The 72,089-nt window shown below is 38.8% G+C and overlaps 1 protein-coding gene, 2 long non-coding RNA genes and 1 pseudogene across 3 annotated transcripts; 2 read left to right on the forward strand and 2 right to left on the reverse strand.

Annotated features, from left to right (window-relative positions):
* Nucleotides 1-12,049: 12,049 nt before the first annotated feature.
* Nucleotides 12,050-29,538, reverse strand: LOC149187401 (uncharacterized). Its single transcript, XM_089411343.1, is given in 6 exon segments — nt 12,050-12,801; nt 22,459-26,990; nt 27,148-27,483; nt 27,567-27,958; nt 27,961-28,658; nt 28,786-29,538. Coding segments are annotated over 5 exon segments (5,403 nt in total). The 5' UTR covers nt 29,283-29,538; the 3' UTR covers nt 12,050-12,801; nt 22,459-23,510.
* Nucleotides 12,801-22,448, reverse strand: LOC149187402 (2-methylene-furan-3-one reductase-like; annotated as a pseudogene).
* A 2,194-nt stretch (nt 29,539-31,732) lies between the features above and the next one.
* Nucleotides 31,733-34,237, forward strand: LOC149187403 (uncharacterized). Its single transcript, XR_016256196.1, has 3 exons — nt 31,733-31,784; nt 33,788-34,058; nt 34,151-34,237. It is a non-coding gene; the product is annotated as an uncharacterized LOC149187403 (long non-coding RNA).
* A 2,148-nt stretch (nt 34,238-36,385) lies between these two features.
* LOC149187404 (uncharacterized) lies at nt 36,386-37,385 on the forward strand. Its single transcript, XR_016256197.1, has 3 exons — nt 36,386-36,598; nt 36,695-37,101; nt 37,200-37,385. It is a non-coding gene; the product is annotated as an uncharacterized LOC149187404 (long non-coding RNA).
* Nucleotides 37,386-72,089: the final 34,704 nt, after the last annotated feature.

Here is a 72,089-nt window from a genome sequence, read left to right on the forward strand (position 1 = left end):
TGAAGCAGTAAACAAAAACACATAACACAACAAATTTAATGAGGAGTTCACCCAATACTCCTGAGCTACATCTCCTGGTCCAGCCTTCAGTGGTGGCCTCTATATTATGTCTTCAAGCAGAGTTTTTACAACAGTATGAGCTCAATTTAAGACTCAATACACAACAGATATAACAGTAAGAGTTTGCTTGAACCTCTCAAGCCTTCTCTGAGTACACAGACTCTCTTAATCACTCTCTGTCTCTGTCTTAGCTCTGTCTCAGCACTGCCTTCAATACTGCTTGCCTCTGTTTGCTCTCTGTCTGTGGCTTTAAAGCCAATCTGGGCTGCCTGTTCGTTTCTCCTTCTCGGCTTTCTGTCTCCCCGGCCTCTATCTGCTTGAATCCCTCTTCTAGCATTACACAATCATTGCATAACGCATAAAGGGGAGGTGGCCACCTATGCTGCAACGTAAGAGTGCCTTGGGCCTCTAGAACCCCTGAAACAGTCGCTCTTTGTTAACACAGAGAAATGTATTCGAAATTGAGAAAATCCGCCAAAGCACAGTCTTTCGGACTTCAAATCCTCAAAATTGTGCCCTATTCTCCTATTGGGTCCGCCCCCAATCGCTATCACAAGTAGCTTCAGCTTTGTTCCTTTGTATTTTTTAAAAATACGTTAAAACTGTGAAAACAATGTAAAAATGGCTTATGGCGGCGCTGAAATAATATACAATAGCTTTAAGGAACCCTTTCAGGTTCGGCTTATCGCATCGACGCTTCAGCCTTTGTATTTCGTTTAATAAATGAAATACGCAAACTACATTAAAAATGCCTTTTCTGTGGATCTCAAATCTTATGAAATAATATTTATATAACCGTTGGGTCCAGTTCATCAGATCGCATATATGTATGTTTCTATAGCCCGCTCCTCTGTGTAGCCCCGATTGCGATATCGTGATGCGATTGATCGCAATCGCACATCGCGATAACCCCGGGCCATTATAAGCGCTCTTGTAATCTCCGATAGCGATCCTGTGATTCAATGTGGGCCGTTGATCTGCGCGCTTGATTGATGGTCCTAGTTGACTTCGCCGGTCGTGTTGCAAGTTTATATGGTCTGCGCCGATATCTGTTGTCTGCATGTGCCGATTACGATTTGCCGATCATATCTGGACCATTGATCGGCCAGATCTGACGGCTACTGTGCATTCACTGTTCACGCCCCCGATACTTTGTTTTTCACTGTTTTCACGTGTTTTTGGCCTCCCGATAGTGTTTTTCTGCCATTCTGAAAGGTTTTCTCATGCGATTTTTTTGATCTTTTAAACAATTTTAAGAGATTTCAAGACTTAGAGAGTGTTCTTGGATCCATTTGGATCATGCCTTCCCACTGAAAAGACTTTTGGATCACCAAAAGTTGGTTTTCAAGCATCGCTCAAGTGAGGATACAGCTGCCTCACTTGCCCAATCTCTATCCATTTTGCACTGCTAGGTTTTAAACCTTTGAGCCCGATCCTAAGGTACTCAACATCCCCTCTGTGCGTGGTTCTCACCTTCCTATCCAAAACTGTATCTTCCTGCAGCTCATTGAGATATTTAGGCAATAGATCATCAATGGAAGGCAATTGACTTTGCTCTTCGGGATCTTCAATTAATGAAGGTTCAAATAGTCTTAAGTTTTCTGCATTTACCACTGAATAGATGTGCATGTATGTTGACAGATCAAGGTGGAAAGCGTTCTCACCAATTTTCTCAAGTACCTTAAAAGGTCCATACCTTATTGGATTTAGCTTATTTCCTTCACCTTGCATTCTGCCCTTGCTGACATACAACCAGACTTGATCACCAACTTGGAAGTTGTGCTCCACCTGATGCTTATCATGCATTGCCTTGTACTTGGCTTGGCTCTTTTCTAGCTGTTCCTGCACTCCCTGGTGAATTTCTTGGATCTGTTCAATGAACCTGCTTTCTTTGTCCACATCACTGTGTCCAGCAACTTCTATGTCTTTTTCAAAGACAAAATCCAAGGGAGACCTTCGTATGAAACCAAAACAGGTCTCAAAAGGAGATCTCTGTGTAGAAGAATGTTTAGCACGATTGTAAGCATGTTGCACATAACATAAATGTTCATCCCAAAGCTTGGGATGCTTGCTGCAATAACCCCTGAGCAATTGGATCATTGTCCTGTTGACTACCTCTCTTTGGCCATCCGTTTGTGGATGAAACGTTGTGCTCTTCTTCAATATGGTGTCCATCAATTCCCATAGACTTGACCAAAACTTTCCAACAAATCAGGAGTCTCGATCAGATACTATGGAAGTGGGTAACCCAAAATGCACCTAGACATGCTGAAAGAAAAATTTCACTGTTTGTTCAGTTGTAATCTGTTTGTTACAAGGTATTAAAATACACATTTTGCTGACCCTGTCCACAATAACATATAAATAGTCATGACCTTTTCTAGATTTTGGCAATCCCTCAACAAAGTCCATGGAAACACTTTCCTAAGGACGAGAAGGGACTGGAAGTGGAGTGTACAAGCCTAATTTTCTATTGTTGGGCTTGCTTTTAGTACACAAGGTACACCCTTTAATATATCTAGAAACTGTTTCATGCATTCTTGACCAATAGCAAAATCTTTGTAGATGTGCAACTGTTTTACTTACACCAAAAGGACTTGATATTAGAGAAGTAGGTGCTTCCCTAATTATGTTAACTCTTTTAGTTTGTGGAATGCATAACTTTCCTAAATGATACAAGAGTTGGTCCTTAACATAGTAATCCAATTCTTCTACCTTTTTGCCATTACTTAAAGCTGCATATACATCTTTAAAGTCTATATCTTGAGCATATTGTTCAATGTAGCTTTCATGCATTACTGAGTTATGCTTAAGTATAGTAGATGCATTTATGATTGGTCTGAACAACATATCTGCAACTTTATTGTGTATGCCCTTTTTATATCTGATGTTAAATGAAACTGTTGTAGGAAACCCATCCACCTATAGTGTCTTGATTGCTGCAATTTAAAGTGGCAGATGATCAGTATGTATAATTGTTTCTTTGCCCATTAAGTAATGTTTCCACTTTTTCACACTCTAGACTAATGCATACAATTCTTTATCGTATGTAGGATAATTAACTACTACAGAATTAAAAGTCTCATAATGGTAGCATATGGGTTTACCATGTTGCATCAACACTGCTCCCATGGCATAATCACTGGCATTAGTTTCGATCTCAAATGGTTGTTGAAGATTTGGAAATGCTAGTACTGGTGTTGTACTAATTTTTTCTTTCAAGGTGTCGAAGGTTTTCTGTTGTTTGCCTCCCCACTAAAACACCTTGTTCAATCATGTCAAAGCATGTAAGGGAGCTGCAATTAAGGAAAAGTTAGCAATAAACTTTCTCCAATAGCGTGCTGCTCCTAGGAAGCTTCTAACTTCTGTAGCAGACTTGGGTTTAGACCAGTTTACAATCACTGCAACCTTAGAGGAATCTATCTTCAATTCACCACCCCCTACAATATGACCCAAATAATTCAAAGATGTTTTACCAAATTCACATTTTGAAAATTTAACATATAGATTTTCTTTTTTCAAAACATCTAGAGTCTGCTTTACATGCTTCAAATGTTCTTCCCATGTTTTACTGAAAACAAGAATGTCATCTAGATATACAATTACAAAATCATCAATTAAAGGCATGAGTACATCATTCATAACTCTCATGAAAGTGGCAAGAGCATTAGTCAAGCCAAAAGGCATAACTAGCCATTCATACAACCCTTGCTTTGTTTTGAACGCAGTCTTCCATGCATCTTGCTCTGCTACTCTGACCTGATGGTAACCACTACGCAAATCCAACTTGGAAAAGTAAACAACTTCTTTCCACTGATCTAATAGATCATCAATACGAGGAGGGGATAACGATTCTTGATCGTTATTTTATTCAGTGCTCGGTAATCAATACACATCCTCCACGAACCATATTTCTTCCTCACCAACACGATTGGAGATCCACATGGTGATGTGCTTGGTCTTATGAACCCTTTCTCGAGTGTCTCCTGTATCTGCTTCTTGATTTTTGCATTCTCTAAAGTGGATAACTTGTACATTCCGATGTTAGGCAATGGAGCATCTTGCTGCAAATGAATATCATGTACAATTTCCCTTTTGGGTGGCAGACCTTTAGGTTCTTGAAATAGGATATCATATTCTGAAACAACTTTTTCTAAATCAACTTTCTGTTTAGCATCACAGCCCTCAAATACATTAGTTTTATCAAGTTTCTTTTCCTTTACAACCATTAGTAAAAATTGCTTGCATGAATTTACAATCCTTTTCATCTACCCTGAGTTTATGAGAGTATAATTATTTTTGAGTTTGTGAGCTCTTACAATATATTCTATTCCATCTTTGGTTAGTTGATACTTATTTTATGCTCTATAGAAAATGGCTTTTCTATCATACAAGTAAGGACTTCCTAAAACAATTCCACATATATCTAAGGGAATTACATCTAACTCAACCTCATCTACAAATGTTGAACCAATGGCAAACATAAGTTTACATTGTCTAGTCACTTGTAGCTTTGCTTTATCACATACCCAACCTAATGGATATGGCTTCTTGTGAGGTGTGGTTAGTAATCCTAGCTTCTTTACAATTGCTTCAGAAATTAAGTTTACTTGTAAGCCACTATCAAACAAAGTATCAATCTTTTGATGCTTGGAAATAACTCTAATATGAAAAAGCTCATGTCTTTTCCTCTCATTTTCTTCACTATCAATAGTTTGGGCAGAATTACTAGTAGATGCTTCAGAATTTTTACCTTGTATACCTGTAGCTGTGATTGTTGTTTCATCACCCGAGTCTGACCCCAAATCCTTCTGTACAACAGCAACAACCTTCTTCTTCTTGCCATTGAACTTCTTGGGTTTCAGCTTTGGATGCAAAGACGAGCAATGTTCAACATCATGTCCATCCTTCTTGCAGTGAGTGCATGAAGGTTTGGCCTTCTGTACATCATTTGCCTTCCTCTCTTTCCATTTCTGTTTCCTCTTTTCCTTGTTCTTGCTTGCAGTGGGTTTTGATGATCCCCCAATCTCTAGGTTCAAATTCTTGCCTCTAGCCTCTAGATGGGTAGCCTGAACAGATACCTCATCTATGCTAGTAGGGTTAAACATGAGAATGGTGTGCCTCAAATAACTATGCAGACCACCTATATACTTCAGCAAAGTTTCAAGTGAGTCTAAAGAAATGCCTAGAATTAAAGCTCTCTTTCTAAATTCTTGGGTATAGCTTTGTACACTTTGCCCTTTTAATTGGCGAAGAGTTTGCCAACTCATCATAGCTTGCTGCATATAAGCTAGTGGATAGAATTGTTTTTTAATGGCAGAGACAAATTCACTCCAGACAGAAATTTTTTTACCATGCTCCTTCAAGTCAGCTTGTGTCCTGCCTTCCCACCATACCAAGGCAGTTCCTCCAAGGCATAGGCTGGCCAGCTAAATTTTACTCTTGTCTGAATCAATATTCTGCACCCTGCAATACACATCAATCTATCTAATCCAGTTATCTAGCTTCTCTGCATTTAATTCTCCATCATATATTGGCATTGGCAAATCAAATTTAACATCTAATTTAATCAAAGATGTTTTCTTCTTTTTATTTTCAGGGCTATCAGGAGGTGTGGATAGAGGAGCCTCCTTTCCTTTCCCTTTGCCTTCAGAATGGCCATCTAGAAGAGATTCTTTTGTTCCTTTGTCTTTTTTGGAGGTTGAAGAATCTTCACCTCTACCTTTCTTAAATTCTCGATACATCTCTTCTACCATCGCTTTCATGGTCATAAAACCGTCCATGCTGAGAGTCTGATTCCAAGGGATTTTATTCGGCCATTTTCCTCCTAGGATAGACTCTTCCTATTTCTGGGTTAGCCTCAACCAGTCCTCCTTCTCCTCATTTGAGCTTTGACTTAGTTATCATTCACCAATCCAGCGCAAGCTTGTCTAACCTTAGCAAACCTAAAGCTCTGATACCACTTAATCTGATAATGAGATCTAAGAAATTAATAAGGTATTACAGACTCATGTGCTTGTATTTGTCTACGTTATTTTATGCAATGGATCGATAAAATTGCGAAATACACAGACAATGAAGCAGTAAACAAAAACATAATAGACAACACATAACACAACAAACTTAATGAGGAGTTCACCCAATACTCATTGGCTACATCTCCTGGTCCAGCGTTCAGTGGTGGCCTCTCTATTATGTTTTCAAGCAGAGTTTTTACAACAATATGAGCTCAATTTGAGACTCAATACACAATAGATATAACAGTAAGAGTTTTCTTAAACCTCTCAAGCCTTCTCGGAGTACACAAACTCTCTTAATCACTCTGTCTCTGTCTTAGCTCTGTCTCGGCACTGCCTTCAGTACTGCTTGCCTCTGTTTTCTCTTTGTCTGTGGCTTTAAAGCCAATCTGGGCTGCCCGTTCGTTTCTCCTTCTCGGCTTTCTGTCTCCCCGGCCTCTCTCCACTCGAATCCCTCTTCTAGCGTTACACAATCATTGCATGACGCATAAAGGGGAGGTGGCCACCTATTCTGCAATGTAAGAGTTCCTTGGGCCTTTGGAACCCCTGAAACAGCGGCTCTTTGTTAACACAAAGAAATGTATTCGAAACTGAGAAAATCCACCAAAACACAGTTTTCCGAACTTCAAATCCTCAAAATTGTGCCCTATTCTCCTATCGGGTCTGCCCCCAATCACTATCGCAAGTCGCTTTGGCTTCATTCCTTTGTATTTTTTAAAAATACGTTAAAATTGTGAAAAAAAACGTAAAAATGGCTTATGGAGGAGTTGAAATAATTTACAATAGCTTTAAGGAACCCTTTCAGGTCCGGCTTATCGCATTGACGCTTCATCCTTTGTATTTCGTTTAATAAATGAAGTACGCAAAATACATTAAAAATGCCTTTTCTACGGATCTCAAATCTTATGAAATAATATTTATATAACCGTCGGGTCTGGTTCATCGGATTGCATATATGTATGTGTCTATAGCCCGCTCCTCTATGTAGCCCCGATTGCGATATCGCGATGCGATTGATCACAATCGCACATCGCGATAACCCCGGGCCGTTGTAAGCGCTCTTGTAATCTCCAATAGCAATCCCGCGATGCAACGTGGGCCGTCGATCTGCGCACTTGATTGACAGTCCTAGTTGACTCCGCGGGTCGCCGTTGCAAGTTTTATATGGTCTGCGCCGATATCCGATGTCTTCCTGTGCTGATTGCGATTTGCCAATCAGATCTGGACCGTTGATCGGCCAGATTTGACGGCTACTGTGCATTCACTGTTCACGCCCCCGATACTCTGTTTTTCATTGTTTTCACGTGTTTTTGGCCTCCCGACGATAGTGTTTTTCCGCCATTTTGAAAAGTTTTCTCATGCAATTTTTTTGATCTTTTAAACGATTTTAAGAGATTTCAAGACTTAGAGAGTGTTCTTGGATCCATTTGGATCAACAACACTTCACTCAATCAGTGTTCACATTACAGTTAACACCTACAATAGTGCATGGGAGCGACTCTTCTTAACATTGATTGCAAATATCTCCTCCTTTCGTACCAGATCTTACTAACTTCACGTCGACATCTTTGTCTATTTATATTGTCACTTCGATTTTCAACCTTTGTGGTCCTTTAGTTTTCAAATGAAATTTGGTGCTCAAATGCCAAATTTTCTTAGCTCTTTAATAATCAACACCACTAATCACACATGTGACCAAATGATGGAAACATAGGCTTAGGTATTTGGGTGCTTAATGTAGATAAACTTACACAAAAATTAAACAACAAAATCCTTCAATGACACTTCAATAATTTTATTTAACCCCAGCTAGCTCTACGACTGAAAATCCATCTCAATGCATTTTTTTTTTCTTTCTGACTTTTAATGAGGGGTGGGGGTCTCGAGATTTGTCATATTTGCCTCAATCCAATGTGGCACCACATCAACTGCTATTCCACGTCCTCATGGTTCTGGGTGAATCCATTTAGTTGACCTCGTAAAAATAGTCAGGGTCGTGCAACTAGGATTCTAGTGAGTTGTTGTCAACTTTCTTGTTGTTTGCTGATAACATTATTGTCTCGGTACCTTGATCCCCAATTTATTCTTTCAAACATCCTTGAAAACTAGATGGGATTACACATTCATGGATTAAGACAAATCCTTGATTAGGTTTAAATTAAACCTAAGCTCATTTAAAGCGGTGACACCTTGCAAAAATGACCCCCTTGCACAAATCCTGAGGTTCTACCAACTCATTTTCCATTTTAACTTCCTACCATGTGCCATATCATAATGCCACCACATGTTACTCAAAAATAGGCCACTTGGCCACCTAAAAGAGCTAATTACCCCTATTACGTGTCATGTTGACACATCATCATGGTTACTAGGTCATCTACGTGTGTTGGCATCCATCTCATCCTTGTCTTGTTCTCTTTGCCACCTATCACCACATCTTCCACTTTATTTGTCACCGACTTATCACAGTTGCGGGTCCCTTAGGGGTTTTCACTTAAATAATTTCGCAAACCAGCCGTGGCCGCAAATTAACACTAATACCCGATAAGGTCAGTGTAACCCTTGAGTAGACTAATCTTCATGCGAATTAACGGTGTGCTGGAACCTAAAGGAGTTGGAACTTTGTTGAGCATTCAAAGTGTGATAACTTCTTATCTCTTAGGAGTTATACCAAGTGGCAAATATCATTGGAAAGGTCTATGAGAGGACTATCCAACTAATGAATTTGCAAGATGTTTTGAAGCTCTTCCTAATCTTGACATCAATGATAACCATTAGACAACCACTACCTATTTTCTTAATAACCAACTTGTCTAATAAGATTCAGAAATTTGTATGAGAAAGGTTAATTGGAAAACCTATGGATCTGAGTTGAACATGTATGAGAAGGAAATCTAATAGGTAGTTTAGGTTTATTCTTACAAATCTCATGGGATCGGTGTCTCCTTCTGGTTGGTTCCAGTTAATCATTTCAGGAGATTGGTGTCCCATTCTAGTTGGTGTTAGTGAATCATTTTAGGAGATTGGTGTCCCCTTTTGGTTGGTTCCGGTAAATTATTTCAGGAGATTGATGTCTCCTTCTAGTTGGTGCCAATAAATATTGTAATAGTATGTTGGTGCCTACAATGACATTCATATGAATAAGTTTTGTGGTTTTCTCTTGCAAGCGTTTCCACGCATATTTGGTGTATGCTTTAGTTGCTTATGCAATTGACATTTTATATGCATTGAAATGTTTTAAGTATTAAAATTGGCCATTATACTGATTCACCTCCCTTTTTTAGTCTAATCTTAAATTCCAACACATAGTAAGTATCAATGAATTAACATGATTTTGATTCCACAAAAATGCTCACACTGAGCATTATCTTCATGCCCACACTGAGCATTATCTTCATGCCCTTTCCCATCATCACTCAATTCAAAAGTCCATTTTCCTTGAAACACTCATTATCTAGGCAGTGCGCATATCTGCTTCTCAATTCTTTGAGAAAGAAAAAGCTCATTCGACCAAAGCCATGATGGCCAATGGATACTCCATATCCCTCATTAATTAAATTTTTTGGAGGTCTTGAATCCTAAACCGAAAAAACACCATTCTTTCAATCCTCAAGCCCTTATTACACTCCAGTATATAAAAAAGTAACATTGACATCATCTCAAAAAATTTATCCAAAAAGAATATTAGAACCCTCTTCAAACTTTGTAAAACCCTTAAGCAATTACTCAATTTGGCTAAGAACAAGTCCGACCCTATGTTACGTAGACAACTCTATCAAATACCTTGCTCTTGCAGTAAATCCTACATTATCCAATCGTAACATTCATTTAAAGCTTACCCTCTACTCCTATCCCTTTTCTTAGTGTCCTCATTTTTTTTTTCCCTTTATTAGTTCCTATTATAAGTTTTTTTTTTAAGAGATTTTTAAAATCTTATAATCAACCAAATAATCTCTTATGAAAATCCTTTTTAATTTTTCACAATTTAATATTATAATTACTAAAAAAAAATTAATGCTTTCTTTATGACCTATGCTTTCATATTTCACATTCTTACAGTGAAGTTTCATTAACTTTATATTTTAATATTTATTTCTTAATATCTAATTTTTAGTATTCAACTTTATGTAGCTATTCATCTCCTACATTATCCAATCGTAACATTCATTTAAAGCTTACCCTCTACTCCTATCCCTTTTCTTAGTGTCCTCATTTTTTTTTCCCTTTATTAATTCCTATTGTAAGTTTTTTTTTTTTTTCTAAGAGATTTTTAAAATCTTATAATCAACCAAATAATCTCTTATGAAAATCCTTTTTAATTTTTCACCCTAAATCTATACTCCACCTCGATTTCATTTAGATTTTTCTTTGTTTATCATGTTGATGATGATCCAAGAACTGTTAGGGAAGCAATGAATTCATAGGATGGTAAACTTTGGAAAAAGACCATTGTCAAGGAAGCTACAACCTTAGAATGGGGCTTGGGATCTAGTTGAGTTGCCAGAAGGAAGGAATTCCATTGGTAGCAAATGAGTGTTCAAGAAGAAGTTGAGTGTTAAAGATAAAGTGGAGAAATAAAAGGCTCAATTAGTAAAAAAATATTCTCAGGTAGAGGGAATTGACTTTGTACAAATTGTATCATGTTATTAAGTTAACTTATGTTAGAATTATTGTATCTATTGCTATTGCTTTTGATCTTGATGTGAAATAGATGAATTGTCGATCATGTACTCCTATGATAAAAAAAGAAAGTGATAGAATATTGGGTATGTGTTATATTCTTTGCATGACTAGTTCCATGCATGATTCACAAGCATTGGGTGTAGTAGGAGGGAAGTGGTGTTGTGGTGGAGTCATGGGGTGGGAGGGGCAGAGCCCAATTTTTGTTTGCATGTTTTTGCATCCATTTTTAATAATTTTTTGCATATCGTTTTCACTTATTTGTACTTTTTTGACACATGGTGGTTCAACACATGGTTTTTTAATTTCATTGAAGATATTAAGATTATAATCTAATCTGACTTAATGTATTAGGGGTTTTGGATGCTGTGAGATCATATATATTGTATTGTAAAGAATGAATTTGTTTGATAATAAAATCTAGAGGTGCAACTCTAAATATTTGTTGGTTGTTTTAATTGGGTTTACAAGATAAACCTCTATGTAATATGCAATTTCCATTGTTTTAGTTTCCTATTTGAGTGGAGAGGTGCTCTCTAGCCGAGTATGGAAGAGATGTTGTAATGTCCCTGTCTTGCCTTGTTCTATTATGTAAACATTTTGACTGGCTCAAATTACATAAAAACAAAAACAAAATAAAATAAAATAATTAAAGAATTAAAATAAAATTCAGATAAAATAGTCAATTTACTGCCAATTTTTGGGTTGCAAGTTTGCACCTCAAGAGAATCTAGATTTAACATAGATCTATGTATATGCATTATATAAACAAAAAAAATAAAATAATTAAAGAATTAAAATAAAATTGAGATAAAATAGTCAATTTACGTTACCTGTTTTTGGGCTCCAGGTTTGCACTTCAAGAGAATCTAGAGTTAAGATGGATCTATGTATATGCATTACATCATTGCGTAATGTTTAAAATTTAAAAGTTTGTGGGAAAGCAAAACAAAAGAGTGTTAGGGTGATGCAAATCTATGTGGCGTTTGTAGTAAGAGGAAGAATGTGGTTCTGAGATAAAGATGCAAATCCTAGAAGAAAATGTTGGTTATGAGGACACATAAGAATTCCATATATGTTAGATTGATTGAGTATACATATAGTGATGATACAATCTTAAGAGAAGTGCATTCCAAAATTGTTGATTAATGCAAAGATGCTCCTAAAGGTCAAATGAAAGATGTAGAGCAAACATTTTGAACAGAGAGTTGGACAAATTGTTAATTTTTTTTCAAAAAATCTCTCAATAGTTCACTTTAAATTTGAGTATTTGAATACTCCACAGAGTCTTGAATAGACGGTGTTGTTAAGACATTTTTTAATGTATTGGGCATACAATATTTTCCAGATTAAAGTGTTCAAACTGTGAAGCTAGTTTTCAAACTTTGTTGCAGTATCCTTTCAGCGAGGTTCTACCCACCCCCGACTTACCCATCACCTACACAACATAGAATCAGCCATGAGAAAAAACACTACCCCATCACCTGCACAACATAGAAACCAGACATAGAATCAGCCATGAGAAAAAACACTACCCCATCACCTGCACAACATAGAATCAAGACATAGAATCAATGCCATGAGAAAAAAAATTTACCCTAGTGAATGCATTGATAACAAATTATTTCTGAATCCAAAAATATTAAACGACTTGTTACACGCTTGCTAAGTATTTCACAGTCTCCAAGTGTGGTGATGTGGGTGATGCCACGCCAAAGAGCACGTTGAAGGCCAACAAGGAGCGCTTTGTAATGGCCACAATCGCTGGCAAGTGTGAAGCAATCATTGACATATGTGCTGAACTTCTTCGAAATGTCATCGTGGTCATTATAAATAGAAAAATCCAATGCTCAGAGGATCGGGATTTGGTTTGCATGATACGCCAAAGTGGAGGGTGTCGTGGAGTTCATATATCCAGAGCATGCATCGGAGGGCTGCTCCTTCCCGGCCATAAACACCGCCCCAAAAGCTGGTTGATTTGGTTATTTGCTTCGATGTCCAGGGGCTGTCTTCCTCCACCCAAAGCTACACCCCATCCCCATACCTGCATCATGTTCCACCACCTATCTGTTAGTCTTATTCTTAGACACGAGAAATTTTCAAACAAAATAAAACCTATTTCGTCCTCTGTTAGTCTTATTCTTAGACACGAGAAATTTTCAAATAAAATGAAACGTATTTCGTCCTCTGCAACTTCATAGACAGAGCGAAACCAAACAGAGCACTAAAATGCAACAAAGTAGGCCTGAAGTTTTGAAAACAATTGAAATGAGTGCGGGAGTATAATTTGCAACAACATTAAAGGGTACAGGTAGATGACGGGCATCTCGTACGCCAGCCTTCTCAATAACTGAAATAGGAGGTCCAGCATTAAAGTGTACAGGTAGATGACATACATTTCGTACACCAGCCTTCTCAAAAACTGAAATAGGAGGTCACGCTAAGCCAGGATAGCTTGGTGGGAACAGGGATGGAATTTGAGGGCAATTTGCCTATGGATGGTTGATTTTCAAGTCAAATACAGTTAAAAAAAAATATTTTAGAATTGCAAAACCGTCGAGATTTTTAGTTGAGACTCTGAAGATGGCTGAGAGAGGTATGAAAACCGTCAAATTTGATGTGTGACAACCCTGGGGGACTAACTGCACACGGCATCAAAGCTTCCGTTAATGGAGTGAGTTGTCGTCACTTTCTGCAATTATATTCGAAGGAAGATGTGGGAGCAAATTCGAATGTAGATGTGGGAAAAGGGCCAATGGAACTTTAGCCTACACCTTTGAGACTCTTGAGGGCAACCTAAATCCGTGTTTGCTGAATCCGGGGGGAATTTTGGGAGGGTCCCAGATTCCTCTCACAGGCAACAGTCACCACATTTAACCAGATTTTTGTTTGTAGTTCAGTTATATTCCTTTGAAATAAACATATTTTTGTACGTTTTGGATCTTTCGTGTCAAGGGAAGTCCTGCCCTACATTTCCAGGTGGAAGAAATATTTATTACTTCATGTGTCTAGAACTCCAAACCTGCTAAAAACAAAACATCTAACCTCTTCTGCCCCTTAATTACATTTCCAACAGTCAAATGGTGCGGAGGTGCAAACACCATATTATTTCATGTGTCTAGAACTCTAAACATGCTAAATAAAAACAAAACATCTAACCTCTTCTGCCCCTTAATTACATTACCAACAGTCAAATGGTGCGGAGGTTCAAACACCAACAGTCAATAGATCTCTTGCTAGCCTTTTTTTAATTTAATTATTAAATATAATGATCCAAGCATTGCTTGAAACAAGCCAATAAAGACAAAGACGTAGTATTTGAATAATTCTGAATCATATCAAATTTAAAAAACAAAAACAAACATACACCTTAGTAAATGCAAAGGACTGAGCAACATTCTCTTTATAGTAGCAGAAACTTTCTACATGCAAGTGCAATTTCTAATAGTCAGATGAAAATTGTAGTAAAAAGTTAATTTTCTCCGAAGCTACATGCTTGTTTGTTTCGATACACCCTTACCTTACCGTATCTTCATTACACCATTCTTAGATCTTTAAACATTTGATCTTATGATCCGATCCAACTAATGACAATGAAAGCCTGAATCACTCATGGATCTAAGTAAAGCTCTTAAATACAGCGTGAGGAAGGAAAAATGATTAGTCAGAATATGAGATCAATCTATGGTTGAAATGACAATTCTCCCTTTGGCTCTTCCACCTTCGAGATGCTTGAAAGCCTCACTAACACTCGAAAATGCGTGCGGGCTAATGGAATTAATCTCTGGCTTCAACTCCTCGCACTCTTTGTAGCCTCTAAGCCTTTCCAAGTTGCAACCACTTCCGGTCAAAACGTAAGATTCTGCCCTCAGATGAGGTGAGGGGTTGGCAATATCTGTAATTTTTGCTTTCTTCTTCGCAACCACGTAAGATCTGTGCGAGTCTCTTGCAAAATCCAATTCATACTTCTGCTCAATATGTTGCCCAGAACAAAGACATGAATCATGGAAGGTGCTCGAAGGGCAAGTCTGGAATCACCTTTTAGCCGAAAGTCGCTTTTTTGGCTTTTACAAAAAAAATTGTCTATTAAAATTGAAAATAAACCTTATTTTCTACAAAGTAAAATGTCAAATGGCATGAAGAATACACATTTACAGGAATTTCTAAACTTAGAATAGAGATCCTTAATTTTGATTTTGGTTGATAAGCTTAGAGTTCAAACATAACTTTTAATGAGGATCCTCATTCTCACCAGGCATAGGAGGTCTGCACCAGACATAAAAAGCAGACCAGCCTGTATATGAGGATCGCAGTTCGCAGCCAGTTAGCTTTGTCACTGTACTAGAATCCAACTTTGTTTAATCTACATCAAAATGATTAGTATTACTAGGAAATGATTAGTATTAATAGGATTGTTATTCTTGAATTTGATGCAGAAGCATCCAACTAGGGAGGCGACAGCTGGACACGCTGTTTTGATTAAGTTTACTTTTAGTTAGTTTTATTTTTATTTTTAAATGAAGGCTGTTACAACCAATGTTTTTATTTATAAACTGAACAGTAGTTAGAATAGGATTTGTTCAAAATAAGTTAGAAATGAAACTGGAATATAACTATAATGTAACTGAGGGTAGTTCCTCAACGGTATAAGGCTGCCAGCAAGCATAAATAGGCAACCCAGAATCAAAAGTGGGGTTGCTGCCATCTAGATGAAAAAAAGGAAAGAAAGCATAACTCTGAACAAATATATATATTTTTTTATGAATTTAAAGAAAGCTTACAGGAATTCACTGTTTCAGAAGCAACAAGTATAAATCACTGTGCATAGTGATTAAACAACAAATTGTGTGATTAACATTCAAACTAACAAATTGTGTGATTAACATTCAAACTGCGCACCGACACTGAAAGGATCAAATACGACAGAGCCAAACCATCCAGGGATATTACCAAATACATATTATTTGATTTAAATTAAAAATTTACAGTATATATCTATGTTGCACGGGAACCGTTCCTGAGAGCTGGGAAACCCGTTCCGGTGGTTCCCACGCTCCTTGGAACTTTGGAGCTGCACAGGAACGTTCCGTTTTCTGTGGGAACGGTAAAAGAAACTTTGGACGGTTTCCGGAACTGGTCAGACTTAAATTTGCAACGCTCCAGCGTTCCCATGTGGACCCATGTGGAAATTGGAATTGGCAGCGGTCTTTTAGCTATGACAGCTAGTTTCGAACCAAACATTCCAGTATGGTTTCGGTGGAAACTGCCAGCGTGATATGAAAATTGGCTACTTGAATTCACTAATTTAGTAATTTTCACTTTGAATTCACCCACGAAATTGCAGAATTTAGTAATTGAATTCACCCATGAAATTGTATAGTGGATTACGAACAATATGGTAAGTCAAAAATACTGTAAACCCCAAAGAAAAGGACCTGGGCAGAGAAAGACGCACTTGCTGTTACACACTGTATGATCAGAGAGGGAAATACGCACTTGTTATTAATAGACGATGCACTATTCGTCTTTCCACCAGTTTCTGTGGATATGAATGGGTGGGAATGTTTTTGGCGCCAAAAAAACCCTTCAGTTTTTCCATAAATGCTGGTTGCTACACCTCTTTTCACTGAGAGCTTTAGTTGTTGTTTGGCGTTGAGAGCGGAGAGCTAAGTGTGTTGAGAGCGGAGAGCTGAGTGTGTTGAGAGAGCTAAGTGTGTTGAGAGTTGGAGCGCTGCCCTTCAGCAATAAACTACTTGTTTCGTTTTCATAAGTTCAGGTAAAAAAACAAATCAAGCATATTTTATTTTTATTTTTGTTTTTGTATATATTCGAGTTGTTTGGGAATGCAGCATTTAAAAATTTAGGCGGAGAGCTCATGGCTTAAACATTTACATGTACGATCCAACATTTTACTCAAATATGTTCATGGATACAACGCAATGATTAATTCAAAAGAAAATAATAAGACATGGCTTCAAACTTAAAATTGGTATCTACACTACACTAGTAAAAAAGTGCCTTTAAATTTGTTATGGATCACTAAATTTTTTAAAGAAATATCTGCAAATTCTTTTTCTTACCTCTGTAACTTATATTAATGTAATTTTAGTAAAGGTTCACCCTATTGGTAAATATTATATCTTTTTGGTAAAATAGGAGACATATGTCAACACTTATTTTTGGTAACATATATCTTTTTGCTATGGCAGCGGTGTTTTTTTGATTATATATATTATTTTTTTATTATATAATATTGCCGCTCCCAATTAGCCGTTTCCTGGAAAATTTGGGGAAACCTCTAGCCGTTCCAGACACCCGTACCCAAGTTCCCAACGTTCCCAAGTTCCAGAAACTCGTGCAACATAGGTATATATATATATATATATATATATATATATATATATATATATTCATCAGGTCCACGGAAGTACAGGACAGACTTCTAGATTCCACACAGGCCACAAGACATAGAGCCCTCAAAAAAATAACCAACAGTCCTTCATACAAATGAGATAGGCCGAGGCCGGACTCAACAACCGAGCCACGAGTTGAAACCCCAACCTAAGCGCAACCAACGGCCGAAGTGCCATGATACCACAGCGTGCTCACCAAGAGCAAGGTCGTTAATAAAAACTACAAGAAGGCGAAACAATGGAATCGGAACAAGGTTTTTACCTGTCAAATAAGCAACCAAGCCATCAACTAGAGTAATAGGCGGAGGGCCTGTAAAATGCAACCGAAACCCAGTTAGAAAACATCACCTGCAAATTGTAAAAGAATCGTTCACAGACAGTCAAAATAAGGCATATCCAGAATGACAAACCAAACCTGAGACCTCCACGGAAAACCAGGTGTACAGCAGCCACCAGGTCCAACAAAAAACATTCATATAACTAGCAAACGATAAAGGACCGGAACCAAAGAAGAACCAAGAGGATAGCGGGCAACAGAGACCCATCTTCTTCCAGAGCCGAACCAGACGAGCCACAGAGGAACGGAAGCATAACTCAAATGAACAACAACGCAAATGAGCCCAGGTCGAGCCATACCATAGACGTCGTGCTCACACAAAATGAGACCAACCTCGGGCCGGATGCGCATTGAAGGCGCCATAAACCCTCACCAAACCTTGGTGTGTGCCAGCGCGGGAAGGACCAAGGACAGGCCAGCTGCCACGTAAGTCTTGCCACCATCAAAATTGTTGATAATGATTAAAACTTGTCTAGCTTAAAAGCAATAGCAATAGATCATAACAACTTGGAAGGAGTGGTTGTTGAGATGTAAGGAAAACTTAACAAAATGATCCACAAAACTTGATTATCACAGCGTTTAAAATAACAGGAATTTGAGTTAAACTTCTCCACATCATCACCATTTGTGTAAAGAGCGAGACTGGAACTGTAATAATTTCCAAAGATTCTGATTTGGAATTTGAGTTGGAAAAGCAAGTTTCAAACTTAAACTCTATGCTTCTTAGGCATCCGCAATACCACCAAAAAGCTGTCTGTGGGATTGCCAAAGACAAGTTTATAGAAAATGCAGATGCATTTAAAAAAAACAGAACAGAAAAAGCCAATGGAACCTACCAATGGTGTCAAAAACAAAGCCAAACATTTATGGTAATTGATCATAGCTTTGCATTGCATAGTATAATCAATCACCGTATCAACTCCTAATTGTCTCACAAGATACATCTTCCCAGTGCTTGTTGCTATTTTTGAAGATCCATACACATTCCTGGCAAGCTGAACAACACACCTATTATTACAACTTCTGACCTTATGCAAAGGAAGAATATTAACAAAGGTTTTTGAAGAAAATGATAGTATTCACTTTTACCTCAATAGCCAGGCTACCAACACCTCCTGCTCCACCCACATTGTACAGACTTATCTCTTTGAAAATTCACTGATCAAAACCTTCCTAAACAGTTTGAAGAGCTAGAGGAAAGCTAGCTGCTTCTTCAAAGGGCATGTTTTCGGGCTTCAAAAGCAATCAGACTCTCTTCCACTGCTGTGTAAAGTGTTAAAGTTCTGTATTTTTTTCTCTTAGTTGATTAGGTTTTCTATTGCCTCAAAATAGCATCCATACAAAATCAGAAATAATTGTTTAACCTTAGCACTGTGGCAGTCTGCCACTGCTGACAGTGGTCTACTTAAATTAGTCAAAACCATCCTAAAATAAACTAGCTTACAGTTCAAGTTTTTAACATGCCCTGGGCTAGATATACAAAAATTCAAGTGTCAGTTACTGCTATCTACACAACTACATAAAGAAACTATTCTACTAAAAGTAAAAAACATTTGCCCAGAGGCTGAAAGAAGCATCAATTATCCAAGAAAGTGACTGGGGTCGAATCTTGAGTGCTTGTGCCTGCTGGAGCTGGGGGCTTGTGGTCGTACTGAAGATTACCCTCTATGTTGGCCAATCAAGCATCCAAGCTGATGAGACAAAAGCGTTGGTGGCGTTGTACTCGTTACTCATTGAATCTCGTTAAGACAAGCTATAATATCATTGCGGTCCTTGTGTCTTTCCTTAAGGACCCTGCCCAAGAGTGTTTTCATTTTCCAATGGAGGGTGATGGAATTGAGATATTGGCTCCATCATCCTCTGGTATGACTAGGGTCAAGAACTCAACTAACAACTTCATTTTGCATTTCGAAATGAGGATAAGCTTAGCAATCATTAGCAGTTAAGGCTTCTAGATGGCATATTTCCTCTTAGATTTCTGGAGGGGTGGAAGGGTGGAATATGGCCACAACATTCTAAGCTTGGCACTGGGCCCGAGGTCAGCCTTGAGGGCCTCAACCTCCAGACCCCCGATGTGATCTCATTTGCTAGCGGGGCATAGTACTCAGTGAGGAGAGAGGCCCAAGTAAAGGCACCCCCGAGTAGAAGGGAAAACCAGTTAAACAAGTTGATAGAGTCTAGGAAAATATCAAAAGAAATTTAGCACTTGCCTGCCATAGGGGCCTAGGAATTATATTAACAGGTAGTGACAAAGAATGAGCACATAGAGAGTAGCTCTGATCAGGGTCCAACGGCCATATAATCCCCGACGCACCAATGAGAATTCACACCATTGAGACACCTTAGAGACCATAAACCAGATTCCACCATGCAAATACTAACAAACTGGTAAAGCAAAGATTGGACATAGAAACAATTACCCCACAATTGTCTGCCCATCGAGTATAGAGTTGCTGCAAATGAAGCTCAAATCCTCGCCATATGCTTCTCATTCTTACTTTGTGCCCCACTGCAACCACTCCCAATGTCCTAGAAGCCCTTTCCTCAATCGCTATCACCCTACTCCGCGCGTGAAAGATCAACTCAAGGTGTGTGTAGCAATGTTATCAGGACTGGACTGCTCTGATCAGAGCCAGCTGGTTCGACTGGTTGGAGGGGAAAACTAGTTCAGACCAGTGAACCAGACTGTTTTTGGCCAGTTCAATACCAAACTGGCCAATTCTTGTATGAAACCAGTCAGTTCAGTGAAAATCAGTCCAGTCCAATCAATTCGAGGAAAAACCCCGTTCGAGAGTGAACCAGACTGTTTTTGGCCAGTTCAATACCAAACCAACCAGTTTTGTACAACGCTACCTAGGACTCTTTAAACGCAAATTACAAAAAAAACAATGTTTTATGATTGGGAAGCCTAGTATTTGACCATCTTGCCCCACTAATGTTACGCAATTAATGATAATGTTAAATTCTTAAAATAAAAATGACATTCTCCTTTATCTTTCATTTTCATCCTTTAATTAAATTTTTAACAATAATATTAATTCACTCAAGATGTCTGACAGTGGTTCCAAACTCATTGGATCCCACCCAAAATCTAGCAGACTTAACAGTTTTTTAGGATTTCGAGATTGAGAGGGGTTGCAGTGTTTCCATTGGATTTTGTCATGTGTGACTATATGGAACTAGCATTTAATCAAGAACACCAATTTGTCTATGTACCTTGATGTTAGTGGGATTGATTGTTGAACTTCTCTATCATGACCCTACTAAAAATGCACCCATCACTCAAACAAAATCTTGACTTGACATGCTAAGCTTTTTCTATCTTATTTTAATACTTGGAGGGTGATATTGATGATGAAGATCCCAATATAGGCGAAGGTTTTGATATGATATAGGTATTTGGGGTAACATGACTTTTTCTGATGTTAGAGACCATCTAGGGCCTGTTTTTTAATGTATTTTTGGTGTAGAGATTGATTGCACTAGATGCTATTTTGGTTATATGCATGCTTACATGTTGTATAAAGGAGAACTTTTGATTATTTGTGTATAAATGGTTTGGATTCATATGGAAGCACATGAATATATATGTTTTTCTTTAATATTTGAATATTTATGTGTTTTTGGTTGACCCGCTTTTTGGTTCGGGTTTTTTGCCAGTGTCGGTCCAGTTCTAATCAGTTTCCAGTCCAGGGGGTCTACCAACTTGATGACCAGTCTGGTTCTGATAACATTGGTGTATACTGAAGGCCCAGCCTCTGGGGAATCAAAGCCTTCATGTGACAAAGTCTCCACAAAACCAACACCGTGGAGGAGATATACCACCTGTGACGAGAGATCATCACAAAGGCTGTAGAAGAATATGGAGCAACAACAAACGGACAAAGTTTACATAGATCCAGTATTGTGGTGGAAATATCCCAGTTGCGGGGAGAGACTACCATAGAGACTGCAAAAGAACACAGAGTTGCAAGAAACAAGTTGAGAGCTTGCAGAAGGAATGACAGCTATCATCTTAATGCAAAGGGATGTATTACGGTTAACATGTGTGACTTCATCGGGTAGGATAGCCATGCCATCGCCCTCTTAAATGCAATGGCAGGTGGAGGGGTGTCAGCTCCCCCGCTCCTCCACTAGAATTAGTATTTTTAGATATAGAATATTCATAGGAGTATTTGTATAGTTATAAGAAATGAAGCAATGCAACTGGAAAATACTGATTCTTATCGAAATCATAAGCAGATGCGATATAGAACAAGGGCTTTTGGAAATTCATTAGAAACTATGCACTGGACCTGAAAACAACATAATGGATTCTTATCGAAATCATAAAGCGGATGCGATATAGAACATGGGCTTTTGGAAATTCATTGGAAACTATGCACTGGACCTGAAAAACAACATAACGGAGATAGATATACAAGCGAGAAAATATAATTCTAGTCACAACGACAAGGTAAAATACTCTGCCTCTATGAAGTTAAGATTATGCTCGTCTTGCAAAGTCATTACAAAATATAAAATGGACCTGAAAAGTACTGAGAAAATTAACTCAAACAAGCCGTTAGTCTGATAAAAAATCATAGATGAAATCCTTCCAACAGGTATCAGCAAATTTGATAGATATGTTGCAATGAACATGAGAACTAATGCAGCCCACGGGGCTTTGGATTGACGGTGAATGGGTGTGCTGTTAAGGCACTCCTTGCGATAGGTCACCGGTTCAAATCCCCCGTGGGTACTTAGGTTAGTCTTAACTAGAAAAAAGAACATGAGAACTAATGCAATGCAGGGTCATGTGAATTCTTCATTTTGTAGGGTAATAGAACCCTTCAATAACACAGAACAACTTTGATCATCTAATTCATTCAATTTGATCTTTATATAAAATATAACGATGTATTGTCAGATAATTCATGAGAAGAGTTGGGCTCTCGCAGAAAATTCCAACCTAGTGTCCTTAATTCTCCGTTGCTTAATTTGAAGTGTACAATTTCGGTTGTTCTCACACCAGAGCTCGCCCTTTTGCCCTCCGTGCACTTGAAGCGCGCCAATAGAAGGAGGATTGAACCATTCCGCCTTAGTAATCGCCACCTTGTGTGCAAGTTGACCCATGAGTCACTGTATAATCTCCTACCTGAACCGTAGAAACTTGGAGTCCATGGAACTATGTTCTAATTTCGAACTGCTTGATTTCTCGCCTGCAGACTTGTATAAACCTATACTTTGCCAAGCTGAAATCCTGCATGCTTGATTTGTCCTTGTGTGGATTTGCGTAGTGCGTAGTCTGCGTATTTTCTATCATTGCAAGTGTGAACAAAGCATTTTAGAAATATGGTCAAAGCCAAATGAGGCAAATCTTTTTGAATCTGAATAATGAAACATGGCCATTGGTTGCTATTGGGAAGAGTAAAGTACAAAGCTGTACCCAGCACATTTATTGATGTATCCTCGCTTGTCAGTTCCTCGAATCACGCAGACGGCCCTTCAGCAGCTGAGGGGAGAACGTTGACAACCCAGATTAATGGTGTTGCGCTGAGCGAACTGCCGGAGAATGCATGGCCGGAATAAGAGGAAAGAGAACAGATCAGGAAAGTTGCAAATCGTTCGGCTTTAGCCTAGGCCAACGCCAGAATATCTTGTTGGCGTACAGCGTGCAGATCACTTCAGCCCTACTGGTTGAATTTTGTTATCGTGCCATACACTCCAAAAAAACTAAAAGAAAAACAAACACTGAAATAACCAGCTTGGAAGTCCAATAGAATAGCCATATATGTAGCTACGGGATCTCATTCTCCATCTGCTTTGCTTTACATATAAAAATTGCTGCATTGACCGTTTCCCTCTGCTATGTTTTACATATAAAAATCACTGCATTATTGCTCCAACTGCTCCACCACTCCCCTACTCCACTATAGTTTCTGACATTCTTGAGCGTAAAGCTTGCAGGTTAACGACATCAAATATTCGACCCCTGGAAGCGCTTCCAACTCCAAGCACTAACTAACTCAAAGCAGCACCACCTGTACGCTCCAAGCCTGGTATGGTCTTCAGCTTCACACACCCAGATACATGAAGTCTCAACAAACACCTCAATTTTTCAACCCCTGGAAGTTCTTCTAACTCAGAGCAACCAGAAACGTCTAGTTTTCTAAGCTTTGTCAGCTGCTCCAAACCGCGTATGCTCTTCAGCTTCACGCATCCAGATGCATCCAGCTCCTCCAAGGACCTCAAATGTTCAACTTTCGGAATCTCTTCTAACTCAGAACAATGATAAACATATAGTGTTCGAAGGTCTTTTAACTGCTCCAATCCCCATATGTTCTTAAGTTTCACACACCCAGATACATCAAGTATCAACAACCGCCTCAAATTTTCGACACCTGGAAGCTCTTGTAACTCGTAGCAATCACAAATATACAGTGTTCTAAGCTCTGTCAGCTGCTCCAAGCCCCTCAGGCTCTTCAGCTTCACACATCCCGATACATCAAGCTTCTCCAACGACTCTAAGCATTCAACGCCTGGAAGCTCTTCTAATTCATAGCAATTCCTAGCATTTAGTGTATGAAGCGTTGCCATTTCGGCCAACCCCCTTATGCTCTTCAGCTTTACACACCCAGATACATTAAGCCGATCCAATCCATTCAAATGTTCAACACCTGGAAGATCTTCTAACTCAGAGCAATGACTAACATCCAGACTATGAAGCTGTGTCATCTGCGCCAACCCCCGTATGCACTGCAGCTTTAAACATCCAGATGCATTAAACTCCTCCAAGTACCTCAAATTTTCAACACGCAACAGCTCTTGTAACTGAAAACAGTAATCAACATATAGTATTCGAAGCTGTGTCAACTGCTCCAAACCTGTTATGCTTTTCAGCTTTCCACATCCGGATACGAGAAGTTCCTCCAACAACCACATATTTTTAACACTCGGCAGGTCTTCTAATTTATAACAGCCAGAAACGTCTAGTTTTCTAAGCTTTGTCAGCTGCTCCAAGCCCCGTATTCTCTTGAGCTTCACACATCCAGATGCATCAAGCTTCTGCAGTGACCTCAAATTTTGAACACCTGGTAGCTCTTCTAACTCACGGCAATTACTTACATCTAATTTATCAAGCTGTGTGACTTGCTCCAGACCCCAAATGCTCTTCAGCTTCACACATCCAGATACACAAAGCTCCTCCAACAACCATAAATTTTTAACACTCGGCAGTTCTTCGAGCTCTGAGCAGCCCAAAAGTTTTAGTTTTCTAAGGTTTCTCAGCTGATCCAAACCCCGGATGATCTTCAGCTTCACACATTTAGATGCATTTAGCTCCTCTAAGTACCTCAAATGTTCAATACTCGTTAGCTCTTCCAACTGAAAACAGTGATGAACATATAGTGTTCGAAGTTGCGTCAGCTGCTCTAAGCCCTGTATCCTCACAGATCCAGATGCATTAAGCTCCACAAAGGACCTCAAATGTTCAATAGTCGGCAGTTCTTCCAAATGAGAACAGTTATGAAAATATAGTGTTCGAAGTTGCCTCAGCTGCTCTAAGCCCTGTATCCTCTTCACACATTCAGATGCATTAAGCTCCACCAAGGACCTCAAATGTTCAATGGTCGGCAGTTCTTCCAACTGAGAACAGCCATGAAAATATGGTGTTCGAAGTTGCGTCAGCTGCTCTAAGCCCTGTATCCTCTTCAGCTTCACACATCCAGATGCATTAAGCTCCACCAAGGACCTCAAATGTTCAATAGTCGGCAGTTCTTCCAACTGAGAACAGCCATGAAAATTTAGTGTTTGAAGTTGCGTCAGCTGCTCTAAGCCCTGTATCCTCTTCAGCTTCACACATCCAGATGCATTAAGCTCCACCAAGGACCTCAAATGTTCAATAGTCGGCAGTTCTTCCAACTGAGAACAGTTATGAAAATATAGTGTTCGAAGTTGCGTCAGCTGCTCTAAGCCCTGTATCCTCTCCAGCTTCACACATCCAGATGCATTAAGCTCCACCAAGGACCTCAAATGTTCAATAGTCGGCAGTTCTTCCAACTGAGAACAGTTATGAAAATATAGTGTTCGAAGTTGCGTCAGCTGCTCTAAGCCCTGTATCCTCTTCAGCTTCACACATCCAGATGCATTAAGCTCCACCAAGGACCTCAAATGTTCAATAGTGGGCAGTTCTTCCAACTGATAACAGTTATGAAAGTATAGTGTTCGAAGTTGCGTCAGCTGCCCCAAGCCCTTTACGCCCTTCAGGCGCACACATCCAGATACATCGAACTCTTTTAACTCAGAGCAACCGTAAACCATTAGTGTTTCAAGATATGTCTTCTTATTCAAGCTCTGTATCCTCTTCAGCTTCCCACATTCAGATGCATCAAACTCCTCTAAGAACTTCAACTGTTCAACACCCAGCAGCTCTTCTAAGTCATAACAGTGACGAACTTTAAGTGTTCGAACTTGTGTCAGCTGCTCCAAGCCCCGTATGTTCTTCAGCTTCACACATCCAGATACATCAAGCCTCTCCAACGACCTCAAATGTTCAACCCCTGGCAGCTCTTCTAACTGAGAGCAGTCACTAGCATTTAGTGTTAGAAGCTTTGTCATCTTCAACCCCTGTATGTTCTTCAGCCTGGCACATCGAGATACATCAAGTTCCCTCAACCACCTCAAATGTTGGAACCCTTGCAGTTGTTCTAACTTAGAGCAATCACTAGCATTTATTGTTAGAAGCGTTGTCATGCGCGTCAACCCCTGGATGCTCTTCAGCTTCACACATCCAGATACATCAAGCTTCTCCAATGAACAATTCCTGACTGTCAACGTGGTGAATTGATCCAGCTTTCTAATGGAATCCGGTAAACATTTCATTTTATGGCAACCAAGCAGCTCCAAATGCTTCAGATTTCGTAAGTCACCAATTGAAGGCGGCAGCTCTTCCAGTAAAGGGCTTTGTAATACAAGCTCTTCCAAAGAGCTCAATTTTCCAATATCACTAGGCAATTCTTGCAAGTTTCTCACAACCAGTTTTAACTTTTCAAGGGACCGTTGTTGTGCAACTTGGGGAGGCAATACTTCAAGTTTGTCACAACCGGTGATTCCAAGGTATTCAAGCGTGGTGATGTTTCCAAAATTTTCGCCACGGATGGTTAAAGCATTGCAGTTGGTTATATCAAGATGTTTAAGCTTCATTAAATAACTGAAGGATTTTGGAAGCCTCTGCAAATGGCTGCAGTAAGACAAGTCGATGTGTTCCAGATTTGTTAGATTCCCGAAGGATTCTGGCAGAGACCTCATTTTATTGCACCCTTTTAACACCAACGCCTTCAACAAGCGCAGGTGACCAAATTCTTCTGGCAGTTCTTCAAAATTGGCGCTGTAAAATGGTGGACAATGAATCACAATCCGTTCCAGGAGCTTCAACTGCCCTATGGACTTTGGAATATTTGATAGAGGAGCAAATATCCGTAACTCCCGCAACTGTAAAGGTGCCTGCAATATATATCTTGAAATGTTACACTTATTGTAAAGATATCGATGGTCCTCATATTTACAACACTCTTTCCTTCGAATTGGTTGGAGACCCTGTGGTGCCATATTAATTATAATAACAAAAGAGCATGCAAAATGTCAAAAGATTTCTATTTACCTGCCTGTCGGTTTGCCACAATGTTTTCAATTCCCTCCCCTGCACTTCTAAAACCAACAAATCCTTCATCGGAATCCAGGAATGCAAGGAAGAGAGATGGCACCCGTGCCAGCGGAGCCATATGAGATTTGGGAATAGCACCCCTCTCACAATGCGTTCCACCATAATTTCAGGATCCGGTTGGTTTTCCCTTCTTATGTAGTGGGAAGGAAGGGATGCAATATCAAGAAGTTGCAACTTCTTTATTTTATAGCATGAAAATGCTGCATAGTCATCGTTATCATCTTCTTGATATTTCTTGCAAAAATATCTAATTCCGCGCACGTAGCTTATTTCCTGTTGAGTTTTTAAAAACGATGAAATGTTAAAATCTGTACATATAGTTTCATCAGTTAATCCATTGAAGATTGACTACTTACAAATGATTGCTCCATGAAATCGTCAATCTTCTCTATCCCACGCCAAAGACGACGCGGCAATCCTGGCTTGTTAGCAAGATCTCTTCCCAGATCTCTGATGTGATCGTGCATGACTATCTTATTTTTGGTGTCCAGCTCCACTAGACACTTATTATGTAGACTTTGAAACACGGCTCGCGAACCTCTCCAGCGTGATCCCTCCCATATTGTTATGGCAGTATCCAGTCTTTCTCCTGTGAAGAAACACGCAATGTCCAAAAATATCTGTTTTTCATCTCCACTAAGTGCATCATAGCTAATTTGAAGGCGCTTTTGTATCTCATCAGGAAGTGTTTCTTGAAATCTGTCCAACTGCTCTTCCCAGTAAGACCTGCTGTTGTTTCCATAAACAAGTCCCCAAAAACTTTTAAGGATAAAGGCAATCCATTGCAAGCCTTTAAAAATTGATCCACTAAAGATTCAAACCCTGAAAGTGGATAGGGCTGGGAGAAAGCATAGGAGCAGAAGAGCTCTCTCGAGTGGCTTGCATCAAGGCCAGTTAAATCATAAATTGATGACTCTTTTACGCCTGACCTTATCAGGACATTCTTGTCACGGGATGTAATCAAAATGAAGCTATCAGGATGTAGGACATCCACAGGCAAAAGTGCATCCGCCTGATCAGCGTGATCTACATCATCTAATACTATTAAAACTTTAGAATTTGAGAGAGACTCCTTAAGCATCCTTTTACCTTCTTGGACGCTGTCTATACCTCGATCCAGAATAGTCAAGCCCTTAAAAAGTTTTTCCTGCAAGGAATGTAAAGAGTTTTTCGCATTTTCTCTGACATCGAATAAAAAGTAGCATTTACTATAATTTGGACTCCTCCTATTGAAGACTTCTGTAGCCAAGGTAGTCTTTCCGACTCCACCTAGGCCGGCGATGCCGACGACATGAACTGTTACGCTGTGTTGGTGCGATGATACCTTCCTTTCAAAATCTAGTACTTTCTCATCCAATCCAGTGGGGTATTTGGCCACATCCAACTGTGGCTTTTTAAGCTTTTTCAACACACATTCAACAACTTTATCCAGCAGCTCCCCCTCGTCGCTAGATATTCACAAAAGATAATATACAAAACCATAAGATATGAAATAAATAGAACTGTAAATTAAGTAGCATGTACATATCATATTTTGCATCCAACATAAACGATAAGGGAAGTTCGAGTTCTCACTCGTTATACGCCTCCAGCTCGAACCCACTGATATCTGCAGCTCTGGAAAGAGCTTTTCTCCACCCTTCGACAGTAGTGGAGGCGTAGCGCGGTTGACCGTCATGTGCTTTCTTCTGTAAGGCTTGAGTATAGACTCCTTTGTCCTGCTCACGCGTCCTCCGAAGATCGGCAGGCTTGACCCGGTAAAACACGGGAATGATGGGAGACTTGGACTCAAACATGAGTTGTAGTTCATCCAAACACCATTTTGAATCTGCATATCCAGGAGAAAATATTGCGATATGGACAGAAGCAGATTCAATCGCTCTTTTTATTTGAAAATCAAAGTTTTTCCCCTCCTCAAGTTCCTGGTAATCGAGAAAGACTCGCACTCCCTGTAAAAGAAGCCGACGGTAGAGATGGCTGGCGAAGTTCTTTTTAACATCGGGTCCACGATGGTTGATAAACACATCGTGGTATTTATTGTTATTGGCATCAGTGGAGGCGGAGGCAGCCATAGCGAACAGAAAAATAGAAACAGAAATCGAAAGGTTTTGAATGGGCTATGAGATCAATACAAATTGAGAAGGGAGAGATTAGTTAGTCGGTTGAGTTCTGCAGAGGCCGCTTAAATTCTTGAGAAGAATGTAAATGGGAATGGTGCGCACAGAGCTAGATCCTCATTAAATCCTTCACGCTTAGTTAATGCGCAGTTACACACCCACTACCGAATCTTTCATCCCTAGTTGAGCAGTTCAACAACCACTACGAATTTTTTTTGTCCCCTGAGTTGGTTTCAACGTGTTTTCACTTTATTATTTAACGCTCTTTCTTTTTGTCCGCTGAGTTGGTTTCAACGCGTTTTCACTTTATTATTTAATGCTCTTTCTTTTTGTCCGCTGAGTTGCGTTTTCACTTTGTTATTTAATGCTCCCTGGCCGATTAGTCTAAGAGGTTTAAATTGACACGTATTAAAGTAAAGAGAAGATGGACGCTGCTTAGGAGATATGTTGGGTATACGAACAATGTCCCACATTGATTAGAAGTGATTGAAGTGGGAAGGATCATGGGTATATAAGGATGAACAAATATCTCCATTGGAATGAGGCCTTTTGGGGTAAAGCCCAAAAACAAACCCATAAGGGCTTAGGCCCAAATTGGACAATATCATACCATTGTGGAGATATGTGGTGTCCTGAGACCCAACAAGTGGTATCAGAGCCAAGTTCGAGGTTACCCAAGTGGATGAATCCTCGGAATGTCGAAACAAAGATGGTGAGCCCCCGTAAGCCTGTGGATGAGCTCGGTTAAACAGGCGGTGTGCTCCGGATTCTTCATGGACGTGTCTTGCCTACCGACACGGTGAAGAGGAGTTGACCTGGGATGGAGCAAGCTCTCGAGACCGGTGGTGCTACCATGTAAGGCGTGAGCCACCAACGCATTGGAGCGGAGAATCCTGGTTGGTAGAGAGGGGAGAATCCTGTGGATGGTTTGAGGGGAGGCTCGATGGTCCTTTGTTCGAGGGGAGGATTGTTGGGTATACGAACAATGTCCCACATTGATTAGAAGTGATTGAAGTGGGAAGGATCATGGGTATATAAGGATGAACAAATATCTCCATTGGAATGAGGCCTTTTGGGGTAAAGCCCAAAAACAAACCCATAAGGGCTTAGGCCCAAATTGGACAATATCATACCATTGTGGAGATATGTGGTGTCCTGAGACCCAACAAGATATACGATGTGAAGCAGAAGGGCATGACATGACCGTAATCACTTCGAAGATAGACCTCAGTCGCAGGCAACGGCAGGGAGACTACCACTTACATAAAGCAGGCAGGCCTCAGTCGCAGGCAACGGCCAGGAGACTACCACTTACATAAAGCAGGCACCGACGAATGTCAATGAACAAATAATATCGACCTTGGGCAAGTGGCTGTCCAGTTCACCAGCATGTTCTCTGCTTTTAGAAATGAATGTTTCGTCACAATTTACATACGAAATTACCATTGACGACAAACTCATGCATGAATCATTGCAAAAATGTCTGAAGCAGTAGTCACGTTTTTGTCCTTTTCAAAATAACTTTACTGGGCAATTTTGGCATATGCTGAATATTTGTGGCCTGCTCCTACTCTCTGCCATTTGGAATAAATTAAGTAGTAGTCTATATGTATGTAGGAAAGCCATATTTCCTATGCTACAGGGTATTGAATGCTTTGACAGTGACCGTGACAGTGGAGGATTCAAGAATGTAAATACATGAGCATGGATTACCATAAAGGAAAGGTCATCCATCCCGCGCCATGTGCATCAGGGAGGGTCATCCATCCCGCCGCCATGTACTACAGACAGAAGAAGGAACGCGACAGGTAAGGACGATTTAAACGACGCATTATTTTAAGGTAAGGAGCGACAGGTAAGGACGATTTAAACGACGCATTATTTTAAGGTAACGAAGATTTAAATTTAGGAAGTGGGTAAACCAGTGAAACCTCTTAATCCGAACAGATAATGGACAGCTGCCACTTGCATCACGCTTTCCAAGATTCCTGTCCACTTGCAACACTGTTGTTTGAATTGCGTGTCCAACTTGTGGAATCGACCATACAATGTCGTTTCGTTTGAACGCACGAGAACGAGATCGTGACAATGACACTTTACAATGGCAACCAATAGATCCCATGCTATTGGGCCATTAATGCCCACTCCATCTTATGTCTAAGCATGGGATTCGTATGCACCACCATGCCATACCCATCCCTCATGGCGTAAATGCAATGCTGCGTAAACAACCGAGATTTCCGGCTTTCCGAGATTTCCGGCTTTGCTGCTAATACCATTGAGATTTCCGGCGCCGCGTATCTACCACGTTAAAATTTCCCGCCGTCCGAGGGTTGAATTTCCCATTTAAAAAACAGCGAAAGGGCGAAATCATGGTATCCATTTCGGCATCCATTTCTGCGTCTGCGTTTTGAAACCAGGGTCCATTTCTGCGTCTGCGTCTGCGTTTTGAAACAGGTAAGTTTATTCTGTTAGCATGGATGCCTTTTCAATTTGTTTTTTTCCATGATGAATCTACGATGCACGATTTATAATTTCAGGGTTTATACATGAATCTACACTTGAAATTACAGTGCACACATTATCGCTGTAATTACTACATTTTGATGGTTCAGAATGTGGTTGAAGACAACGGAGGCAGATTTAGCGAAATTATTGTTTCATATCGCTAGCTTCATATCGGAAGCTTCATATCGCTAGCCGTTGCATGGTAGTTATCTATTTAAACGCGACTGCAATTGGAATCTGGGCACAAAATTGTGAACTGGGGTTGCAATTAGATTTTGTGTTTTTTTATTTTATTTTGCTTTGGTCCTTTTACTTTTTCACTGGTTATTTGCTTTTGCTATATTCCTGTTAAATGGATTCTTGTTTGTTTTATATGGTGTACTGCTGCTTTAGAATTTCTGTTTATGAGTGATGGGTCCGTGTATCTGGTTGTCTTCAATGCTGTCTTTTTTTCTGGTCTTGTATGAAGCGAGTAGAACCTGTATGCGGGTGGATTTCTTCGGTTTTGCTTTTATTCTGGGTTTGAGTGATTCCTGAGGAGGGCAGGTAAAAGACTTGTTTCTAAATTATATTCTACGATGCAGGAAATTAACGAAATCTGTTGAAGTATTCCAAGTTTTTGTGCTTTCATTATATATGAAGTATATTTATAATAATAATATAAGGAGATAAAGTTATAAGTTAATGACTTACAAATATATGTAGAGTAATAGATTTTTTTGGTGGACTATCAATAAATTATTTTTTTAGTATCAAAATTTTATCTACCCATAATGATGTAAGCTAAACCAATAACCCTAAGTAATGTAAGTTTTTACTTATTCAAGATATAATTTTGTTTTTTTAATTGAACACTACATATTTGTGAATGAAAGTTTATAGCTAGCCTCTTAAGAGAAACGAAGTGTGACATCGTTTTTAATTTGTTTTTTTATTTTTCACAAGTCACATAACTTAAGTGGTCCATAATCCACACATATTTTTTTACTAACCAAAGCATTTTTACTTCATTAGGGGTGGGACTTTGAACAAAGGGCATCAAGTTTCAAGAGCTTTTGTTCATAGTTTATTTGAGCTTACTTTTTCACACCATAAGTGAAGGAAGACACATAAAAGCAATCATAACTTGAACAAACTAAATTTCCCCACAGGGGCCATAAAATAATTTATTTTGTACAAATTGAAATATGTTCCGAAAATACTCTTGTTAATATCTAAATGGAAATTTTGTTATACTAAAATGGAAATAATTCACGTATTTGTCATTGAGATTTTGAAATTTGTTACCAAATGATATAGAACGGGTTATGGTTTATTAAGTTTTATGTCTTAGGAGCCAAATCAATGTTCTTAACATTTATTTATAAGTGGAGAAAAAAATACAACTAACACATTTTAATAAAAGCACACACATATTGAATAAATAAATAACCTACCGAGTTCATCAAATGTACCGACAAAAGTAGGATTCTAATTCTTACAACTAGCCGCAAAGTTTATATCAATATATATCAAAGTAAAAAAAAATTACTTCCAAAGCTTGTGTTTTTGAAAAACAATATGCTTGATTAGAAAAGTTCAATGAAACTATTGCAACCATATAAATTAGATGACTAGTAAATAATAGATATCAATTCATAATCAATAACAATAGACACTACTTTAGCATATCTCATTTTATTAAGATTTAAAAAAACATAAAACCCAACTACTTTAGCTATCAACATGGTGACACCACCTCCACAAAGACATCATATGTCATACATGGTTAGTCTAAATTTGTATGAAATCTATAAGTTGATTAATGACCCAAATATTACCTTTACCAAAGTGGTTTAACTGAAAAGTATAAAATAGTTACCTAAAAATGTGATTGCTATTCTTAGTGATATGCATTAATCAAGACCATAATATCTACTCAAACCAAATTATTTTCGATGCAATTTTTATAGGTATTTGAAGAATGAAGAAGTGGGAGAGGATTAATGAGTTGGAAGTTGAAGACCCGGAGGATATGATTGAATTTTCAGCAGAAGATTTAACATGGACAGAGATTAATGGGGACCAAGTTGCAATTATTCCATATTGTCGACTTGATGATTTTATAAGAGGAGAGGAATCGAGTGAACGGGCACCCACTCAATTTCTTCTTGCTTCTCAACGAAGTAAAAAAGCAGAGGATATCGGACAAACATATTTTTCAACATATCTGGAGTACATGATGTGAGTCTTTATATCTTTTTTCAATATATGTATAATTATTTTCAATATGCATAAATTGTATATCTAATTTGTTGTAAATGTTTTATATATAGTTATTGGTGTGCATATGGTCCGAAGTGCAACAACAGAATTATGAGTGCATCCTCAGATCAAAACAAAAAACACAATCAACGTGAAAGTATTAAGTTGGTTGCCAATGTCACTTCATTGTGCGGCGACTTCAACTTAGACCAGATGATGCTGTAATAATATATACTGCATGTAGGCATATTGATAAATCCAATGTTGTTTGTCATGGAAAAGATGCAATCGGTAGGCCTATGAGATTCAGTTATGCACCACATTTAACAAGGGATATGCGATCTATTGTCCAACATTTAATCCAAAGAGGTTTTAATGTTACAATGATATGGGATAAGTTCATCTCTGATGTGAAGGATGGATTCGGTGAGTTATACACAGGGACCTCTCGAGATACATACATGACAAGACAAGATATATTAAACATTTACAATGATACCATAAGGCTAGAGTATGTTAAAGATCAAAGTGATCCAATCAGTGTAGAATGTTGGTATAAGGAACACGCTGAGAGCTTTTTCTTCTACCAGAAACAAGATCTTGCTGAAAACATCCCTTTTATCATAGGCATACAGACAAAGTGGATGCGTTCAATGATGCTAAAATATTCTCACAACAATATAATCTCAATGGATTCAACATTTGGTACAAATAAGTACGGGGTGAGTACAAAATTACCCTAAATCTAATTCATTTATTCAACACCATTTGAATGCTTCTATCTTATATAAATATAATTATGTACTTTGTTTGTAATGTAGTATCAACTTTACACTTTAATGGTCTTCGACAAACATCACAATGGGGTTCTAGTAGCTTGGGTGATATCATCACGCAATACTATAGTTGATATTTGTAAATGGATGTCAACTCTCTTTGCCATTGGGAAGAAAGAGCAACCAGATTGGCATGTTAAAGCCTTCATTACAGATGATGCTACTGCTGAAATTGAAGCATTAAGGTGATGTGTTTATTCTTTTTATAAGAGACATAAAAATATTCTTAATGTATATTCTCTCTAAAAATTATGTTATTCCAGGTCTTCAATCAACTGTACAATATTATTATGTGTGTGGCATGTTCGTCGTGCATGGTTGAAGAATGTTGGAAACAAAGTCCAAGGAAGGGAAAACCAAATCCGAATTTTCCGTGCTTTAGGAGAAATCATGCACACATGTGCAGATGATGAATCTGTAAAAAAGGCAGTTGAAAATTTATTTGAAGGATTTAGTGACCATACAAAGTTTTTGGAATATTTTAAAGCAACTTGGTTAGCCAACAACAAAATATGTAAGTTTCTTATAAGTGGCTTTAATGACTCTTTTTTGCATGTCATATGTATAGTTATTAATTCATAACCAATAAATTTCTTTCTACAGATATGTGGGCAAAAGCGTACAGAAATTTTCCACATTCCAATCAAAATACAAATAATGCAATTGAGTCTTACCATCGGTATATCAAGCAGAGGTACCTAAGTGAGAAAAACAATGCATGCCATAGGCGGGTTGATTGGTTGATTTATGTGTTGTTGACAAAGGTTGTATTATATTACAATCATATGCAACGTTTAAAAGAAGCTGGTTTTGTACGACCCAGAAAAATTGAGGAACAGTTGAATTCATCCAGGTGTAGAGCTAACCAAATCCCAAATGAAGATTGTGTGCCTGATGAAAAGAGTAACAACGATTATTGGGTTCGTAGCGAAAATAACAATACTCGTGATATTTGGTACAATGTCATATATAAAGATTCCACTCTACACTTTTGTAATTGCAAGTGGGCCTTAAATGGAAACATCTGTAAACATGTATTGAAAGTTGAGATGTTGGCAAGTAACATTAGCTTGGGTGAAAATGTATTCCCTAATGTCACTAATCCTACTATAGAAATTCCTAGAATTTTATTTGATTTGAATGAGTCACCTATATTGGGCCCAGAAATCCAAACAGAGCTTCTACCATGCTTTGATTCTCCTCCCATTCTAAATTATCATAATGAAACAAGCAATGATAATTTAGATAATTTCTCATATAATGTTGAAACGACCAATGTACGACCAGATAGTGCATTATTTGAAGATGATGAGATGAAACGTGTTAACTCATCAACTCATGAGAAATTGAGATCCATAATACCTACAAATTTGGAACAGGCATATGCATTAAACAACTTGGTAGACAAAGTATGTCAAGAATACAACAAAATGTTTTTCAACACTATAACTCCATCCAAGATCACTACCAAGAGAAAACATAGTTTCTTGAGCCCAGTCAATAAGAAAAGGTGTTTTGGTCACAAGTCAAATGCAGGGAAAGATAAACTACAATTTGAAAGGGTTGGACGAGTTCGTGCAAAAAAAAAGAGCATGAATGAACAGCTGGAGTTGTCTTCTCAACGACAAAGAACTGTGGACCACATGCCTGAGTTAGTGCAACATTCTATTATACACAAAAATGGTAAATCTGATGTTATGCATTTTTTCATGTGAAATATGATATACTATCATTTGCAATGCATAGGCATAACTATATGAACTTTTTTTGTTGTTACAGTTGACAGGCCAACTTGTCGACTCCAATTATTTGATGAGCATGTCGATGAAAGAAACTATAGCATTGGGAGCACTTCTCCAATCAGTACTTCTCCCATGCCTATAACCGACTCCCCAAACCTTTCCCAATTCCCACCCCTCCCCTTTAACCATCCGCCCTTCTCATTGTTCCAATCATCCACCCTCAACATTCCAATTTCCCCCCCTAGGGTGATCGCTCGCCCTAGGGTTATTCCCACTATCGTACAACCAATAGGGATGTATCATCGCCCCAACCCACTACATTTTTCCAATTTTTCTCCCACCATGCCTTTATCCATCACCCCTGAACCATGCCTATATCCATCACCAAGTGCTCCACCATCTACCCAGGAAGGGTAGTCTTCTCCATTGCCTTAGATCTTCATGGTGAGAATGAGTAGTTGACCAAAAACTTATCATTAATTAATGAAATTGATTATATGCATTTTGGATTTTGCAACTAATTGGTTATTGAATTTTTGCAGCAATATCACTTTGGAAATGCACTTGGGAGTGCCAAGAGTGGCGATGGTGACTTATACACCCAATTTCTAGATCAGTCATGAGGCGGCATTTCCATAATGTCATTCATGGGCATGAACTTCCATTATCTATGTTGGGAATGAAGTTCCATTTTGTAGAAAAGAAAAATGTATAACTAGACAAATTTGGAATACAAATACATGAATTTGAACTTGTGTGTATGACAATGTCTTCATTGACTTTTAAATTCATGATGTGGATTTGATGTTATATTCTATCAATGTTACATCAGGTTTGAGGAATGTAGTTAGAATGGATTTATTTGTTTCATGTACAAGTTATCAAGTTTGCAAGTTAAGTTACTTTTATATTTATATCTTACTCAATGTTGCACGCATGAAAAAACATATCATTACCAAGGAACTTTGCTTAGTTATAATAATAGATGTATCATGTACATGAAGAGAGCATATATATGGATTTAGATTTATTTTAATTTTTTATTTATGAAAAAGAAAACTAAAGTTGAATTTATGAAAAAGAAAAGTACACTATACATGCCATATAAGAAAATCTGCAAAAATAGATAATGATTTGAGCCTTTACCACTTAACTACTAACATTTAGAGATGAAAAATTTATTGATAAGTGGTGTAGTATTATTTAAGTTTTATTATATATATATATATTAACAATTCCTTTATTTATCTTTGGAGCCCTGTAACATAATGTACACAAATCCTCAACAAATCCTCCTCCAACATGTTGTAGATACTAAAGTAAAATTCCATTCTCCGATTACATCCAAAACAAGACGTTTGATTGTCCAATTGTATCAGAAGCAAGACTTTTGGCTTTTTGAATAAGCACTTCACTAATTTTATTTATTTTGGATATTTCAGCTTATTGCCTCAATGGGTGCATCATAATGAAAAGGTAAGTGGCTAGGTTGAGAGTTTAACATCACACTTCATGTTTAGATTTATACAAATCTTGATGCAATGTAAGCTATATAAATTTTTGGAGTGCTAGAAATTACAATGCCCTAATTTTATTGAACAAAGTTGATTGTGCTATAATAATATGACCCTATAATAATATATAAGGGAAAAATATATTATGATGCGATAAGGGCTTGGAACCAAGGATGGATCTAGAAGGTTTGAATTCTAGTTAATTCGACCATGCATTCTAGTTACTCAAATGAAAAAAAATAAATAGCTTTAAGCTAGTTCTTTGGTAAGGAATTTTTAATTGATTGAACATTTTAAATGTCTATTCTCTCTTATTTTGAAATGAACAATCCAACAATGCTCATGTCATAAAACAAAGACAATATTGATTCATAATTTACTACAAACATATATGGAAGATGTTTAAACCCCACAAAAAAAAAGAAAAAAAAGAAAAGAAAAGATTATGTAAAATAACAAATGTAGATACCAAAATACATGAGCAAGAAAAAAAGGAAAACTCAAACTAGGAAAGTGTTCACCCATAATTGAAAATCATCAACAACTAAAACTAGGAAAGTGTTCTGTCTGCCCCTCTATTTGTGGATGGTATGTTGTACTGAATTGAATATGAGTGCCTAACCCAGTAAAAAGGGCTTTCCAAAATGCAGAAGTAAACTTTACATCCTGTTCGGAAATAACTACTTTCGGCATGCCATACAACCGAAATATCTCCCTCATAAATATATCTACAATTTCAACAATTTTGTAAGTATATGTGATAGGGATAAAATGAGTTTTTCCTCTCAACTTATCCACCACTACCATGATAGAATAATTTTTCTTTTTGGATTTGGGCAAGCCTATTATAAAGTCCTATTGTAGCAGCTACAATCACCTTCCAAATTTTTCCTTCGCTTCATTTTAGAGCCTCCCTCCTCGAAATCATAGCAGCGATCCTACAATGATAAGGTACTTATGTTTATTTGTTTTTATCTGTCACTTAATAGCTTGTGTTCACTCACTTGTTCTGTCCCAAAATTTTGAATTTGATCCTCACAAAAGTCGTATTTGTTGTACTTAGCATAATGCTAATTTTCTCTTAAGGTTTTCAACATTATCTGAAGGTGCTCCTTATGCTCTTCTAAGTTCCTTGAGTATATAATAATGTCGTCAATAAAAATCAAAACAAATTTATCTAGGTAAGGGTGAAAATACTATTCATTTAACTCATGAAAGTTACAGGGGAATTAGTAAGCCCGAACGGTAAGACGACAAATTCATAATGACCATAATGGGTTCAAAATGTTGTCTTGCAGATTACTCGCACTTTTATTTTGATTTGATGATACCTTGACAATAGATCAATTTTAGAAAACTGAGTCGCTCCCTTGACTTAATCAAATAAATCATCGATTCTTGGAAACAGGTACTTGTTTTTAATAGTTAATTTATTTAGTTTCCTATAATCGAGATATAGGTGCAAGGTCCCATCTTTCTTTCTCACAAACAACATTGGGGCTCCCCAAGGTGATACACTTGGGCGAATGTACCCTTTGTCTAGCAACTCTTGTAACTGCATCTTAAGCTTTTTTAATTCAGGCATACTCATTCGGTAAGGGGATTTTGACACTGGGGTAGCTCCTGGAACTAGCTCTATATTGAAATCAATTTCTCTTTTTGTGGGAAGCCTAATAATTTTTTTTCGGAAAGACATCTAGGAATTCTTGTTGTCACACATGTGAACCTTGTAGTATTCATCATTCATGTAGAATCATAGAATATCAAGGTTACTTTCTATGATCACCTTATAGTACCTGGACCTATTTCTGAGCGCTATGTTGCAGATGGTCTACTTCAATATGCCATCAAGTATCATGAATATGAGTTGTCAAGACTGTATTCTTTATAGCAAATGATTCAATCCGAGGTAGTGATTGTCACTATTATGATGCCATCATGTTATTATTGAGATCACTTTATGACATAGACTGAAACTGTGGGAGACACCAAAATTGTTGATATGTACTCGAGTTCTGAATGCTTCATCTTTTGACTGAGATTACTTGATCCTAGAACTTTAGATAAGGATCCAAATCAACCTTACTGTAGGACTAAATTGTCTTGTTGTTGTAGACCTTCTCCTTAATTATATAGACAAAAGCCCTTACCATTGTATATTGCTGTTGTAGACTGATCCTTCAATCCCTGAAGTAGGTTTTGAAACACAAAACCCTTCAACTTTCTTTGATGCCCTTCTTGAAAAATGATCCTTGAATATCTCTTTTTGCCTCCCTTCCTTTGACTTCAACACCTTAGATTTGATACCATGTTGAAGAATCTAGTGCAAATTATGTTAATAAGATTCTTCTCACCAGGATAACTATTTGTGAGGTATTTTTAACTGTTTCTTATTAGCACTATCTTCGCTTTTATTATTAGAGTGCATTCTTAGTTCATCAAATAGTTACCAAAACAAAAGAGACAAGGACACAAGATGTTGGCTTTCTGCCAGGGCCAAAACCTCTCACTCTTTAAGAGGAAAACACAGTACACAAAATTTTTCTTATAGAGATTCCAATTGACGAATACCAAGACCATTACCCTTGACCTATTAGGCCACTCCAAGACCAAGACACCAATCCTCTTCTTTGTCGCTGCTGAGATCATCATCATCACTGTTGCTTCACTAAGGTCATCATTATTGCACCGCATATATCATTATAGTTGCACCATTGCAACACCTTTATTAAGATCATTGCTACTCTTCCACTAAGATCATTGCTGCTCCTCCATTGAGACTTTCACCATAACACCAAGATCTTTATACTAAGATATGTATATATATACCAAGATCTTCATCATGCTTATGACTATGTATTAACTATGATTACTTCTATGCTCAAATTATAGTTGCATCTTAAATGTATGCTGAGACAGAGAGTGATAGTTTAAGATCCTCCTCTTTACAAGAATGTCAAGACTGTATGTTGAGACAAAGGTATGCCAAGAGTATATTATTGAGAGATCTTCATTACACATATGTGGACAATGGGACTACATCTTAGTATGTCGAGACATTACTTCATTAATACTATGAGGAGGCCGAGACATCACCGAAAAACACAAAGATCATTATTCATCCACAACACTAAACTACTGTACTCATCGGATATTTCTGAACCACTGTACTTGTCCAAGATTTCAAAGGATCTGAGTTCCTATCCTTCTTATAATGTAGATCCTTTTCACGCCTATATATTGTGGTTTTCCTTGTATATATGTCGACATGAGAGAGGGAACCATTGTGTCTCTTTATTTGAGCCGACATGATTGTTTTTTATTCATTTTGCAGGCCGACATGATGAAGAAAATTGTGCTTATCATTTGGAGGGCTTCTTGACATTTCTATAGACTTGTATACATTAAACATAAGCTCAAGAAGAGCTTCTTCATACATGACATTGACTCTTTGACTTAATAATAAATCCTAAGGCTCTCAATGTGAGCCACTAACAAATAAACCTATTGCTCATGAAACCCACGCAACAAGGCATACAAAAATAATTTTATTTCTTTTATTTCATCATTTACAAAGATCATTTCATTATGAAGACTGAAGCTAGTTACACCTTTTTCAACACAATGTCACATTGTGACTAAGATTTTCTCAATATGAAAATTAACCATGGCCCAACGTCACATTGTCACAAAGATTGGCTTGATTTGAAAATCAATCATGCTCAAGAATGCTCAACCATGGTTGAATGCCACATTGTGACAAATATTTTCTGAATATGAAAATGAACCATGGTCAACCATATTTATTTTAGGGTTTATAATATTTATATTTCAGTTTATATGCTTTGGGTTTATAATATTAATCCCTTGGGTTTAATATTATTGCCTTGGATTTATAATAACTTGGGGTTATAGAAAAATGTATAGCATTTTATAAAGATAAATGTTTTATCTTTGTATTAACATTTTAATTTGGAGAATATGAATCATAAATAAAATATTTCAATGTCAACTACTTACAAATTATATAAAACAAGTGAAAATAAAAAATATTATAATTAAAACAATTTTTTTAGTGTGTTTCCCAAAACCAACCTCGATCCATTGAACTATGGATCTACCAATACTAGTCCAAAGGAATAAAATATCTCTACCGCATTTTAATTACAATTATGATTTCTCATTTATAGTTTATTTCAGCCCATTTATCACTTCACATAAAACTTATTGAATATAACCTATATTAATTTTAATTATACATATATACATACTTTCATACATTTCAAAATACATGAACTCTATTTTTATTTTGTGCGTATATATAAAATTATATTTTTGGGTATTTATTTAAAAAAAACACACGGAGTGGGGATTATAGCCCTTACATAAATATGTTGAGCTCTAATCCCCACTTTATGTGTTTTTTTCGATATATATATAAAAAGAGTCCATGTATTTTGAAATTCAAGTTCTTATGTGATGGAACGTATATATGTATAATTAAAATTAGTATAGATTATATTGAATGAGTTTTTCATCAAAATATTTGAAAACTTAAATATTATATTTAAAATTTTAAAATTTATTTATTATAATAAAATAAATTTCCATAATAAAAAAATATTTTAAATTTTCTTTTTTTAATTAGGTTAATTAAAATGTTCATGTCAATTTATATATATATTTCTAATGGTTATATTTAAGAAGTTAAATATTATATTTAAAATTATAAAATTTATTTATTTATTACTATAATAAAAAATATTATTTCAAATATATATTAAATTTTTATTTTTATTATATTAATTAGGAACCCCATTTGTTGGTAAAGCGTCCGTCAAAAAATCTTTTTATGTGATTTCTACCAAAAAAACTTTGCTTAATTTATTATGGATCAAAAAAAACTTGAATACATAAATACATATTTATTTTTTATTAAAATTTATAATACTCAAAATAATGTTAAATTTACATAATTTATATTTATATTTTAAATATTTAATTTTAATTTTATAAATTATATAAATAATACTAATATAATAATATTTCATTTCTGTTTATATTTTAAATTCTCAACCTAACTTCAAATTTTATAAATTATATAATTAATATAATTTAATATTAATATAAATTATTTTATTGATTGTAATTTAAAATCTCTAAATTTATTTATTTCAATAATTAATATAAAAAAATATTTTATTTCAAATTATTTAAAATTCTTTAAAAACACCTTTTTTATGCTTCTCGTTTCACGCCATTAACAAAGACATATGAAAATATAAACAACGATATCAATACCAATATCAAGCCTAGATGCGAGAACTGTTGATATAAAGACGCCACCCGAAACAAAAACCGGAGCTTTGACGGACTATATATTTAATTAAAATGAGTGGAAAAAAATTATAGAACAGTAATTTTGTGGTAATTTTATACGATGTAGTTTAAGTAATACATGAAATAGCTTTTAGTAAAACCTGAACATACAATGTAGGGTACATGAATATGACGCGAAGCTCTTGAGCGACATCCCCATTGCCATCCTCTCCACCCACTGGCATTCATGCATTCACCCCAGGGCATGGGCTTTCATGAAGTGCGCTCAAATTTCAAATTTTGAATTTCAAGTAAAAGATTGTTCTGCATGCGTGCTTTAATTCAGTCGTCCTTGTAGAACAGTGGCGGCGGCTCGTTGTCAGACTTCCAGGACATGCAAACCGGCGTAGCATCCATCCATCATCATAGACTGCCGTAACCATGGCATGAAATGGCTGATCATACATAAAAGGGCGCATTAAAATCCCTATAGCATGGGATTTATGGCTTGCCCTTTACAATCCCTGTAAGGTTGATCGTTTACAGGCAAATCGTCAAAATCAGCGTATCTCATTAATCTGATCTCCCAGAAAAGTCTCAATCTTAATGTTTTTGCACTCTTATTATTTAGAAATTCAATCATGGTTTGTATCATCATATATGTGGATTGTATTTAATTTATTTCGTTTTAGAGACAAAGATAAATCAAATTAAATTAATAATTATGTAAACATTAAATATTATTTTAAAGTTTATGAAAGTGTATTATTTTAAAGTTTATGAAAGTTTATTTTTATTTGATTTGTATTTGTAATTTTCATGGAGAAATTTTATGTTTTATTTATACATTTAAATTTATATAATAATAATTGATAATTTACAAATTTATATAATAATTATGTTAATAGATATGTTTATTTGTTTTTATAATTTTAATTTAATTATTAATAATGTGGATGGTAGGAATTTATTTTTCATGAATATTTTAGAATATTCTTAGATGTATACACAAATCAAAGATTACGATTTATTTCAAAGTAGTCATGTCATTTTTGCTATTTTAATTAAATTGATTAATTAAAAAAATGTTATATGAACGAGTGTTATATAGAGTTATTTGCTATTTTTCTGCATGTGATATTGATAAGTGATGGTATTAACCCGGGTATAGATTAGAGTGGGAAGGGACGCTGAGGGTGGAGCGGCAAGCTGAAAGCGACCAACCAGACTGCATTCGCCATGGCCTTCATACACTCGTCTCCAATCAGTGCAAAGGGGGAACGCGGGGAGCCAATGCATGGATAGCTCATGATCTCAACCTACACGTTTTTTTACTCCGGAACTCCGCTGATAGCTCATGCACGTCTCGAGCTCTTTGTGCTCGCCACCTGCCAGTATATGACTCTCCTCCTCCATGCCATCCGATAGAATGACACGTTCACTCTTCCACTATCAAGCCTCGTTCCCTGGCAGCAGCTATAAGTTTCAGTCTCTGCAAGTAGTGTAAAGTTTGGCCAAAAAGCGCGCAGGGACGTCCCTTCTGCTCGCTTTCTCATCATTCCTTTTCTCTCTCATCTCCGGCATCGTGGTTCTGGTCTGGGTCTCGCTGGAGGTTTACTGCTGCTCTACTCTCGGCATATGCTCTGTAAGAGGTCAGTTAGTCCAGTCCCTTATCACGTCTTTTAAATATTTTCACAGTTTAATTTTAATCTTACTAAAAGGCAGCCATATTTTTCTGGAAATATTAAGTGCTTTTTAGTCTCAGTAAGTGAGTTATAGTCTGTGTTTTTCACCTTAGTTTGCATGCTGGCAAAGATATATGTTTTGGGAAAAGCGTGAGAGTTTAAATTTCGAGCACTCCTTGCTCAAAGTCTGGTTTTACAGCATGTTTTGGTTTTTCCACAAACTGAAGCAATCTGTAGTTATCTATAAACCCTGTTCAGATTTTAGGATAAAGATTGGAGCCTGGTGGTGTATTTTTCAAATATATTGCTGTTGCATTGACTGCCATGATGCCTCATCTAGTTAACTCTCATAGGTTCAGATGACTCCATTGGATGCTTTGTTTGAAAGCTGGTTAGGAATTGTCTGTTTGCCATAGTTCTTGAGCAAGAATCGGATCTTCCTCCTCCTCCTCTACACAGGACCGGAAAACCACTTCTCGGGTTTCGGTTCTTGGGATCTGGTTTTGTTTAACCCCGGTTATTGGTTCTGAGATCGTCCCCATCTCTCTTTGCCTAATTAAGTGCAGTAATTCTTAGTAAATGCTCTTTGGACAGCTGTCCTTTTCTATTCCCGCGCCTCCCTTGATCAACGAGTCCTCTGACAGAAGAGTCTTTATCATATCTCCAGCTATATTCTATCCAGGTCATATGTACAAGGACTAGCCAGGTCCTCATTTACTGCTGGTACTATATCCCGATTTGGCAATCCATCATCCTCGTGGTTATCCTTGGAAAAGAGGATTTTCTATATCTGAGCCCTTTAACATTCCCCTCCGAGACTCCAGATTGCCAGGTTGTTTGTCAGAAGAGTCTTTTCCCCTTCAGGTGACAATATCTCTCCCGGGCCTTTCGTTCAGAGGTCGGACTGATGCTCATTAAATTCTAGGCAAAAATCCTGATTTGAAAATCTTTTTAGGACAATATCCCTTTGTCATAGCTTGGAGATCGAGCTAGTGGCGCATGGAGGGTGGGTCTGACGTATCGGCCACGGAGGCCATGATACGCGCTACCATACAAGCTGAGAAGGACTGGGGTGGTGCCACGAAAGCGGGTGACTGGCAAGCTACTTTGGATGACGTGGTAATTCAATCAACAATGCAAGTTGCTGACAAAGACAGAGCCCGGTCTCAAAAAGTCTCGTATGATGAGGCAAAACGATATAACAAAGCTCGGAACCCTGTAAGAACCACTCCTCCGCCTGCTGCTCTAAAACTGGACAATATCCACCTGTCTGAGCGCATAGAAAGCCTCCAGAACCTTGCCTTGGTGGGTAGATGGCATTTCTCAGAAATGGATGATGCCGCAATGAGAAAATGGCTTGCATCCCAGTGGAAGCCGCTGATTGGATACTTCCCAATAGTATCAAAGCTCATGAAAGAATGGTATTGTTTTCATTTTTTAAAAGCTGGTGATGCAGAAGCCATCCAGAATGTCCCTTGGGTATATGGAAAAAGCTTCCTTGTTCTCCATAGATGGTATATCGGATACGACCCATTGAAAAACACTCCCTCAAATAATTTGATCTGGGTAAAGCTCCCAAATCTTCCTCTGGAGTTCTGGTCCAGGGAGACTTTAACCGAGATAGGTAATTCAATTGGAAGATTTGTCTACGTTGACCCATGGTGTCTGGGGCAGAAAGACAAGCGCATTGCATGGATTCTCATCGAAAAGGCTTACAGGGGAGGTTTTCCAGATCATATAGAGATTGCCTGGAGGGACTTAAAAATAAATCAAAGGCTCGACTTCTGGGGTATTCCTTTTAGGTGTTCCGCCTGTCACAAGACAGGACATCTAATAAAAAATTGTCCACGACGCCCGATTATAAAAAGAAGGATGTTTCATGATAAATTCCGGGCGGCCTCCCCTTTGTCCTCTGAAAAAGAGAAGCAATCTCCCTCAGTCAGCTGGACTCCGACAGACCTGGAGGATGCACAGGTTTTCAAGAATCTGGAAAATGGAACCAATCTATCTCCCCAGTATTTCTCTCAAGACCGCTCTCTATGCCTTGGATCCAAGCCGGGATCCTCCAAGCCAGATTCATTGCCTATATCTGATTTTAGCGCCGAAAAAGAGTTTCAATTCCATTATTGTCATCATACCCCGGAACCTATAGAGGGAAATCCAATTCCTTCTCCCCCTCCGATCCCCAAACCAAAGAACTTTAAAGTGGGATCTCAAACCATCCTTATTTCATCATCTTCGCCTACTCCCGATAAAACCCAACATCCCTCCATTAAAGGTAAAGAACCGATGGTATCTGCCACCCCTTTAAACTCCCCGTCATCATCCCCACCAAATTTATATGACAGTGACTTAGATTTCCTTTTGAGCAAGAAATCTCTCGAGTTGGAGCCCTTAACCATACATAAGCCTCGGCTTCCTTCGCCCCCGCTCATTAGCCCTAACTCTGCAAAAAATATAACTGTAAGGAAGAAGAACAATGGTGGAAGCAGACATTATCGGGGGAGGACTAAAGATGCAGATAGTGGTATAAGGAACCTGTCACTTGTGGATGTTCCCATTTTTGACATGTCTGAGAAACAGCGTCTTAGAGCAAGCATGGCTGCCCCCCCCCAAAAATGACTTTCATCATTTCTATGAATATACGAGGTCTGGGAGCAGATCTCAAATTTTTGGTGCTTAAAGACCTTTCTTATACAAGAAACCATGCACAACAAACAAGCGGCCATCTCCTATTTCAGGAAAATGTTTCCTTTGTGGCACATAGTAGCCTCGGAAGCCAAGGGTCTTTCGGGGGGTCTAGCGGTTATGTGGGATCCTTCTTGGATCAATGCTAAAGCCTATAAATGCTTTGCAGGAATTCTCATCTCAGCAGTTATTAGAGGATATTCCAGTCCCATCAATATCCTGAATATCTATGCCCCTTATAAAAACAGGTCTCACTTCTGGGAAAAGTTTTTTGATTCAGAAATCTTTGACATTGATTCATTAATGATTGCAGGTGATCTTAATATTACTTTAAGTCTGGAAGAACGATGGGGGAAGTGCAGAAAGAGAGAACCGCTCTCTGATAGAATCAAGTATGAATTTCTTCACAGGAATCTTGTAGATGTTGTTCCAACCAAAATGATGCCTACGTGGAATAATGGAAGAATAGAAGAAGCCTATATTGCAAAAAGGATAGACCGGTTTATTGTCCATGTCAGCATCATTGATAAAATGGGAATGCCTTTCTCGACCATTGAAAATGCGTTCATCTCCGACCATAGGCCAATATCTCTCTGCTGGAAGGAAAAGGGATTCAGGAGTGGGTACCCCTTTAAGTTTAACAGATCTTGCCTAGAGGACCCTGCGTTCGAGTTAGAAATATCAAAATTCTGGAAGGAATTATCCGCTAACTGCTTGGCTCCTCCTTTTCTGACTTTTAGAGATAAGATGTCCTCATTGAGAAAAGTGGTAAAGGCATGGCAACACAAAAAAAGACAATCGGACAGATTGGCTCTTCAAGAAATACAAAAGGAGTTGGACGATATCTCTAAGTTATTGAAAGCCAACTCTCTCCCCTTCAGTTTGAAATGCCGAATAAATGAGCTTGAAAGGAAAAAACAAAATATTCTAAAGGAGGAGGAAGCCTTATGGAGGCTAAAGAGCAGGGCGATATGAATCAAAGAAGGTGATAGGAACACCAAATTTTTTCACATGTATGCAAATGCTAGGTGGGAGAGGAACACTATATGGAAAATTAGTGATGGTCAGGGAGGTTTTCTCTTCTCTCACTAAGAAATTTCAAAGGAGGCAGTGAGATATTTTAAAGATAAATATAAAAGAAGGGAGAATTGCAGCTTTCAGGATATTCTATGGGGTATTGATCTGGTCCCCCAAATGTTTGATGATGGAAAAGATGAAGAGTTGTTCCGACCCATAACAGAGGAAGAACTTTTAGGAGTTATGAAGGCATTTAAGAAGGATAAATGCCCTGGTCCGGATGGCTAGACAATAGAATTTTTCATCCACTTTTTTGACATCATCAAACTAGATCTCTTGAGGATGGTTAAGGCAGCAAGAATCTCAGGCAGCATCCATCACATTACTTCATCCACGCAGATAGCCCTCATCCCAAAAAAACTTGAAGTGGACACCTTTAAAGACTTTAGGCCGATCTCCTTGTGCAACATTACTTTCAAAATTATCACAAAAATTATAGTAGAGAGGATCAAAGCGACTTTGGCCGGTTCATTAACAAGGGACCAACATGCTTTTTTGAAGGGTAGGAATATATTGGATGCAGTTGCCAACACTCAGGAAAGCCTGTTTTCCATGCTCTCTAATCGATCTGAAGCGGCCATTTTGAAAATAGATTTGCAAAGAGCCTTTGACTGTTTAGATTGGGGTTTTATCAGGTGTTTATTAGCAAAAATTGGTCTGAAATCAAATGTCATTAATTGGATTATGGCATGCATTGAGAATGTGAATTATGCAGTCATTATTAACGGGATCCCTTCCCCTTTTTTCTCAGCAGAAAGGGGGCTGCGGCAAGGATGCCCTTTATCGCCGCTGCTGTTCATCCTAGCAATGAACTCTTTGAGCCTTCATATCAATAAGGCTGTTACAGAGAACACATGCAGGCCCGTGAAGATATGCCGGAACAATTTTGTTTCACACAATCTATTTGTTGATGATGTGCTTATTTTTGCAATGCTGTACAGGATCACATGGAGATGTCTAAACGACATTCTATACAGGTTTCAAAGGGCCACTGGTTTACAAATAAACAAGTCCAAATCCATTCTATACCACAACGACGCCAATATGGAATTGGTGGAATGGATTTCCGAGTTGTTTGGAGTCAGTATAAGGTCTATTAAGGATGGAGTAAAATATTTGGGTTTCCACCTAAAGGCAAAGGGTTATTCTAAAGATGACTGGAAATGGCTCATTGATAGATATTATAAAAAGATATCCGCCTGGGAATATAAATGTCTATCTCTGGCTGGAAGAATCGTCCTAACTCGAGCAGTACTTTTGCAACTTGCTGTATATTGGGCTCACATTTTCTTCCTCCCGGCAAGCATCATTCAGAAAATGAACAAGATCACTGCAAATTTTATATGGGGCGGCAATTCAGCTCAAGGAAAATATCATCTCGCCTCTTTGGAGAAGATTTCCAGACCAAAGTCTTCTGGTGGTTGGGGTTTATTGGATTTGAGGACCTTCGGGAAGGCACTCCTGTGCAAATCCTTGTGGAGGGGGATCTACGGGGAAGGACCTTGGAGCTATACCATTAAGATGAAATACATGAGAGGAAAAGGAATGGAATACTGGTTTCGTTTAGGAAGGATTGGGGCTAAGTGCGGCTCTGCCATCTGGCTCAGTTTCCGCAAAATAGAGAAGTATTTTTTAAGGAACCTGAAATGGTGCTTTCAGTCCGGCAATAGAATCCTCATCGGAATTGATCCCATCATGAGCGGGCGTGAGATCATATCAATTCCCGATAGGATTCTATTTTTCCTCCATGGCAAAGGCTTCTTCACGTGGGATAAGTTGATTGCAGGTTGGCAAGGCCCCCTCCCTATATGGAAATCGGACGCTGATCTTGGTTTGCCGGCATCGTTGATGAGCCAATGGGACTCGGTCAGGAACGTTCTGAGAAGCTGCAGGTTTCTCAGGTCCATGACACAGGACTTTTTGGTCTGGAATCTGACAAATGCAAATTTTCAGGTATGCGTAAAGGATATTTATGCTGATATGATTGGTTCAAAGTCTATGCTCTCTTATCCCACTTTCCCATCAGCGTTTTGGAAATCAGGTTGCGCACCCAAATTCATATACTTCTCATGGCTGGTGTTTTATAATAAAAATCTGTCCTGGGAGAATTTGAGGAAAAGAAAGTGGCATGGGCCGAGTAGGTGCCAAATGTGTGAATTAGAAGAGGAATCCAATCTTCACATGTTCTTCCAATGCAACTCTATTCAACAAATATGGCGGGATCTGGCATTTCTATATGGTTTCCCTCTTCTATCTCATGCTTCTACTCCCGCTGCTTTTGATTGGTGGAGTAGGCAAAGAGAATCATGGAGATCGATCATTATAATTGCTTTATGGTGTGCCTGGAGGTGGAGGAATAATAAAATCTTCAATGAAGCAAAGGAGCCCCTCATGGATATATTACATCACATAATTCTCATATATGACTCTGTCCCCAAAAAGCTTCCAAAATTGAAAAATGTCAACAGAAGTGGCTGGCAGATTCTTTCCTCAGGACCCCGAGGGCCTTTTTTGAGGGTGCTGCCCAACAAAATTCATGCGGCTGTGGGGTGGTCATTATTATGGATGAGAATCTACATTACAGCCTGTCCTGGAACGCAGGTAAGGGTACAAACAGCTTGGCAGAGGCAAAGGCCCTCGCGGGTCTTCTCGCTTTCTGTATTTTTTTTGACATCCATTCTATCTCAATCTTCGGGGACTCAAAATCTATGGTCGATCATGTCAATGGTAAAAGCCTCATCAGGTGCCCTCACCTCGCATGCTGGATGGATAGAATTATGTTTTTTTGGGGTCAAATGGGAGGGAGTTCCATTCAGCACGTCTACAGAGCCCGGAACCAGAAAGCGGATTGCTTGTCAAAGGAGGGCCTTCACCTCGGCTCAGGTTCATGGTCATTGAAGGTTTCAGCTGGCGAGGAGTCCTTTTCCATTCAGGACTTCTGCATTCCGGGTTTTTAGCTCTCTTTCTATCTGTCCTTATGATCTGTTTCTGGTTTCTCCTTTTTGATTTTTGATTTACCTGGTATCTGTTGGAATATGTATGGCTTCATCTATCACTGATTTCTTTCCCAGTTGGCGCTGGAGGTGTCCTTGCATCTGTGTATCTTCGAGTTTTGGCAATCTGCTCAGAAGAAACTCTCCTCTGGTTTTTGTCCTATGCTTCTCTTATTTGCATAATATGTACCATCTGGAACTGTTTATACAGACTCAATATAATACAATATAGCTTTTTCTTTCTGGAAAAAAGTGATGGTATTAACCCATAATATTGTAACAAAACTTATTTACAAATTAAAAATCTCCATAGTAAATTGAGAGTAGATCAAGATAGATAAAAATATCCATAGTAAAATGAGAATAAATCTAGATGGATAAAAATATTATTACATTTTTTTTTTTTACTTTTATATATGTTTAATATTTATATTAATTCTTTTTATAATCAATATTAATGTAATTTAAAATAAAGTTATAATTTACTGAGTTTTTATTTTATTTTTAAATTTTAGTAATATAAGATGTTTATAATATAAGTGTTTTAATATTTATGGATATTTACCAAATTATTTAATTTACATGATTAATTAGTAATAAGTAAAAAAAAAAACTCTATTTTTTCAGAAATTAAAACTTCAAAAATTACGAATTATCTTCTAAATATAAAATTTTAAAAATTGTGTAATATGAAATATGTATATTTAGATAATATTTTATAAATTTGAAATAAATATTTTAAGTTTTTCGTAATTTATATGAAATAGTATAATATTTATATATGAGGTAAATAATAAATTTATATTTATGTAATAATAAATAAAAGTAAAAATTTATTTTACACCTAATGAGTAAAAGAAGTTATTAAAAAATATGCACAATCTTGTCACATGAATATAAGTTTTCAAAATTATGAATTATCTTCTACTGTATGGGCATCCATTTACAATAGGATGATTGGACAAAAAATGTTGCAATATTTGGTAAATTTTATCAATAAAAATATAAACCAGTATAATTATATGCAACATTGTTGTTTAGTACATGCCTCTTATATAAAAAATAATTTATAGCATTTATTTAAAAAAAAATTGAATGAACTAAACTAAATAATTGCTATATACATTTTCTTAACATGAATATTATTATTAAAAAAAAAAAATTAAACAATAAATTGTTATTATATAATATATTTTTATATTGATATAAATTAATTAATATTATATTTTAGTATTTTTTTTTGTAAGCTTAGCAGTACCTTTCATTCATTCATCTATAAATAGGTGGGTTACAAATATATGAGTCGTTCGGTGGCCTCAACCTACCTAGTGGGAAACCAGATTTGTTGGCCATCGAATTGCATTATAAGCCATCCAAAACATAAATAGTTTGAGCCGTTTTAGCCAAGACTTATAAGGTCGATAGTCTAGAAACAAACTAATAAACATCAGACTGAAAACATAAATGTTACTCGACATAAGCATCCAAAAAAATCTAAAATTAACAGTCATAACTTCGATCCACTAATCATCCAACTATTCCACCTGACCATGATCTTTAGCACTTGATCCTGGTAGTTCAGTTTGTGGCAGACATGGGATATGTCACTTGATGTGGCCCAGAGTGTCATTCTGGTTCTACAACTGACATTGGATAAGCTGGAGCTCATTTTGAATGTCTTGTAGACCCGACTCGACGTCATTGTGCACCACTCCATTGGTGGTCGCAACTATTGCTTTGGCCACTATGCACTTCATTAACCAATAAAGATGAATGGACTGTATGAACAAGGTGAGATGGTCGCTTGTGTACCTAGGGTCCGTGATTAGTTCCCCCCAGTCTTCGACTGGAAGTTCCAGCTTAGCTTGCGAATTCAACTCTGCCTCCTAGTTCACAATCAATTGTTTCACCTGTGTCGGGTCCTTTCGCAGTAAGCCTTGACCGTGGCTTGAAGATTCTCATAATTTTTTTTCGACCCATCTTCCACGCAGTCCCATGCCACGCTATCCCCCATCGCGCAGTCCCCTGTCATGCAATCCCCTACCATGCAGTCATCTACCATGCAGTCACCTGTCGTGCAGTCTCCTGTTGTTCAGTTCTTTGTCGCGCAGTCGTCTACCGCTCAGTCTGATCGGAAGATGGATCTACATCTTTTCCTTTATCTTCCTAGTGTCTTCTACCTCTTCCACCTTGACCCGAGGCTCCACTGCGAGGTTGAGACTTCACCATATCTACCAAGGTCGGGCCCCCTTTCTTCACCCTTCTCCCACTTTCCCGCGCTCGTGACCCAAGCCACTGTATAGAGGCCAAGAGTAAAGACAACATAGGCAAACCAGACTTTATACGCCAACCTCAACTAGAGATATGTAGCAGTTGGGTACTCCTCTCGTGTTCCCGTTGTCGCGAACTTGTCAACAACAAACTTAGGCTCCTTAAGAAACTGAGGACCTGGGTTTATACGCAGGATATATGGTATTAACGTCACCTTTGCTCCCACTACCTATAGGTGCCAAGGATTACCAACCTTCACGTCATGGATCTGCCAAGATCTGCGACGCTTCATATTATCACAGTGAATACACGTGTGAGGGCGTGAGGGATACTACCCACCGTCCCAAAACAATAAAAGTTATGTCATATCAATCAAGACCAAGCAGGCCTTTAGCTATCTCACACCCCAATTAGGGGTTCTGATTAAGAGCCAGGTCCTGGTTCAAAATAAGAGTCAATTGTTCCATTCCTTCTTCCCCAATGTCCCTTATCCAAGGCTTATCTATATTCACTCTCGACTGAAGATAGCCCTAGTTTGCTAAGAAATATGTAGCTTTGTTGCCATTGCGAGAGACATGCAAGGGGATGATATATTCGAAATATTGAATAAGTTCACTGATATCCTGGATCAAGCGAGCAATCCTCCAACTTTTACTAATATTTTCCCACTGGGACCCCTGGTTAAGATTTTTAATAGTATTAATGACCAGAGAAGAGTCACCTTCCACCACCATTTTTCTCAACCCTTCCCTTTTGGCTATTATCAAACCATGTTTAACAACATCGAATTCATCTTCTTTGTTACTTGCCATGCCACAATCCGAAGCATATATTTGGACATCCTGGCCTCGCGAATCCCTGATGACCCCTCCAAAACCCACATCCCTAGGGTTACCTTTGGATGCCCCATCAAAGTTTAGCTTGAGAAAACCCTCAGGGGTCATGAGAAGTGAGAAGGAGATTGGCTGAGAGGCAAATTTAAGTTCCAATATGAAGGTGCAAGCATTTGCTGGGATAAGTTGAGAGTAGACAATATTTGCGCTTCTTGGGGGTTGACCTTCCAATCATCAGAATGCCATTTCTCTACTAGTATAGATTCTCTTACATTTTGGAGTATTCCTTTCCATATTTCCAAGTGTGACAGTTTCTGGTCCTTGAAAATCCTTATGTTCCTTTCCTTCCATACTGCCCATAAAAGAAAGCCGAGAGATAGACACCAGGCTCGATTTACCATCAGATTGGAAGAGATTTTTTTCCTCCAACTCCCAATGGTGGATTGGATACTGGTATTATCCCGGTCTAGATGACCAAAAAGAGTATTTATATTCTGCCAGAGTCGGGCTACAAAGGGGCATATATTCAAGAGATGCTCTATGGTTTCAGTCTGAGAGGCACACATATTGCAAAAAGAGGGCCCATGGATTTCTCTCTTCTGTAATTCGTCCCAGGTGAGAATCCTGCCACTGCACACTAGCCACAGGAAATACATTACTTTCGGCCAAAATTGTCCCATCCATATTTTCCTCCAGAGCGGATTGTACTGATCTGGATGCTCCTCTGATGCCAGTTGGTAAGCTTCTTTTATGGTGAACATACCTTTAGTTTTATAGCCCCACCTGAGAATGTCTTGTCCTTCTAACGATGCAATTCTTCTAGTGTGAAACTCGGAATCAAACACATCCCATTGATTTGAGTCAAGAGGGTTGTTCCAGTCTTGTTTCGTTTTCCACTGTCTCCATTGATTCCTGGGGGTCGGGTCCCAAAACTAATTAACCATCAAGTTGTGGGGTTTATTAGTGAAAAGGAAGATCTTCGCAAAATCTTGGCGACTCAATAGTTTTTCCCATTGTTTCCATGAATCTGGCCAGAATAGAGCACTCCTCCCATCTCTGATTTCCTAGAATGTATGGTTGAAAATTAACTCTTTATTATCAAAAGCTAAGTTCCAAATTGATGATCCTCTTGGAGTTCCCTGCATTCTCAGTCTTTCCTCTGTAGTTGAAGGCATGTTATATTTCTGGCCCCAGATGACCTTCCAGAGATCAGTTACACCTTGAATCCATCGCCACCAGAGTCCCCCCCCCCCCCCCCCCCCATCACTTGGTTTAGTAGAAAGGGATCCTGAAGACCTAACCCCCTTGCCATTTTAGGTTTAGTCAACTGATTGCATGAAAGAAGTGCCCATTTTTTAGCTTCCTGAGTCCCCTGCCATAGGAATTTTTTGAAGATAGTTGTCATATTAGAGCAAGCAGTTTTAGGAGTAGCTAGACCCGAGAGTTGATATATTGGGATCGATTGTAGCACAACCTTCATTAAAACCACCCTCCCAACAATGTTTAGGGATCAGAAAGACCAGTTTTGAAGCCGAGATTGGATTCGCTCAAGGATGGTTTTCCAACAGGAAGTCCTAAGAAAGTTAGTCACTAGGGGAATTCCCAGGTATTTGGATAGAAGGGAGCCAATGCGAAATCCCAGAATCCTGGCCATGAAAGATTGGGAAGGAATCAGGGTGTTGAAGAAAAAGATATTGGATTTCTCATTACTGATCTGAGTACCAGAATCTTGCATAAAGTCTTACAGTATGGCTTTTAGAGCCCTGGATTCCTAAAGGGAGTCTTGACATAATAACATTATATCATCCACAAATTATTGGTGGGATAAGGGAAGATCATTGCCCCATAGATGAATTCCTTTTAAATGGCCAACTTGAATAACTGATTTTATATATCTTCCCAGCCCTTCCGCAACCAGAATGAAGAGGAAGGGTGAAATAGGGTCACCTTAACGGAGGCCTTTAGATGCATTGAAGGTGTGGGAGGGAGAGCCATTAATGAGAATCGATAATACTGGGGAGGAAATGAGAGAAGAAATCCATTGGATCCATCGCTGGTCAAATCTAAAGGCTTTCACTATGTTCATAAAAAAGGACCAACTCAAGCGATCATAGGCTTTGGATAAGTCTAATTTTATCATCATACCCTTTGATTTAAGGCTCTTGAGAGAGTGAATTGCCTCCTGGGTAGTGACAATGCCATCCATAATTTGGCAGCCTTGGACAAAACCGGTTTGCTTAGGAGAAATTAGGGCAGGAAGAAAGGGTTTAAGATGATTGACCATAATGGTGGAGATAATTTTATATATGATATTACATAGAGAAATAGGTATGAATCCCTGAGGGTCTTCAGAATGAGTTGTTTTTGGAATCAGGGCTATAAAAGTAGAGTTCAGAGAGGGATGTACTTTCCGAGATAGCCAAGATTCTTCAACCACTTCCAAGATATCCTTACCCAAAATAGGCTAGTCCACTCGAAAGAATTTTGTATTGAAGCCATAAGGTCCTGGGGCTCAAATCTACATCACTTATCAATAAAGTTTTCATCTTTAAATGTTAGTATTGAAGTGGTAAAGGCTCAAATATTTATCTATTTTTGCAGATTTTCTTATAAGGCATGTATAGTGTACTTTTCTTTTTCAAAAATTCAACTTTAGTTTTCTTTTTCATAAATTAAAAATTAAAATAAATCTAAATCCATATATATGCTCTCTTCATGTACATGATACATCTATTATTATAACTAAGCAAAGTTCCTTGGTAATGATATGTTTGTTCATGCATGCAACATTGAGTAAGATATAAATATAAAAGTAACTTAACTTGCAAACTTGATAACTTGTAAATGAAACAAATAAATCCATTCTAACTACATTCATCAAAACTAATGTAACATTGATAGAATATAACATCAAATCCACATCATGAATTTAAAAGTCAATGAAGACATTGTCATACACACAAGTTCAAATTCATGTATTTGTATTCCAAATTTGTCTAGCTATACATTTTTCTTTTCTACAAAATGGAACTTCATTCCCAACATAGATAATGGAAGTTCATGCCCATGAATGACATTATGGAAAAGCGGCCTCATGACTGATCTAGAAATTGGGTGTATAAGTCACCATCGCCACTCTTGGCACTCCCAAGTGCATTTCCAAATTGGTATTGCTGCAAAAATTCAATAACCAATTAGTTGTAAAATCCAAAATGCATATAACCAATTTCGTTAATTAATGATAAGTTTTTGATCAACTACTCATTCTCCCCATGAAGATCTAAGGCAATGGAGAAGATTGCCCTTCCTAGGTAGATGGTGGAGCACTTGGTGATGGATATAGGCATGGTTCAGGGGTGATTGATAAAGGCATGGTGGAAGAAAAATAGGAAAAAGTTAGTGGGTTTGGGCGATGATACATCCCCATCAGTTGTACGATAGTGGGAATAACCCTAGGGCGAGGGATCACCCTAGGCGGGGAAATTGGAATGTTAAGGGTGGATGATTGGAACAATGAGAAGGGTGGATGGTTAAAGGGTAGGGATGGGAATTGGGAAGGTTTTGGGGAGGCGGTTATAGGCATGGGAGAATTTATGAAGGAAAAAGGTGGTGGGTGTGGCCAACAATACATCCCCATTGGTTGTACAATAGGGGGAAGCACCCTCGATTTGGATGGTATTGATTGGAGAAGTGTTCCCAATGATATAGTTTCTTTCACCGACATGCTCATTAAATAATTGGAGTCGACAAGTTGTCCCGCCAACTGTAACAACAAAAAAAGTTCATATAGTTATGCCTATGCATTGCAAATGATAGTATATCATATTTCACATGAAAAAATGCATAACATTGTATTTCCATACCATTTTTGTGTATAATAGAATGTTGCACTAACTCAGGCATGTGGTCCACATTTCTTTGTTGTTGAGAAGATAACTCCAGTTGTTCATTCATGCTCTTTTTTTTTGCACGAACTCGTCCAACCCTTTCAAATTGTAGTTTAGCTTTCCCTGCTTTTGACTTGTGACCACAACGCCTTTTCTTATTAACTGGGCTCAAGAAACTATGTTTTCTCTTGGTAGTGATCTTGGATGGAGTTATAGTATTGAAAAACATTATGTTGTATTCTTGACATGCTTTGCTACCAAGTTGTTTAATGCATATGCCTGTTCCAAATTTGTAGGTATTATGGATCTCAATTTCTCATGAGTTGATGAGTTAACACGTTTCATCTCATCATCTTCAAATAATGCACTATCTAGTCGTACATTGGTTGATTCAACATTATATGAGAAATTATCTAAATCATCAATGCTTGTTTCATTATGATAATTTAGATTGGGAGGAGAATCAAAGCATGGTAGAAGCTCTGTTTGGATTTTTGGGCCCAATATAGGTGATTCATTCAAATCAAATAAAATTCTAGGAATTTCTGTAGTAGGATTAGTGACATTAGGCAATACATTTTCACCCAAACTAATGTTACTCGCCAGCATCTCAACTTTCAATACATGTTTACAAACATTTCCATTTAGGGCCCACTTGCAATTACAGAAGTGTAGATTGGAATCTTTATATATGACATTGTACCAAATATCACGAGTATTCTTATTTTGGCTACGAACCCAATAATTTTTGTTACTCTTTTCATTAGGCACACAATCTTCATTTGGGATTTGGTTAGCTCTACACTTGGATGAATTCAACTATTCCTCAATTTTTCTGGGTTGTATAAAACCAGCTTCTTTTAAACGTTGCATATGATTGTAATATAATAGAGTCAGTATTAACCGTCATAGCCATCTTAGAGAAATAGTAATGAAGAGTCTTAAGTTTCTTGTTTAGTTCCTAATGGCTTCTAGCAAGAAGAACGATATCATCGGCATAGAGGAGAAGAGTGATGGTAATACTAGCAAGCTCAGTTCCTTTGCACCCCTCGATTTCCAAACACTCCTCTAACCTATCGATGTAAATAAAAAAAAGGGTAGGGAAAGGGGGCACCCTTGCTTAACCCCGATATTTCATTTAATATCTTTATACCACCCTTTGGTGATTTTAATATTGGCAACAACCGTCTCGTAGAGGCGAATCATAGCAATCTTCAACTTAGGAGGAATAATTATGATCTCATCAAGTCTTTTCCAAATCTTATATTGAGGAACAGTGTCGAAGGATTTTCTAAAGTCCACAAAGTAACAAAATATATCAGCTTTACTATTGCAACATTCCTCAGCAATGATCCTGAGTGACGAGGTGGTCTATAGTCGAGTGGTATCTCCTAAACCCAGCTTTCCCTTTAGCTCTTTTACTGTTCATTTCAAGCCAATGGCTAATTTTCTTTTCCAATATGAGACCATAAATCTAGGCTAAGATGTGGCTAATCATAATGGTCATGTAATTAGTGGGAAAGGTTTTGTCCCCATTTTTAAAGATAGGCACAATAAGGCTTTATGTCCAAGGTTTAGGGAAGCCATGCTTTACAACCAAATTGAGAAGCTTGTGGAGATGAGGAATGAGGATAGATCTTACAAACTTTAAGATCTCAGCTTGGTATCCTTAAATGTCTTTAGCTTCCCCCTAGCGAGATTATTAATCCCAGACTCAACGTCCTCAAGAGAAAAGATATCTTCCTTAATAGGAGTGATAACGATGTTTCCCATGGTGTCCGGGGAGTCATACAATGTCTTAAGATAGATGTCCCACTTTTCTTGAGTCCTCAAGAGAAAAGATATCTTCCTTAATAGGAGGGCTAACGATGTTTCCCATGGTGTCCGGGGAGTCATACAATGTCTTAAGAAATATGTCCCACTTTTCTAAGGGGATCGAATGATTATCTTTAGATTTACGAACAAGCACCATCCGCCAAATTTTTTTGGGTGCAACTTTAGAAAGGTGAATAAGATGCTCTTGTCTCTTATTAATATATGACTGCTTCTTCTCTTTAATGAGGGCTTTGTATATACTAATATTTCAAAGCTTTACAGTTTCGTTAGGAGTGTCGTGAACATGTGGCTCCCAATGAACTATCAAGAGGGCTAATCTAGCCCTAGCTGACCTGCTCTCCTTGACAAATTAACCCACAACCACATATAAAAATTCACAACCCCATTTTGATACGCCCTTTTTAAGTGCTTGAAGTGGCCCCTAGCTCCTCTATGGTTGCCCCTTCACCTCCCTGTGTCAAACCATGGTTTCTCTTGGTGGTTCACACCCACAAGCTTGTGTACAAAGCCCACAGACTTGGGTTCTTTATCCACAAGTCACTTTTGTGTGCCAGTTCTTCCAAAACCCACTATCCTAGGGTTTGGAGTACCTCTCAAGCTACAAATATCAACACTTCCTCTTAGCGAGGGAGGTACCTCCAACACTAGGAAGTCTCCATCAACTTCATCACCGATGACACTAGCCCATATGGCATCCATCACTGTAGTATACTTTTTAGAATTAACCTTGTAATATCAATAGTTCCTTTGCATTATCTCATCTTAACCTGAAGACCAAAACACTTCCATAGGGCTACTCCCTCTAAAGCGAGACTCCCTCTGAGTTTACATGGTCTCCAATGACTTAATCTACTACTGACCTCTTGTCCTACAAGGCCAGTCTAAGTTGTGGTGGAACATGTTCCATCATCAACCCAACTCAATCCTACTAGCACTCATCCTCTTGGATCAAACACCACCTGTGCACACCCTCCACTCTCAGATATGCAACATCACGATCTAATGAAGAAACTAGTCTGCCAATCTCCATTCCATCACATGAAGCAATCTCGATCAAACCAATATCATCCATGTCAAATAAATCCTCGAGCTTTCCCAAAAATCCATGGAAAGTCAAAGGAAGTTCATGATCAACCACCTACCCTACAGAAAATTGTTTTTCACCAGGTTCTCCACTAATCCACCAAAACTTCCATTCAATCTCACTTCCATGCTATTCAAGACCACATCTCCATGACTTCATTTGAACCCTTTGCTCCATGCTTTAGATAATCTAGCTCCCTTTGAGTTGCTTCACAATGCACACTCTAATTCACTGGCCCTTCAAAGTCGCTCTGATACTATGTTGTTTTTACGTGATACTAGAGTCTAAGATAGAATCTTAAATCATTGATGTTACCAATCCAAGTATCACAACAAGGCTACTTTTCATAGTATAATAATATACAATAGTAAATCAACACATGGACAAATATAGACAACTTTTTACAAATTTTTACAATCCAACTTTGTTATATTAACAAACTAATAATACAATAGTCTATGGTTCATGTGCTAGTGATAATTGCCCTCATACATCCATTGATATAAGAAAACAACAACTAGGGCTTGGTGTCAGTCCTTTGACAACCAATCTACCCTTACAAAGTACTTTGACTGTCTAGCTGATGTACAACTCCTCACAACTCCCTTAGTCATACCTTGTACACATCTGCTTAGTCCTTTAAATCCTAATCTGCAACAACTCTAATCTGCCTCTATCAATGGACCAACTCCATTAGGTCAATGAACTCGGCTCCAAATGCTCTCTACTTGATTTTTAATCCTTCAATGCATCAACACATTGATACTCCTCTCGAGTTGTTCACACCTCCATTTGTGAACAACTCTCAACTTCTCACTGTTGCTCCTAAGTTATTTTGGGAATTTCTTCCCACTAGTGCCTTTTTGTGTTGCCTGATGAAGACACACTTAGGGCTGGGGTACTTCCCTTTATCACTATCGAATGTCCTTCTCTAGAAATGAACTTAGGGCATGGAGAACTGACCAACTTTTTTTGTAGATGTCCTTCTCCACAAGACAAATCTAGGGCTACAAACTGTGCCTAGCTAATCAAATTTGTGATCTCTTCTTCTGCCACTTCTAATAATATCTTAGTCCTTCAAGAGACTTGTTCATTAGGGATTGAAGCAACCCTCTACAACCCTCCATAAGTTGATTTCTATGCTACTCCAATTCTGCTTCTTCTAGTAGCCACCTTAGTCGATCAAGGTGCTACTCTAGGCCACACTTGGTCCACTCTCACACTGCCCTCCAATAATCTATGAGCATCCAATACAAATGTCCAATCTAGACTCTGTCCTCTAGTAACAAATCATCCTTAAACACATCATCAATACATACCTTAGGGTTGGTGTCTCTCTACTATAGCCTCTGCTCCTATTTAGGGCTTCCAACAACCTATTATCCCTCTCCAAAATGCTCTAACAACCTCCTAAATACTATGAACATTCTCCCTTGTGCTATTGTTGCCATATTTTTCTATCTAAGGTCTTTCCATCCATTGTTTAGGCCTTTCGACCACCTTCTAACTGAGGTACAAGGCTATGACCCTCCTATCTAACTATTGTACAAGACTGTGACTCCTTTTAGAGATATGCCCACACACAAATATCATACCAATCTGCCAAAAATTACCTTGGATTGCACATAGAGTATCTCAACCCCTCAAAATAGGAAATGCCACCAAATCTATACACAAATAGACCCAAACTTGTCCCTCAAGTCTGTGCCTCCTCCACAGATCAAACACGACCCTCAACAGTCACTAGAGATCACCCATGGATCCTTTAATATTCACTAAAGTTTGCTTCTTAGATTTGTGGCCCAAAACAGATTTTCTTCTTGTGATAAGGTGTATATGGAGTAGTCTTATGTGTTGTTATATCACACTTCTTTTAGAACTCCTCAAATTCATTCCCAAATAATTCTCCATTGTTATCCATCCTCATTGCCTTTAGTTTCCTCTTTGTCTAATTATCCACAAGAGCCTTAAAGTTTTAAATTTGTCAAACACTTCAGATTTATTCCTGACAAAATAAATTTACGTATTTCTTGAGAATTCATCTATAAATGAGACATAATGCATATAGTTTCCTAGTGATTGAACCAACACATTTCCGAACACATCATTATGCATCCACTACAATATTTATTTTTTCGCCATACTACTAGAGGATAATATTACCTAATTATGTTTCTTGTATAGGAAATGTTACACAGTAATTTGTCACTGTCTCCCTACTGTGTCATGAATTCACATTGATCATGCTCATGCTCTCTAATCTGGCCAAATGACCCACTTTGCCAAAGTTTTTTCCATCATCGCGACTGTTATTAAAATAACCGCACTGACTGGCGCCTCATAGTGCAACGAATGCGCTGCCAGCGCGGAAGCACATGGGTTTTCCGCGCTGGTCGAATTTCATGATCCAGCGCATCCTCTGTTTGTATTTAGTCGCGCTGACATAACTTTCTCCGTTATTCAGATGCGATGTCAGCGCTCCAGTGCAGTTATACACCCGCGCTGATCCAGTTTGGGCGAGTTTGTTCTAACAGCCAGTCTTCCAGATGACTCCAGACTTGGTTGTTGGCCTTGTAAGTATCGCCCTCCCTTCTATGGCATGTTTGTTCGTCATTTGAGCCACCTTCCTTGGAGATAAGCTCATCCTCCCACCATTCATGGAGACTCCTTCTCCTATTTAAACCTCTACCATTGCCATGAGCAGCTAGTTTTGGACAGTGTGGAATTGATAGTGCTTAGAGTGTTGCTGTTAGTAGGTAGTTGGTGTGACAAGTGTGGGATTGCTAGAGAGCTTAAGGAACGTTGTGAAGTGTTGCTTGTGTGAGAGAGAGTTTTTGTCTTGGGAGATCTACCTCCAAGGGTGAATGCTTAAGAGACTTGATGGCTGGACCCTCTTGAGAAGGATTCAACGTCAGAACTTTGGTTGTACTCTTCTCTGTTATTGATTAATAATAGATGACTACTATTATGGTTCCACTTTCATTTGTCTTTGTAATGGTTAATGTGAGTTACGTCCTTTCTGACTGATGTATAATTGCCTTTATTAGATTTCACGCTTGTGTTTATCTTTCTCTTCGTGTGTGCAGGTATCTATTCACGGGGATCGTGGAGGATCGTGACCGGCCAAAGCGAAGGAGCGAGAGCGGCATCTCTTCATCAAACAACAGCGTTGGAATCCAAGTAGGTGTTCATTGCCTACCTTTTATTTGCAATTAGGAACTTGCATAGTAGCATTGACTGATTGTTGCTAGACCCATTCTGGGCTAGTAGGGATCGCCTCTATCCGTAGAGGGGATTTACCTCCCCAACAATTTGGTGACCATACTGGGGAGCTGGCCTTTGTCTCTTTTTGTTCATTCTTGCTTTGAGTTTGATTGTTACTCTCTTTTCAAAGATCAGGGGTTAGTCCTCTGCTTTTAGACTTCCTGGTTCAATCTGGGAGGTGCCTTGATTATTTAAAGAGTTATTGCCTTGGTTTGGGAGCTTTTGGCTTGTTTGTGCTTGTTTTTTAGCCTCAGCGCGGTTTATATCAAAACAGTCGCGCTGACAGCGCATAGCTGTTTCTTTGACTCCGTGGTCATCGTGCTTGTACACTTAACAGTCGCGACGATTCTGAAAAACGAACCAGCGCGACTAATCCGTGTGCTTCCGTGCTGACAGCGCTTTGTTGCTACGCGTGACTTCTGGTCAGCGCATTGTTGCTGAGTGTTACCCGCGCTGATCCTGTAGAATTCAATTTGTTTCAAATTTGCTTCCTGAGCCTGTTGGTTTGACTGTCCCCTACTTTTTCCACCTGGTTTATGACTTGATTTTTATTGTTTTAATTGTGAAGCACTTGCTTGCGAAGTCTTATCGGGCGGATCTTGTTTTGTGTCCTGTGACTTGGTGTTATCATCCCGTTTTCGCTGGATTGACTTTGTTTTATCACTCGCTCACAAAGATTCGTTGCTACTTGCCTTTGCTTTTGCAAAAACCTTCCTCTTTTGCTTTCTTTGCTTGGTTGTTTAGGTGATTGTCAGTGAACCAGTCCTTGGATTGTTTCGATTACTTCTCGCTACCCAGACACAGATTACAATTGCTTGGGTTCAACCGACTCTTTTCACGCTTGTTGTGTTTTTCATTGAGTGATTTTTGTTTCTCTTTACTCGGTGTTGCTGTCTCTCAAAATTCATTTTAAATGCATTGTGCCATTGAAAAAGAAATCGAACTAATATCTGTTGCATTCAAAAGTTAATGGGAAAAAGAGCATTTCATTGATTCGTGTTCTCTAAAGAAAAGTCTCATTTCTTTGCCACTAGCTGCATTAGATTGTTTGATTGAAAACTCTTAACCCTCTCATAGTTAGAATTCATCGAACGAAATGGTATTCTTTGGCATGTAGTTTGCATCTAGGCAATTGTGAGAGATCACGCGGTAGGACCTGAAACCGAAACCTAATTCAAGATCAACCATAAAATAAACTGAATAAACCTAAAAATGCATTGGAACTTAACGCAAACATCTAGAGGTCTAGGCTAGAGACGTGTTTCGGCGTCTTTAAACATAGTCACTATTGTTTCACATTACGGTTGGGTGATTCCTCCTTCTGTGACTCGATAGTGGTCTAACACGGATTGTGCTCCCACGTACCGTCGCGTATATAGGGAGACCCCACTAGGAAGCCGAGTCTGCCGCCCTGCGAACCGTAACGCACCGAACGCAGCATTCGAGAAGAGTGACCGCAGTACGGAAAGTCCTTGGTTCTCATACGATTGCCAAGGTGTATAAGCAGTTTTACGGATTGCTTGGTAAACCCTTTGCCTAGAGTCTCTAGAGTAGTCACTTTTGATCCTTTTCGGACTCCCTAAAAGAAAAGGTGCCAGTGAGCGTCTTGTCACTTCGTGCTCATTAAACATTCGAAGGAGACTAGAGTCATCTTTTCATCCTTTTCTCGACTCTTAAAACATGAAAAGGTCAAGTTTAGTTCTTGTGTCTTAAAAATTTATTTGGCCATGATTAACGTTACCTGGTTAGATCTTGTGTGCGTTAGCTTGAGTAGGCTTTCTTTTGTTTGCCATGGCAACTTTTCCGGGGTTCACCAACCCAAGTTCCCCTCCTGACGGGAATCCTGGTCATTTCCCTCCTCTCGGGAATGTTGGTGCTCCTTATATGGCAACGTTATCCCTTCCGGGGTTAACTGTCGGGTTGCCTGTTTGGTTGTTTTCAACCTCTTTGGTCCCTGCCGTATCGGCTGCTAGTCCATCAGTCCCTCCACCTGAACAACATCATGTTGATCCTAAGGTGGATCTCTCCCCTTCGATGCCTACTTCTACGTCTTCCTCTTGTACTTCGCCTGGTGAAAGTCTCGATTCGAATAACCAGGTGGCTAAGAAGAAGAAGAAGAAGACCAAGAAGAAGAAGTCTCCTAAGGGAGAGGCTACAAGTATAACTCTTACTCCTTCGAGTTCCCCTGAAGTCGGGCCACCTTCCGCTCCTCCGCGGAAGGTTAAGTTTCCTTGTCGATTATGCAAGGAGGACCATCTTCTTCGCGATTGTCCTGGCATTCCCATGGTACTAGAAGTATGGTCTCGCGATCCGGCCCACCCCTCATCGTCCTCTGAAGCTCACGGCGATGCTACCTTATCAGTTGGGAATGGTAAGGGAAAAGGGAAGATTCGAATCCCCTATAGACTTTGTGAAGGCAATCATCCCCTTCACCTTTGTCCACTAATGGATAAAGCCTCTGTTGTCTTGGAAAGTCTTACAACTCCTTCACCCCAACTCCCCATTGGATATCAACGTCTTTCTGCAGCTGCAGATCATCCGCCTCCCGACAATGAGATTGGTTCACATTCTTCTCTTCCCGAACCCGGCTGTGTCCAGCCTGTTCCAGACCAACCATTGGTCGGAAAGAGTGTCGACTCGAGTCCGCCGCTCGCTCACTCTATTTCGGAAGAGAATCACGCCCATGTTCTTCTCGTCTCTTCAGATTCTCCTGAGTCCCGAAATGACTCTCTTAACCCAGCTACTCCCGAAGATTCTCCTTCGGTTCCTTTAGCACATGGGGGCAATCATACGATTCCCCCACCAAGTAGTCTGGTCGCTTCCTTTGATTGGAATCACCTGATCGCCGGTCGCCTTCCATCCCATATGCCTTTCCAGATCACAGTACATTCCTGTGCTAAGGCAGTACCTGGCACTGTTTTGGATGAAGGGGCATCTGTCAGTCTTATGCCGTACACTACTTGGCAAGCTTTAGGTTCCCCGCAGCTTGGGCCAGTCACTCAGAATCTGTTGGCCTTCGACGGAGGAGCCTGTCCATCTCTAGGAGTTCTCCCAAAGTTCCCTATTACTTTGGGAGGCAAAACCGTCTATATAGACGTCTTGGTTACCCAAGGTGTTTTAGACTTTAGTCTTCTCCTTGGTCGCGACTATGTTTACGCCATGGGGGCCCTTGTTTCTTCGCTTTTCCGTGTGGTTTGCTTTCCACACGATGGAAGAATTGTGACTATCGATCAAGTGTCATTCGTTAGTCCCCCGATGCCTCCTGCGCCGTTGTCGTCCCCTCCTGGTTTTCATCCACCAGTTGCATCTAACCCACCACAGATCAACTACGTGGCCACCTATCCCATGCCTAGATCCAGTGATGCCGCCATCGTGCATAGTGTCCTGGGGGCATTGGACCCTGACTTCCAAGATGTTTCCCTTCCACCGGGAGTGGCAATCTTGGAAGCCCCAACTTTCTATTTGTTATGATGAAGGTTTGGCGGAGCATAGTTCCTTTCTTGTGTCAAGCTCCTTAAAAAATGAAACTAGATCTGGCCGAGGATAGTTTTGATCTTGTGGTGAGCTCCTTAAAAAATGAAACTGGGTCTAGTGGAGCATAGTTCACTTTCCTATGTCAAGCTCCTTAAAAAATGAAACTGGGTCTAGCGGAGCATAGTTCCTGATCTTGTGTCAAGCTCGTTTAAAAATGAAACAAGGGTTATGAGGATAGTTCTTTTACTGTGTCAACCTCATTAAAAAAATGAAACAACTCCTTTTCTAAATCGAGTCTTTTGATTAAGATCTCGTAAACTACAAGTCGAGTCTTTCATCGATCTCGAGAGTGAACCTTCATTCCATCCACTTTGTTGAATGCAATGAAGCTTGGGGGGCATGTACCTTGATTTGCGTCATTATGCTGGGGGCATGCGAGCTTATAACAAGCATAGTTTTTCGTTTCAAGCTTGTGTAAACATGAAACCGAATCCAAGCAGAGTTCTCCATGGTTCAAGCTTGTGTAAAAATGAACCCATACCCGATTTACATCTCGTGATTGCCATTTTTATCCACTGAATTCTGCTAGATGAGCCTTGGTTGTTTCATTCCATTGCTACCATCTCTTTGGCCAATCATATGCTCTCACTTGGTTGTTTATCCTTTCCTGAGGAACCGCAGCGATGAGTGGTTTTATTAGCCAGCCTCTTGACCATTACATGTTTTGAGCAGTTCCACCATTGCCGGAACCAGTTGCTACCATTTATACCACTCGTTCCTCTAGGACGAGTCACCTTTAAGCTCTTTTCTGACTCGTAAAATGTGAAAAGATTGCCGAGTATTTTTCCCTTTTTGACTCGTTAAAGAGAATAAAAATGGAGGTCTACTTTCAGCTCTTTTCTGACCATTTAAAGACGAAAATATTGCCGAGTCCCCCTCTCGACTCGTTAAAGAAATGAGAGGCGGTCGCCTTTAAAGCTCTTTTTTCGACCGTTTAAACTCAAAAAAGATTGCCGGGTTTTTGTCGTTTCGAACTCGTTATTGGCTCCAAAACGATGTACTTCTGACCGCTTTTCTACTTTTTCAAGTCGAAGTCACTACTTACGAAAAGTACTCCTCGATCATACTGGTCGGGCGGTTCTTTCGAGCATTGTTTTATACTTTTTCGGGCTTGAGAGACACAACTTTACGAAAAAGGACCCCCCTGGAGTTTACTTTTCTGCTGTCTTTTCAGACTCTCTAAACAGGAAAAGACGTCGAGTTCTTCCTTTGTCAGACTCGTTAAAACTTAATGACATCGGATTCCGTCGAAATGACGCTCACAAGCATATGCTATCCCCATCAAGCTTGTTAAAAATAACTGGGGTACTTGCCAGCAATGGTGGGGAAAATGGATCCATAATTATTGTCGTGTCGGCAGTATGTCGCTCTTGAACATGGCACTAGTCTGCATTCGTGTCTGGGTGGGGACATCTCATCTTGTTTTACACTGGCCTCCGTGGGTTTGGGTTATCCTGTTTGACTCTTCATCTGCTCATTGACTTGTCACCATGACCCTTGATCATTTGAATATCAATACTGCCAAGTCCACTGTCGTGCTGCCGATATGTTCAAGAGAAGTTGACCTCTGCAAGAAAATTACAACCCCCCTCTGATACCTCACACAAAATATCTTATCCTTCTCCGTCTCGTGTCGATGATGTGGGAAGCATTATGGCCCACCTTCGATCAAGGTCACTTCCTGTCGACTTCAACTCATTATCCAGGAAGGTGACCTAGAGACTCCCTTCAGGTGCCTTAGAGCCTGCATGCCTCAATGGCAGGTTCTTCGTGTTCGACGCGAGGTTTTCATCATTGGCCTCCGATCGAATGGTTCTGCGGGTGTTCGACACGAGCTCATTGATTCACACGCCGCGGATTGTACCTATAAGTACCTTGAGGACCATTGTCATTATTGGTGGTACCTCTCGCGTCTGTTAACAGTTTTCATTATTGGTTGGTAATCAGACGATGTTCATGCATGTTCGACTTCAGCTCATGTATTCACATGCTTGAACTTGTACTTTGTTCGGGTCGGGATGGAGCGCAAGACCCTGGTTTTTGTCTGTTGCAAACCAGGTTGCGATTTTGTGGATTATTATTACATGACTCATTGATGGATGGCTGCGCCCATACCTGAGTCTTTTGGGATGGCTGCGACCATACCTTTTTATCATCATGGTCTCTTCAGCTGGGTGGCTGCGTCCATACCATAGACCTTTTTCGTATGTCTTTTGGATGGCTGCGCCCATGCCTAGACTACATGTAATAGAGATATCAGTTGTACATATGTGCAGGTCCTTCCTGGTGGTGTTCCAGTTCAGCGAGTTTTGTAAAGCATTTCACCCCTCCCACTCTCTCGGGCTTCATGCTTTAGGGGGCATCTGTTACACAGTAATTTGTCACTGTCTCCCTGTCAGTCTCCCTACTGTGTCATGAATTCACATTGATCATGCTCATGCTCTCTAATCTGGCCAAATGACCCACTTTGCCAAAGTTTTTTCCATCATCGCGACTGTTATTAAAATAACCGCGCTAACTGGCGCCTCATAGTGCAACGAATGCGCTGCCAGCGCGGAAGCATATGGGTTTTCCGCGCTGGTCGAATTTCATGATCCAGCGCATCCTCTGTTTGTATTTAGTCACGCTGACATAACTTTCTCCATTATTCAGATGCGATGTCAGCGCTCTAGTGCAGTTATACACCCGCGCTGATCCAGTTTGGGCGAGTTTGTTCTAACAGCCAGCCTTCCAGATGACTCCAGACCTGGTTGTTGGTCTTGTAAGTATCACCCTCCCTTCTATGGCATGTATGTTCGTCATTTGAGCCACCTTCCTTGGAGATAAGCTCATCCTCCCACCATTCATGGAGACTCCTTCTCCTATTTAAACCTCTACCATTGTCATGAGCAGCTAGTTTTTGACAGTGTGGAATTGATAGTGCTTAGAGTGCTGCTGTTAGTAGGTAGTTGGTGTGACAAGTGTGGGATTGCTAGAGAGCTTAAGGAAGGTTGTGAAGTGTTGCTTGTGTGAGAGAGAGTTTTTGTCTTGGGAGATCTACCTCCAAGGGTGAATGCTTAAGAGACTTGCTGGCTGGACCCTCTTGAGAAGGATTCAACGTCAGAACTTTGGTTGTACTCTTCTCTGTTATTGATTAATAATAGATGACTACTATTATGGTTCCACTTTCATTTGTCTTTGTAATGGTTAATGTGAGTTACGTCCTTTCTGACTGATGTATAATTGCCTTTATTAGATTTTACGCTTGTGTTTGTCTTTCTCTTCGTGTGTGCAGGTATCTATTCACGGGGATCGTGGAGGATCGTGACCGGCCAAGGCGAAGGAGCGAGAGCGGCATCTCTTCATCAAACAACAGCGTTGGAATCCAAGTAGGTGTTCATTGCCTACCTTTTATTTTCAATTAGGAACTTGCATAGTAGCATTGACTGATTGTTGCTAGACCCATTC

This window comes from Pinus tabuliformis, chromosome 3_1 (genome assembly GCF_031772625.1).
Source record: "Pinus tabuliformis cultivar Carrire ecotype Pingquan chromosome 3_1, CPIR1, whole genome shotgun sequence".
NCBI classification, from domain to species: Eukaryota; Viridiplantae; Streptophyta; class Pinopsida; order Pinales; family Pinaceae; genus Pinus; species Pinus tabuliformis.